This window comes from Acinonyx jubatus, chromosome A3 (genome assembly GCF_027475565.1).
Source record: "Acinonyx jubatus isolate Ajub_Pintada_27869175 chromosome A3, VMU_Ajub_asm_v1.0, whole genome shotgun sequence".
NCBI lineage: Eukaryota > Metazoa > Chordata > Mammalia > Carnivora > Felidae > Acinonyx > Acinonyx jubatus.
In genome coordinates, this window is record NC_069388.1 from 28,636,697 (window position 1) to 28,700,918 (window position 64,222).

The 64,222-nt window shown below is 49.7% G+C and overlaps 1 protein-coding gene across 1 annotated transcript; it reads left to right on the forward strand.

Annotated features, from left to right (window-relative positions):
* Window positions 1–20,351: 20,351 nt before the first annotated feature.
* Window positions 20,352–58,465, forward strand: TGM6 (transglutaminase 6). The gene is made up of 13 exons (XM_027069729.2): window positions 20,352–20,584; window positions 32,993–33,166; window positions 33,688–33,930; window positions 34,685–34,803; window positions 36,318–36,446; window positions 37,760–37,937; window positions 38,724–38,862; window positions 41,077–41,180; window positions 41,258–41,500; window positions 51,228–51,569; window positions 54,509–54,663; window positions 54,937–55,070; window positions 56,105–58,465. Exons 1-13 carry the CDS (start codon window positions 20,578–20,580, stop codon window positions 56,256–56,258), a joined length of 2,121 nt encoding a protein of 706 aa, XP_026925530.2. The 5' UTR covers window positions 20,352–20,577; the 3' UTR covers window positions 56,259–58,465.
* Window positions 58,466–64,222: the final 5,757 nt, after the last annotated feature.

Sequence of the window (64,222 nt, forward strand, 5' to 3'; positions counted from 1 at the left end):
CTGGAAAACACCTACCCAACACAAAAGAAATCAGTAATACAGGAAGGAAGACACAAAACAGAAAACAAACCGACAGATATAAATTCTATCCTAACGGTAATTACCTTAAATGCTCTCAGTGTCTATCTCTGTGATTCCCGCCCCCCCCACCACCCCAAAAGGCAGAGGTTGGCAGAATGCATAAAGAAAATAAAAGGACGTGACCCAACTCTACGCTGTCTACATGAGACACGCTTTAGATTCAAAGAGGCAAATGTGTTGAAGGTAAAAGGATACACAAATACATACCACGCAAACAACAACCAAAAGAGCTGGGGAGTCCATTCTAACATTAGACAAAATAGACTTTAAGACAAACATTCTCATTGGAGACATAGTAATGCCTATTCCTGGTGCAGGATCTGTGTGGACAAAGCCCAGAAATACACACGCTTACCTTCACTCTGGAAGGTTCTCTTGAACACTGATGTTTAAGGACCGTTGGTGTATGAAGTAGGCCGATGAAAGATTTCATTTGGCCCGTACTTTGGAATCGGGCCTCCCATCTTTTGGAGGGATGGTCCTAAGGTGTATTCCAGACAGTTCTCAGAAAGTGGCCGGCAGGATGAAGCCCCAGTTGCCCAGAGGAGGTGCCTTGGTCCATCCAGGCTGCGATAACAAAGCCCCACGGACTGGCCGAAACTCCTTTCTCACACTTCGGAAGCCTGGAAGTTCGAGAGGAGGGCACCTGTGTGCTCAGGTTCCGGTCAGGGCCCTCTGTCGGGTTGCTGACTTCTCGATGTGTCCTCATGTGGCAGGAGGGACAAGGGAGCTCTCTGGGGTCTCTTCTATAAGGGCACTAATCCCGTCCATGAAGTCTCAGTCCTCGTGACCTACTGACCTCCCAGAAGCCCCTCCTCTCAATACCATCACATCGGAGGGTGAGGATTTCAACATATGAATTTCGGATGGGACACTTACTAACACATGCTTGATTGACCTTCCTCACCTCCGTACCACCCGGAGTGCTCCTTCTGCTTCCTTGGATCATCTCCCAGACCAACTATGTGCACCCAAGCCCTTGTCTTAAGCTCTGCTTTCAGGGGAAGCCAAAGACACCGCTCAACACTGCCCCCTGCAGGCCTCCCCAGACACTTGCCGGGGATCCTCCTGGGTGGGTGACAACCTTTGATTGCCCTAAGCATCCCTAGACCCCATGCTTCTCGACTGCTGTGGCCTTGCCCTCTTCACCTCCAAGAAGCCATCTGAACTCAGGAAAAAGTAGCCAAAAGAAATCGATCAAGGCCCTTGACTTCATACAACATTTAAAACACTTCATGTAAAATGAAAGTGTGATACACAGGCCAGGGTGACTGGAAGCAGGAGTCCAGGGGCCAAGAGGACCAGAGGAGAGAGCCCAGAGCTCCTGGCAGGGACGAAGGTGGAAATCAGAGCAGACTGGGGAGAGATAAAAAGATTGGTTTTCAATGTGTGTTTGTGGCGCCTGAGGGGTATCCTGGGGAAGGTTGGTTATCGGTCTCTGGAATTCAGGAGACAGATGTTCAAAAGATAGCAAGCTATAAGTGATCAACTCAAAGTCCTGGCCCTGGATGAGGTCAGTGAAGGTGAATGTTTAGAGCAGAAGTTTCAGAATCACTGTTTTCCAATCTAACTAGTGATTTCTGAGGGGTGGGGTTCTTTTTTGTTAAGTTTATTTATTTACTTGGGGGGGGAGAATGAGCAGGGGAGGGGCAGAGAGAGGGGGAGACAGAGGATCCTAAGTGCTCACAGAGCCGGATGTGGGGCTCGAACTCACGAACCACGAGATCATGACCTGAACCCAAGTCAGACACCTAACCGAATGAGCCACCACCCAGGCACCCCATGAAGGGTGGGGTTCTAACCATAATGAAGGAATTTCTATCGAAGAGTACTTCTATTCTTTCTGAAGGAATGTCTGTTTTAACTTCAGACACCTCTCTTTTGCAGCTTTGTTGAGGTGAAATGGACAAATAAAATTGTAAGATATTTAAAATGGACACCCTGACGATTTGCTATACGTATACATTGTGAAAAGATCCTCTCCATCTAGTTACTTAAGACATCCATCCTTTCCCAGATTTATCTGTGTATGTGTGTGTGTGTGTGTGTGTGTGTGTGTGAATATTTACATTCCCCTCTCTTAGCAGATTTCTTTTTTTTTTATTATTTTTTTAACGTTTATTTATTTTTGAGACAGAGAGAGACAGAGCATGAACGGGGGAGGGGCAGAGAGAGGGAGACACAGAATCTGAAACAGGCTCCAGGCTCTGAGCCATCAGCCCAGAGCCCGACGCAGGTCTCGAACTCACGGACCGCGAGATTGTGACCTGAGCTGAAGTCGGACGCTTAACCGACTGATCCACCCAGGCGCCCCTCTCTTAGCAGATTTCAATTACACAATACAGTGTTATCAACTATAATCACCATTTTGTACCGTGGACCCTCAGACCCTCCTTGTCTTCTAGCTACAAGTTTGTGCCATTTTACCAACCTCTCCCTCTTTCCCCCAGCAGACCCCCGGCTCCTGGCAACCATCATTCTTTCTGTCCCTATGAGTTCACTTTTTTTCAAAAATACACTTTCCATTTGTTATTTTAGGCAAATGTACCTGTAGCGGTCGAGAATGAGAGAACAGGACCAAAGACAGAGTCATGGTGACCCCCATGTTTGCACCTGCTGGATGTTCCTCTTGACCTTGGCTTCCCACCTGTAGGAGGGGGTCCAGCTCCCAACACACGCCCCAGCTCAGTGCGCAGGCTCGTTCCAGTCTCTTGTTAATGCTGCTGGGCCTGTCCGGTCCCCCAAACACCACACGCCACGAGATTTGCTCAAGGGAGGCAAAGAGCGTTTATTTGCTGTGTATAGTTAATACCTGACAGGTGCCAAGTCCCCCTGGGCTGTTTCAGGGGGCGGTTCCCCAAGACAGGCCACTGGCCTGCTCCCCTGTAAAGAGTGCCACCTGTAAATTCAGGATGAGAAGCCAGCTCCACCAAAGGCCCGGTCCCTGGGGAGCAACCAAAGTCTGGGAAGAGAGGCCTCACCCGTGGTCCTGATGGGGAACCAGGGCCAGGCCACCGAGATGGCGGGGACAGGGGGCAAAGTGGGAGAGGGGTAGACACAGCTCCCCATCTTGCCATAACCAACGCCAGCGTGGTCCTTGGCCAAAGGAGCCCCTCTCTGAGCCCCAGTGTCCTCATCGGCAACATGAAAATACTTACACATTTTTCAGCCTCTGAGCAAAATTACATGAGATGATATGTTTCCTTTTTTTTTTTTTTTTTTTTTAAGCAATGACCTGGAAAACCAGGCATTAATTTCAGAATCTCTGATTTTGTGCCACAGGCGATGGTGTGGAAAGAGCGAGCCCCCGGCCCCTTCATCAGCTCCACATTCCTTCCCACCTGTGGCCCGGGGCCACCCGTCAGTGTGCAAAAAGGACACCTCGGCCTTTCCAGTGCAGACAAGATGACGTAGTCTTGATCTCCCTGCTTGTCCCCACTCAATACTGTTAGAAACCCTTGAAATAATTCAAGAGGCAACCAAAAGAGAACCTTCCAGAGGGAAGGCGGTAAGATGAGGACGAGCTGGTTAGAGACCCAAGACTAGCGGAACGACACAACGGCAGGGCATCTTATATCCGCCACCCTGCAGAAGAAGGCGACCCGCCCCCCGGCCCCAACATAGCAAGTGAAGGTGGCCCAACCAGGCTCATTCTTCCTCTGGATCAAACAGGAGTCCCCCCAACACCACCCAGCAGACCCCAGCACTGGCAAGCAAGTGGGGCCCATCCTAATCCCACAGGCAGCTGGGGCTTCCCTCCTCACCCAGAGATGCCAGGTGCCCAGTGGCCTCAGCAAGGGACATCCCGCCACAACCACCACCAAGAAATCTGCAAGCCCAGATGGTTTCATCGGAGAACTCTACCAAACATTAAAGAAGAATCGACACGGGTTTTTGCGCCGTCTCTTACAGAACATAGAAAAAAGAACACTTCTCAGGTTTTCTCGGCCCGCCTGTATCTGGCTTTGGCATCAGGGTGATATTGACTTCGAGTTGTCGTGCGTCTCAAGGTCTCGTTCCTCTTTATGGCTAAGCATCTTTCACATTCTTAAAGCATCAACATGATAGACATGGAGAACAGATTACTGGTTTCCAGGGGTTACAGACGGGGAGGGGGCATGCGGGAGGGAGGTGGGTGTGGTTACAAAAGAGCGACATGTGACGTCCTTATGTAGATGACGCTGCTCTGTATCTTGGCTGTGGTGGTGGATACACAAACCTACACGGCTGATAAAAATTTGCACGCAACTAAATACACACACATCGATATGAGTAAAACGGGAAATCTAAATAAAGCCCATGAACTTTGTTAATGTCAGCATCTCGACGGTAATATTGTACTAGAGTTTCGTAAGATGTTACCCCTGGGAGAAACGGGACAAATGGTACCTGAGCTCTCTCTGTGTTATGTCTTAGAACTGCGTGTGATTCTGCAATTATCTCAGAATTAAAAGCTTCATTGCACCATCTGCCAAGAGCCAGCCCTGGTCCTCTTCGTGGATCTAGGGGTTCACACAGCAGGTGTCCGGTCCACCAGCAAGAGGACCCGGGGGGAGAGATCTACTGGGGACGAGCGTGGGGAAAGAATCAGAGGCAGGCGTGGAGCTGTTCCATCAGGGCATTCCTCATTCCTAGAGCCTGGTCAAAATTAAAGATGGCGTCATAAGTTCCATGTGGTCATGACCTCTGGCTTCCAAGAATTGTCTCCCTGGTGGAGGCGGGGTGGGGGGGGGGCGGTGGAAGGGACATGGTGCGTGACCCAGGCTTAAGGACAAATCAAAAAACTCTACAAGGTTTGTCTGAAAAACATCCGTCACCCACTTCCTTTCCCCTAATTGCCCCCTCTCCAGTGACAACTTCTTTCCCTTTTTGTGGTAAATAGAATTCTAAGATGGCCGCTGTGAGCGTTAATTTTTTTTTTCTTTTTATTGGAGTATAATTGCCGTACAACATTTTATTAGTTTCGGGCATACAATGTAATGGTTTTATATTTGTATATATTGTGAAATGATCGCCACAAGTCATTAACGTCTGTCACCATACGTAGTTAACAAAATTTTGTTCTTATGGTGAGAACTTCTAAGAGGTACCCTCTTAGCAAGTTTCAAACGTGCAATACAATGTTAGTAACTACAGTCACCATTCTGTACGTTACGTTCCCAGGACTTATTTATTTTATGACTTGAAATGTGTACCTTTTGAATGCCTTTGACCCATTTCGCCAACTCTCCACCCCACGCCTCGGCCACCTATCAATCTGTTCTCTGTATCTGCGAGCTTGGTTGATTTTGCGTGATGGTCAATTTTATGTGTCAACCTCACGGGGCCACACGGTGCCCGGATCTTTGGTCGAACGTTGTTCTGAGTGTTTCTGTGAGGTTTTTTGGATGAGATTAGCATTTAATTTGGTAGACTGTGGGGTCACTTAGCAAGTAACTGTGGATGGCCCCTCGCAGCTGAGAGCAGTCCCCAGCCCACAGCAAGACGGCAAGGACCACAGTCCTGCCCCTGCAGCGTTCTGTCAACAACCCGAATGAGTCTGGAAGAGAGCCTCAAGCCACCAATGAGAGGGAAGGCCTGGCCAACAACTTGATTTCAGGCAGGTGAGGCCCTCAGCAGAGTATCTAGTCACACTCAGCCTAGACCTTCAGAAACTGGCCTCAGAAATGGCTCGGGGTTCTTTTGGTTTGGTTTGTTTTTTCAAAAATGGTTTTATTTCACAGATGCAAGGTCATAATTTCTGACTATTCCTCCCCACGCTGGAGAATATGGACTTGTTATATTTGGTTACTACTCAAGTTTAAGGAACTCAGAACATTGTCAAAAGACGCTAATAAGCACACCCCCCTTCCTCCATCCTTTGAAGAGAAGTGAGGTTCTTTTCAGGGCACCTGGGTGGCTCAGTCAGTTAAGCGCCCAACTCTTGATTTCGGTTCAGGTCGTGATCTCGCAGTTCATGGGACTGATCCCCACGTTGGCTCTGAGCTGAGCCTGGAGCCTGCTTGGGATTCTCTCCCTCTCTCCCTCAGCCCCTCTTGTTCACTTGTGCTCTCTCTCTCTCTTAAAAAAAAAAAAAAACTGTTTTTTAAATAAAGAGAAGTGAAGTACTACTCCATTTTCTGCAATAGAATTAAATCAAAAACCAGAATGGAACAGCCAATGGGGGAGCAGGAGGAGCATGATAAATTCCCTTCATCATGTTAGTGGGTTGCTACATACACTAATCCAGAATGACACCATACAATTAGATTATACGGGGTTTTTTTTCTTTATGTGGTGAAATTCACGTAACATAAAATTAACCACTTTAAAGGGAACAATTCAGTGGCCTTTAGTACATTCACAGTGTTGGGCATCCACCCATGAAGCAGTCACTCCCTATGTCCCCTCCCCTCAGCCCTTGGCAACCGCCAGTCAGTGGTGTCTCCCTGGATATTTCCTAGAAAAGGAATCATGCAGCGTGTGGCCCTCTGTGTCTGACTTCTTCCGCTCAGCATAATGCTTTCAAGGCTCGTCCACCCCGGAGCACGTATTAGCATTTCATTCTTTTAATGGCCGAATGCTACTCCATTGTATGCCTGCCCCGCAATTTGTTCATTCATGCATCCGTTGATGCACGTTTCGATTGCTTCCCCCCTTCGGCTATTGCGAATCATGCTGCCATGAACATGGTATACATGTACCCGTTTGAGGACCTGTTCTCAATTGTTTTGAATACACACCTCGAGGTGGAATTGCTGGCTCGTATGGTAATTTTATGTTTAACTTCTTGCCGAGCCACCACACTCTTTTCCATACGTGTTGTGTTAGCTGCTCTTTGCGGTAATTTACTATGCAGAATTAAAAAAACAAATACACAGGGGCACCTGGGTGGCTCAGTCGGGTAAGTGTCCGACTTCAGCTCAGGTCATGATCACACGGTTTGTGAGTCTGAGCCCCGCGTCAGGCCCTGTGCTGACGGCTCGGAGCCTGGAGCCTGCTTCGGATTCTGTGTCTCCCTCTCTCTCTCTGCCCCTCCCCCACTTGTGCATGCGTGTGCATGTGTGTGTGTGTGTGTGCACGCGCGCGCTCTCTCTCTCTCTCTCAAAAATAAACATTAAAGGGGCGCCTGGGTGGCTCAGTCGGTTAAGCATCTGACTTCAGCTCAGGTCACGATCTCGCAGTCCGTGAGTTCGAGCCCCGTGTCGGGCTCTGGGCTGATGGCTCAGAGCCTGGAGCCTGCTTCCGATTCTGTGTCTCCCTCTCTCTCTGCCCCTCCCCCGTTCATGCTCTGTCTCTCTCTGTCTCAAAAATAAATAAACGTTAAAAAAAAAAACCATTAAAAGTTAAAACAAAATACACCTTTCTTGTACCTGATTATTTAAAAATCTACATCCATATCTTCAGATAACATGCTCTGGATAATTTAATTGCTGCTTCTTTATTTTCCAGAAATAGAGTAAGAATTGTCCCTTGACTTCCCACCATGGAAAATGAAGGTCCGGTCCTCTTAATTCCCACCCCCCACCCCACCCCCAGTACAGTCTTCCCGTCCTCCTCCTCCTCCCTGGGTGGTTATGTCGTAACTTTGGTTTGATTATTATGTAGTGCTTATATTATTATAATATCCATGTAGTTACCATGCTTACTCTTCCTTTCCTGCACAAAATTTGTTTTCTCTGGAGTTAATGATTTAAAATCTAGGCTTTATATTTGCTCCATTGTCTTTTCTTTCTTTAATTTTTCTAAATATTTATTTCTTTTTGAGAGAGAGAGACAGAGTGCAAGCAGGGGAGGGGCAGAGAGAGGAGGAGACACAGAATCCGGAGCAGGCTCCAGGCTCCGAGTGATCAGCACAGAGCCCAACACGGGGCTCGAACTCACAGACTGCAAGATCATGACCTGAGCCAAAGTCAGACGCTTAACTGACTGAGCCACCCAGGCGCCCCACGCTTGCTTCATTTTTTATGTACTTACTACTATTTCAAAAATCAAACACTCTGCCAATTGCTGAAATAGCCTCTCAAGCTTTATGGACACCTCAGCTATTCTATTTTATCATGCTGGAGAAGCTTCTCACAGCCTGCTGACCTACTGGACCCTGGACTGGTTGCCCCTTATGGCCAGTGCCCAGCAGGAGTCCTGGGGTCTCCCTTCCGGCTCATTCTGGAATTTGTACCTCTTCTCTGTTGGAGCTCCTATTTCTTATATCGCCGATCTTTTCTTCTTCCCTGACTTACTCCCTCTTTTATGTTGCAAGATATGCTCCAGTAATTTCCCAAGAAAGGGTCCTTGGAGGAAAATCTTTTGAGACCTTGCATGTCTACAAATGTCTTTATTTTAGCCTCACACTTGGCTTACAGCTTGGCTGGATCGAGAAATCTGCAGCGGAAATTATTTTCCAGCAGAATTTCCTGCATTCTAGTGTTATTGAGAAAATGGAAGTCACTTCTGTTCCCAATTCTTTGTATGTGCTCTGTTCCTTTCCCCTGGGGGCTTATAGGATCTTCTCTTTGTATTTAGTAGTCTGTAATTTCACAAGACCTGGCGGGTGTCCGTATTCAGCTGTCATCCATTCTATTTGTCATTCAGAAAGTCCTTTCAGGGGCTCCTGGGTGGCTCAGTCGGTTAAGCGTCCAACTCCAGCTCAGTTCATGATCTTGTGGTTCTTGAGTTCAAGCCCCGCGTCAGGCTCTGTGCTGACAGCTCGAAGCCTGGAGCCTGCTTTGGATTCTGTGTCTCTGGCTCTCTCTGCCTCTGCCCCACTTGCACTCTGTCTCTCCCAAAAATAAATAAACATTTAAAAAATTAAAAAAAAAAAAGTCCCTTCAACCTGGAAAGGCATGTCCTTTGGTTCTGGAAATTTTAAGTATTTCATTGATAATTCATGTCGGCCCCCATCTATCTCTTTTTTAATATATTTTTTAAGTTTATTATCTACTTTGAGAGAGAAAGAGAGAGAGCAAGGGGCGTGGAGGGGAGGAGAGGGCAGAGAGAGGGAGAGACAGAATCCCAAGTGGGCCCTGCGATGACAGAACAGAGCCCGATGCGGGACTCGAACTCACAAGCCCACAAATCATGACCTCAGCTGAGATCAAGAGTCAGATGCTTAACAGACTGAGCCAGGTGCCTCTGTCCCCATCCATCTCCTTATGAAACTCCCATTGTTCACATATTGGACTTCATGGACTGGCCTTGAAATTTTCTCATCTTTTCTTTATCATGCACACTTCCTTGTTTTTCTTTTTATACTACTCACTGTGCAATATCTTCAACTTTCTCTGCCAAGACTTACATTCTAGTTTTTTGTTTGTGCTATCAAACCTGCAGCTTCCTAGAGCTTTTTGTTTGTTTTGAACGTTCCTTTTTTTTTTGGGGGGGGGGGGGTTTTGTTCCATGACTGCACTATCTTTCCATGGTTCTGAGGTTCCCAAACGTAGTTTATTCTTCTGAAATACTTTCTCCTCAAACAGGCTCTTTCGTCCAAGTTTCTTGTTTCAGTATGTTTATTTTTTCCCCTCGTTCATGGTGAGAAGTTTTCTGCAGATGTCTGGTAATGCTTTTCTGTTCATAGTTAAGGATGGGGGCATGAAGGGTTGATAGGAGGTGCTGGGGGAGGCCTGGGGACAGGAGCGTCATGGGCGCCGTGACAGCTTTGGGCTGTTTAGCTGGGAAACTCCAAATCCGCGTCTTGAAGTCTTTCCTTTGGGGCCGGTCAGGCTTCCGACAGGTGTTTCCTCCTGACGGCCAGCATCACGGGTCAGAAGTTGAGAGGGAGGCGGAGGAGGGGTGGGCCAGCATCTCAGCCTGTCGTGTGCAAGCCGCCCCTTCAAAGCACCTGTTTTCAGCGCGGTACCCCAGCCCCTAACGCTGTATCTGTGCACCAGTCTCTGCTGTGTTCTCTCCGAAGACTAAAGCTTCATAAACAGACTTCCAACCAACTCTTATTTTATTAGCAGGAGCCCCTGCACCCCAGCCTCCGATTATGGAGATGTCTGCCGCTGTCTGTTCCAGAGCCTTGGGGGGTGGTGGCAGCGGGAAGTGGGGGGGGCTCTGCAGTGACTACTGAGTTGGTTTTCACCCCTGCCTGGCTCTCTCCATTGGTGATTCCAGGTTGGGAAGTGTTTTTCAGGTCTGCTAGCGATTTGCCATGCTTCCTTGTGCTCTCCACATTTCTAAGTTTTGCTGCTGTCACCTTCTCTCGGGGGTCTCCCATTCCTGGGCATGTATGCGTTTTGCGTAAAAGTTCCTTCCTGCCATTTTGGTGAGGTTTCAGGAAAGGCCTGCCCGTATCTGCTCCAGTGTCCTTCTTCCCCCACCCCTCCTCGTTCTGCAAAGTTCTCAGTAAGGCCGCACGGGAGCATTCCCGGCTGGCTTTCTGGGGTGACGGGCCTGAGGACCATCCTGGACACAGCCAGAGCCAGAAGACCAGAAGGCTCTCACACATCGTTCATTTTCTTTCTGTTTCAGCTCCCTTGAGAGTTTGAAGGATGTTTTGGGGCGGCTGAGATTGGGGATTCGGTTGTGGGAGTATTTTTCCCAACTGGTTCCATTTGAGATTTAATAGAAATAAAAAATAAAAAATAAAAAATAAAAGCACTCAGAACTCACAAGAAGAATTTCATTCTCCCAACAGAATTAGATTACCTTTAATTCATTTCCTGGGAAACTTTTGCTAAAATGGCCTCTCCCAGCCCTGAGCTAACCCGTTCTCTGTTTATGCATTTCTTGGGAATCATCAATTTCCAACATGTGCTGTAATTATGTGGGGTATTTGGTTTCTCTCTCTTATAAACATCGGAGTTTCTTTAAGGCTGGGGACTCTGTCTTATTCATTTTTATCTCTTTCTCCCCACCCCCCTATTGTCGCTTTGCCAGGAGCAGGTGTTAATAAACATTTTATAAATGATGGAGTGAATGAATGAATGAATGAATGAATGAAGGGCTTCTGAGCAAGAGAATACCTGGGAACAGGAGTGTGTCTAACTCCTTAATCTTGCACAGTGCCTTGCCCAGTGTAGGTACTAACACGCATTCAGTAGCTGGCAAGTAGAAATGGGGCATCTTCAATAGTCCTAACTGGAGAAGCAAGAACATAGCAATCTCCTTGTATGCCTGCTGTGTTCCTGCTGTGTCTATCCTCGCCCCATAAGTAGCAGCAGCTATTTACTGAAGAAATGAAGAAACAAACAAAAAAAAATTGTCATCGGACTGAACATTGATCCGCTGCATAACCCGGGTTAAGAATATAGGCTCCAAACTCAGGCTGCATGGGTTCAAGTTGGCTCTATCAGTATTCAAATTCGTGACCTTGAGACGTATAAGCATCCCTTCCAAGCCTCGGTTTTCTCCTCTAAAAGGGGGGCACAACACTGGTGACTAATAATACATAAGAGCAGGTTTGAGCAGCGGCACATAGGAAGCACAACGGTACGTGGTGACTGTTGTAGTTTCTCGAAAAGGTAGAGAAAAGAAGGATCTTAAATGTTATATCATGACCTAATCTTTGTGAGCCCTGGTCCTGCTGCTCCCAGAAACAACAGATTTTAAAGATGAGTCAGTCATTCCTTATTCTTCTAGTCCAAGTGGTCCAGAGTGATGATCCAGCCCCTACTGGGTGAATGCCCAGTCTCTCACATCTCTTTCTCTCCTTGTTTCTCTCCAGAACTGTACCTGGGGCTTATACGATGGAGCCCTCTGTTCACAGACAGGCTCTCTGCTCCTTGACTGTGACAGATGATGTGTGCCGGACCCCATGCGGCCCCCTGGGAGTGGGGCTGGCTCCCAGGGCCACAGGCTTTCACTTACTCTACTTGGTGATCTCTGAGCTACCTACATCTGTGATTTGGCGTCTGACATTCCCTCGGGGAAATTCTCGTTTGTGATTGCTTTGAGTATTTTTTGTTTCTTTCTCTCTCTCTTATAGTCTGGCATTCCCATTAAGCAGACGTGACACTTTCTGTAGTTGTCCCACGATTCTGGATGTTCTGTTCTGGTTTGGGTGGGGAATTGGTTTCTGTTTATTTTTTTCTCTCTTTGTTTTTCTTCTTTGGAAGTTATCGATCGACATAACCTCAAGCCCACTGATTTCTTTGTCAGCCCTTTCCAGTCTTCTGATGAACCCATCAAAAGCATTCTTCATTTCTGTTACAGTGTTTCTGGCGTTCCCTTTGATTCTTTCTTAGAATTTTCTTTTCCCTGCTTACATTGCCCATCCTAAGCATATTGTCTGTTTTTTCCATTAGAGCCCTTAGCATGTTAATTATAGTTATTTTAATTTTTTTAATGTTTATTTTTGAGAGAGAGAGAGAGAGAGAGAGCATGAGTGGAGGAGGGGCAGAGAGAGAGAGGGAGACACAGAGTCAAAGCAGGCTCCAGGCTTTGAGCTGTCAGCACACAGCCGGACACCGGGCTCCAACTCAGGAACAGTGACATCACGACCTGAGCCAAAGTTGGACACCTAACCGACTGAGCCACCCAGGCGCCCAATCATAGTTCTTTTAAAATTCCTGGACCGATAATTCCAACATCCCTGCTGTGTCTGAGCCTGGCTCTGATGTTTTCTCTGTTTCTTTAAACTGTGTTTTGCCTTTTAGGGTGCCTTGTGATTTTTTGTTGACAGCTGGACATGATGTCGGGGATAAAATAACTCTGGTAAATAGGCCTTTAGTGATGTGGCGGTGAGGTGTGGGGGAGGGGAAGCATTCTACGATTGGGTCACAGTATTTTAATGAACCTGATCCTCTGGGCTGTGACCTTCACAAGCATTTCTCAGCCCTCTCCCCCCCTTCGGTGGGGACTAGAGGATGGCTAGAGCAGGAGGGAGTTGGCTATTTCCCTTGCCCCAAGATAGTTAGGCTTCTACAAAACCACAGTAGTTTAGGCTGAGGTTAAGTAGTTTCTCTTGAGGGCAGGCCTGGTTAAGAAAAACAGAAGATCTGGCATATTTCTAAATGGTTCCTCCCCCCTCCCCCTGACTGAAGCACGGGGGTGTTTTTCTCTGATGATCGATGATCGTCACTGTGAGAATCCAGGTAGGGCTTCTGGAGGTAAAGCTCACAAAGGTGTGGGGTCCCCTCAGGATGGTGCCCCTGGGGTTTTTATCTCTCAGACTTGTCCACACTGAGCCTCCAGCCATTCATCAATAACAGACTGGGTTTTCCAATCCCAGGACTGGCTCTCACGGAGGTTTCTGCACCAGTAAATTGCCATTCTCTCTCCGTGTCTATCTCTCCAAGTTGTGGGTCAGTAGCTTGCCCTGTGGCCTCTCTTCTCCAACAGATCTAAGAGGAGCTGTTGGTTTTCAGTTGTTTGCGTGTCGTTAGAACAGCAGAACGGCATCCCGGCTCCTGACATGCAGGTTCTGGAACTGGAAAGCCGCCTCCACCAGCCCTTTCAACTTCTCCGCTTCCCAGGGGCACGTGGGCACATCTGGATCCCCACCTGTTATCTACAAGAGGGTTGTTCCGGGCCCACCTCTCAGGCCTCCTCCTTGGCAACTGCTGTTTTCAGCAAAGAAAAAAAAATGAGTAGGGGCGCCTGGGTGGCTCAGTCGGTTAAGCGTCCGGCTTCGGCTCAGGTCACGATCTCCCCGTCCGTGAGTTCAAGCCCCGCGTCGGGCTCTGTGCTGACAGCTCGGAGCCTGGAGCCTGTTGCGAATTCTGCGTCTCCCTCTCTCTCTGCCCCTCCCCCGTTCATGCTCTTTCTCTCTGTCTCAAAAATAAATAAACGTTAAAAAAAAATTTTTTTTTAATGCGTTTTTTAAAAGGATAAGGAGGACTCACAGAATCATCGGGAGCACTCAGCTTCCAGGAAGGATGCCTGGCATTTCGCCACTGGCCTGAAGAGGAAAGAGCAGGTACTGCCGATGCCCCTGCCCCTGCCCTGCCCAGACCGCCTCTGGGGCGGGAACTCACCCTTGCGAGGTCTGGGAAAGGATAACCGGCATAGAAGCTGGCCTCCGCCACCATTCGCGCGAGCAAACGCGGTGGGTGCGTGGGTTACATACTCTGAGCTGGAGTCCGGATGCAGTTTGAGGAGTACCGGTCACCGGCCTGCACCCAAGCTGCAAGGGAGGCTAGGCTTTGAGTGTCCTGTGTTCTGCCTTCGAATACTGGGACTCTTGAGGCTGGAAATTCATAAAACACAGCAAAGGCATCCAAAAGGGGCTGGGCAGCCGGACAAGATGATACAGCATGGAAGGAAAACCCTTTTTCATTTTATTAGGAAAATGTTCAGACATAGCTTTTATAAAATTTTGTCCCAGATTTTTCTAAGTAGGCTCCACGCCCAGCAGGGAGCCCACCACAGGGCTTGAACCCATGACCCTGAGATCAAGAGTCAGATCCTCAATGGACTGAGCCACCCAGGCGCCCCATCAAAGAGTTTCATAGTGAACGCCATATAACCACCACCTAGATTCTACCATTAACATGTGACTATACTTGGTTTATCACACGTCCCTACATCCATCCATCCATCCATCTCATTTTTGGTGCCTTTCAATTGCACCGTCATTAAATTCCAGATGTCAATACACTTCCTTCTAAATCAACATGCCTATCACTGATTAGAGTTTGAAATTTGCTTACAGCTTCCTTTTCCTAAATGTTAAATGTGCATACAATGAAATATACAAACCTTAAGCGTACGTTGGTTGAAGTTTAACGAATGCCGGTGTAAACAAACATCCCAGTCAACAATACCAATCAAACTATCACCCCAGAAACCTCTTTCACGCCCCTGCTCTCTCAATCCCCGTCCCCACCTCACCCCCAAAGGCAACCACAGTTCTGATCTCCCTCCGCAGGTTCGTTGGCAATTACCCTTTCCATTCTGGCTTTTCCCTCAAACTGTGTAGCTACCAGCTATCCCTGCCATTCCTCCCACCTCTGGAAATTTGGTCTGAAGAGGCGAAGTCAGGTCAAGAAATCTGCCGGCTTCTCCTCCTCTGGTCTCCGTTCTCTTCCCCACAATCAGCAGAGAGGGGCCTCCTTCACTTCCTGGATGGAAAGGATTTAAATGGAATATCTAGAGATCTCTGGCCTTGGTTTACAATAACCTCAAGGATCATATTACCCCCGCTGCAGAATGAATGAACCACAATAAACCAAGGGGAAGGTCCAGAATAGGTTGGTATCTTGACAATGATTGAAAAAAAAAAAAAAATGCAGGTACTGATGTCTCTGTAGGTTTCACAGAGATTCATTTGCCCTCTAGTGGGCACGAAGAAGTGTTTGTTGAATGAATTTTGGAAAGAGTGAATGAATGGGGAATGAATGTATAAGGATGTGAAGAGATCACGAGCACCCAATGCAAAAACACAGTAGGCAGGGGCGCCTGGGTAGCTCAGTAGGGTAAATGTCCGGCTCTTGATTTCGGCTCGGGTCATGATCTCACGGTTCATGAGTTCGAGCTCCACGTCGGGCTCTGCACTGACAGCATGGAGCCTGTTGGGGATTCTCTCTCTCCCTCTCTCTTTCTCTCTGCCCGCTCTGCCTCTCTCTCTCTCTCTCTCTCTCTATATATATATATATATATGAACATTTTTAAAAAAACAACACAGTAAGCTGTGCATGTTCTGTAGATTCATAGTGGCTTCTAGGTCCTGCTGATGTTTGATAGACAGGCAGGTGGATGAACAGGGTGACACTTGGTCACTGGGGACAGGGATGAGGGCACCTCCCGGCTTGCTTCACAGCTTCTGGCCCCCACAAGGTAAGCAACAATAAGGTCCGCTGAAAATTGTGAGACAGCCACCTGCCTTCTCTGGCCGGGCAAACATCTCCCTCCCAGAGCCTGAACCCTGGCCGTCTGTGTCACCGAGGTTATTACTCTCAGGATGAAGTGATGTAGAGATGAGTCATTAGTTACCCAATGACTTATCCAATGGAGGGGAGCGGTATCAGCTTCCATGTCAGGGCTCGGGTTGACAGAGGCCCAGAGAGGGGAAAGGACCGCCTGCTACCGGACCAGTCCAGGTCTAACTGAGGTGGGTCCTGATGACTCGTTGTCCCGTGAGGATGAATTCCCGAGACAATGTCGATGACTGCCAGCCTGAGCACAGAGGATCCTGTGTCCAGCCGGCTGCTCAGACCTTGGGACTCCCCCACGGGCAGCAGAGGGTTGGCCGTTGCTGGAGCCACGGGACTCTGGAAAGGAGGGGACCCAGCACCAGAGGGCTCAGTGGGCTGCCCCCTGCAGGGCACAGCTGCCCCTGGAGTCTTCTGGCCCATGGCCTCATCTTTACTTGAGGCCACAGCCTCAGATCCCCACTCCCCACTTCCCCACTCCCGCTCCTAGAGGGGAGGTAGAGTCTAGACCAGCTGTCCTCAAACAGTTCCATCTCAGGACCTCTTTACACTCTGAAAAAATTTTTGAGCACCCCAAAGAACATTTGCTCATGTGGGTTACATCAGGAGATACTTACCAATTTAGAATTTAACACTGAGAGGGGCACCTGGGTGGCTCAGTCCGTTAAGCGACTGACTCTTGGTTTTGGCTCAGGTCATGATCTCATGGTTCGTGGGATCAAGTCCCTGTAGGGCTCTGTGCTGACAGCGTGGAGCCTGCTCTGGATTCTCTGTTCCTCTCTCTCTCTTTGTCCCTTCCCTGCTCGTGTGTGCTCTCTCTCTCTCTCTCTCTCTCAAAATAAATTTTAAAAAAAGAAATTAACACTGAGAAACTTACGGAAATGTTTACGCATTAACTCACTTAAAAACTATTAAACCATGGAGTGCCTGGGTAGCTCAGTCGGTTAAGCGTCTGACTTCGGCTCAGGTCATGATCTCACGGTCCGTGAGTTCGAGCCCCGCGTTGGGCTCTGTGCTGACAGCTCAGAGCCTAGAGCCTATTTCGGATTCTGTGTCTCTCTCTCTCTCTCTCTCCCCTCCCCTGCTCATGCTCTGTCTCTCTGTCTCTCCCAAAAATAAATAAACATTAAAACATTTTTAAATAAATGGATAAAAACTAATAAACCTTGCATCTTAACACAATTAACATGTATTTGTGAAAAAGAGCCATATTTTCCAAAACAAAAAATAATATCAGTAAGAGTGGCATTGTTTTACTTTTTCTTTCCTTTTTCCTTGTTTCTTTTTTTTTGAAAACCGCTTTAAATAGAAGCCTTCCTAGGAAAACAGCTGGAGTCTCAGATCTGCTTTTGCATTCAGTTTTTGCACTATCACATACCATGCAGCCTTCTGGAAGACTCCACGGTACACCCATGAGAGAATAAAAATGAAAGAGACCCCTTCCACACCCCCAAAAAAACCCTTGATAGTACGAGAACAATAGTACTGACTTCCCAGATTCCCTAAAAGCGTCTTGGTGATTCTGGACCTCTCTTTGAGAATGGTTGCTCTCAGTAGAGTTTCTCGAACCGTATCATGCGGATGAATCATGCGAGGAACTGTTAAAAATGCAGATTCTGGTTCAGCGGGCCTGGGGAACGGTCCAGAAGTCTACATTTCTAACCAGCTCCCCGGTGACGCTGATACAGCTGGCCCAACGACCACACACTCATGGACTCACAGCTCTGCCTCTGACGTTCTCCAAGGTGGGGCCGGACAGATGCTCTGAGTCCCGCAAAAGTCATGGTGCCCTCCGTTGCCTACAATTAAAACAAGAGTAAACTTGAAATTAAATAAACCAAAAAAAAAAAAAAAAAAAATCCTTCCTTTTCCCAAAGGTGATCGTTTTGATATTTTTGAAATTTTTTTTACTGTTTATTCATTTTCAGAGAGCAAGAATGAGAGAGTGGGGAAGGGCAGAGAGAGAGGGAGAAAGAGAGAATCCTGAGCAGGACTCGCACTGTCATCGGGGAGCCTGGCGCGGGCTCGATCCTACGAACTGTGAGATCATGGCCTGAGCCGAAATCAAGAGTGGGACGGACGCTTAACCGACTCAGCCACCCCGGCGCCCCCTCTGTTTGATTTTTTTAAAAATTTATTTTTTTTTAATTTTTTTAATGTTTATTTCTGAGAGAGAAAGAGAGACAGAGTGAGAGTTAAGGGAGGGGCGGAGAGAGAGGGAGGCAGAATAGAAAGCAGGCTCCAGGCTCTGAGCTGTCAGCACGGAGCCCGATGTGGGGCTCGAACTCACGAACTGTGAGATCATGACCTGAGCGGAAGTCGAGCGCTTAACTGACTGAGCCACCCAGGTGCCCCTGATTTTTAAAACATTTCTTTTGCTGCTCACACTTTGCTGGTTATATCGATAACCCCTTACTGTTGAAAGGGCAGAGGCCCTGCCCAGATCACAATATGAGCTCAACATACGGCTGAGTGAAAAGGTTAAGTTACAAATTCACTTCTCTGTCCACTTCTTCCCTACAACCCTGAGGCACATACATGCATTTACATATGTTTGCAGTGATATGCGTATATACTTTCTTCTTTCTCTATGTTGCTTGCCTTTTCTACGCGAGCACATAGTATCTTTAGAGTCAGAAAAAGAAACTATTTTTAAAGCATGTGTTTATTCCACAGGCACAGATTTTAACTGGTGAAGCAACACTGATTGGGCTATCCCGAGTTGTCCCAGGCTTTGGCTCCTGCTTGATCATTTAGAACCAGAGAAGTTTGGGACAGGCGAGACCTAATCTGCAATGTTATCAGGCACCAAGGCCCAGAGAAGGTAAGTGACTGGCCGAGGGTCACACAGCCAGTTTGGCCTGGAGATAACAGAGCCCGGGCTTCTGCCTTTTATCCCAGGACATTGCCCTCCTCTAAACTTGAGTATGAATTGTTATTTGGGGTTGTGGGAAGGGGGGGTGTTTTTAAATGCCCTATATTCTGGGAGCCCCAGTCCGGGCAAACCCCAGATGAAAGATAAAGGGCCCTGGATGAGACAGTGATTAGTGGGGAGGAGCTTGACCGGCACAGGCAGAAAAGCAGCTTCAGAAGGGCCCGGGGTCTGCGGGCTGCAGGGCAAGAAGGAAGGAGAACCCTGGGCCGGGGCCAGAAGGCAGTAATTAAAGGCAGGGTAGGCCTCCAAAGAGCCCATTAAACATGTTTGCCCTGCACCAAACTGACAAGCAGAACTCAACCCCTTTGCCATTTTCTATAAGAAATCCAACCACATCAAACACTTGGGGTTTTTATACCCTTTCCTGAGTGCTCAGGTGATCACAGAGAGCAAAGGCGCACAGCACTCTCCCACCTCGCCCCTCCTTGCCCCTGTCTCCCAGCGTCTACCCCCCCTACCTCCCCCACCCAGCCCCACCCAGCCCCCGTGGGCCCCAAGTCAGGCCCTTACCAACAGAGAGAAACCTCCCTCCCAGCTTCCAGAAAAATAAAAAACCCCTCCATTTCATTCGACAGCAACAACATGAGACTTCAGCCGCTTTGCCGTCCCGGGTCTTGGAGCCCCGGGATCTTAGCCTGTGAACTAGGATGACACTTAAGAATACTTTAGGCCAGTCCTGTTAGGTCATAGGTGGAGAAGCCGGGGTTCTGAGATGGAGAGGTCTTGCTCAAGGTCAGGGCCCCCGGTGGCTCCAGGATAGATCCAGCTCACAAAGTCAGGTGAATTAGCCTTGCCTTCGAGCCAGAGAGCCTCTCCCCTCTTTCTTATTAACCTCCTCCCAAGAGCCTAGGGTGACAGAGCTCCGGAATGGGCCGGCTCCCACAGTATGCCAGAGGGGAGGGACAGGGGAGTCGGGATCCCTGGGTGCCCAGGCCCTGGCCGCGAGTCCCCCATGGTTGCCGTGAGTCCCCCCATAGCTGCCCTGTAAGGAGAGGCCGCCGTCTTCATTTTACTGCTCTTGTCACCAGGAGATGAGCTGGCCTTCAAACCCAGGCCTGTGTGGGCCTAAAGTTTCTCCGTCTGACACTCAGGGCTCCTCCCTCGAGGCTGAGCCTGTCGTTGGGGGGCCGTGCAGGAGGTGGAGGGTGTGGCGTGGTGGAGGCATGGCCCGGGGAGGACCGTGGGCCTTTCCCCCTGTACATGCCTCTGGAGGCCGCACAAAAGAGGGCACTGGGGCCCAGGAGCCTTCTCATCCCACCCAGGATGGGAGAAGACGGCCCCGCACCAGATGCCACGAGACCCGGGTCCTGGTCCCTGCTCTGCAGCTTATCACGATGTACCCTTAGGGCACCCTCTCTGAGCCTCTGTTTTCTCGCTGGGAGGGTAAGGATGGGAGACGGCAAACCCAGATTCCCACCCCCCCCCCCAACTGCTTTCTTCTCCTCCCTCCTCTGTTCTTGCCAGGTCCCGGGACCTCTCTGGGCCTCAGTTTCTCCCACAGCCCAGCCCTCAACTCTGTGTTAGGAAAGCCTCTTGGCTGAGGCCACTCCCACGCCGGACACCTTCGAGGTGCAAACCAGGGCAATTACTGGGCGATTAGGTGCCGCTGCTAGGGCGAGAGGGGCCACGCCTCCACTTGCACGCTGGGCGTCCTGCCTAGGAGTGCCCTGGGATCTGCCTTGTTAACGCGGGTCCGGCTGGCTGCTGTGACACGCCGTCCTGAAGGTGCACACATCACACGCCGAGGAAGCCAGGGCAAGCCGGCCTGGCATGGCAGGTGAGCGGGCAGGGCCTGGGGGCCTCGGGGCACAGGGCCACTGAGAGGAGCTTCGGGAAAGGGGGTGTCTGCGCGGGGAAACTTGGATCACTGATCCTTGGGATTGTGTTGCTGCATGGTCCGTGTGTCGTTCCCTCGTGCTCCTGAGGGAGGCCCAGAGATGGAAAGAGCCGGCCCCAGACTGCCCAGCAAGTCCCTGGCAGAGCTCTTCCTGGGCTGGGGCCAGGCCTTCCCCATAGGCCTTGCTGAAACAGAGGAGGACAAGCAGGGGAAGACAGAGAAGGGGCAGAGAGAGCCCCCAGGGGCCGCCTCCTCTTAATTCCCACCCCAAAGATTCGAGGGCAAGAACAGCTCTGTCTGAGGTGAAAGGAGCTATGTGGCCTTGAGCAAGGGAACTTGCCTTTGGTGCCTCCATGTTCCCATCTGTAAAATGGGAGTTAGAATACACTTCACAGGCCTGCTGTGAGGAACTGATGGGACCGAGGGTGCTGAACTCCCCACAGTTTTCACATGTGGGGCCTCGGAGGCAGCAGGCTCAGAAAACGTGCCAGAATAGTGAGGGGCAACACTTCTGGGTAGCTAACACTTATGGGTTTTCCACCTCCTCTGGCTAGGTGCTGGGGTCCCGCGGTGAGTGAGTCAGCACCCGCAGGGGTCCTGCTCTCATAGGTCTTTAAAGATGTTCCTCACGTGGTGCTTCCTGCTTTCTATCGTCCAGGATCATGTGACAATTACATGAGTCAACTCTCGTTTATTTTTTGACGTTCAAAGCCAGGTAGTTTAGCTTCCTTGTCATATTTGAACTTCTTCTCACTCCACCCTGCGAGCTGCTAACACTTACAGGCACCCTGGGCTTTCTGGCTCTTCGGATGGGGTCTGCTCCCTGAGGGTCACCCCACCCCGGCTCACACCCCAGACTGCTGCTTCGAGACCTGGGGTTCGTCTTCCCCGTCAGAGCCCCGGGCTCTGCTTCCTTCAGGATCTACTTTTCAGGGCGCACCGAGAGGTCCCTCCACCCCGATTCTCTGATACACTGTGGGCCTTCCGCTGGACAGAGTTTAATTGCTGAGAAAGGACCCTTCTGGGAGTCGAAGCCAGTGACAGAGAGCTCCAATGTCAGGTCTGTTACTAACTTGCTGGGTGGCCATGCCTCTCTCTGAAGCTCATTTTTCCACCTGTTAAATCACAGCGTGAGATCCATCACTCCTAGCAAATAGCAGTGATAGATAGTTAGGTTGAATTCAATTCCCCGGTCTTCTGGGTCCTCCTGGCTTCTTGGGGACCTACTCCTCAGAGCAGTGGGCGTGCGCCCATCACGCAATGTGTACGTGAATGACCGAGACATCAGATTCTGGAAGCAAAGCATGTGGCCTGTGGGCTGTTCCTCCTGCCCTCACTGTCCGTGGCAGACGTCGCTGCTTGACCCTGAACTCCTCCCTACAGGGCCCCAGCGTTCTCCTCAACATAGTTCTTCAAGTAGTCTTAGCAATCGATCGGTGCTAGCAGACGAAATGAGACCCTTCTGCCACTGGTGGATTATAATTCGCTTTTCCCAGCTCAGAAATTCTAAGAATCAGGGGGCATACTCTGTGCATGGTTGGTTCCGGCTGGGATGTTCTCACCACTGCCTACTGGCGACAGAGGCCAGCAGCTTCCAAGAGGACCCGGAAGGAAAGGGACAGTGGCCCCAGGCAACTCCCCAGTTAAGCATTTAGCTGTGGAGGTCAGGTGCCCATGACGCACACTACAGATAGGGTTATAATAGGGCCCATTAAAAACCGATTATGCTGAGTCCAATGTCTGGGAGAGATTGCTGGCGTCAGTAGAGAACCTCCTGGGCTCGGCCCCACTGGGTGCCATCCCTGGGGCTGGGACAGCGATCTGGGGAGGAGGGCATCATCAGCTGACTGGTGTCACCCAAGGGCGGGAGGAGAAATAGTCGGGGTGAGCTAGGGCTGGGGGTGGGTTGGTGGTGAAGAGCTGGGCAGGCGGGAGGCAACCTTCCCTCCAAGTAAAACTCGTTCTTCGGCTGGCCTCTGGGACCAGCTGGTGAGCAAGCGAGCTAGAGCGAAGATGAGGTTGGCCGGGAGGGGAGTGGGAGGCGGGGGCAGATGGTGAGGGACCTTGAACGCCAGCCTAACGGCCATGGATCTGATGGCTCTAGAGCAGGGGCAATGACATGCTGACTTTCGTGCGGTCAGAAGGGTCCCCTCTCCTTGCTGAAGCTCGGGTTCTCCATAGTAACAGGATGGAGCGAATGAAATGAGCTGGAAAATGCCGGGAGGCTGTGGGAGCCAGGCAGTAATTTAAGCAAGAGGCGAAGAGGGGAGAGTAAAAGGAAAAACAATGGGCGTAGGAACAGGGAGGGGTGGACTGAAGTGGCGGGAGGGATCCGGGGAGAGGAGGACGACTCCCATCTGCTGACCCAGCTAAGAGTGACCTGGCGCCGGGCTAAGTACCGTATACAGAGCGAGACCACTCGCCGTGGTTGAAGCTTGTGGCTCAAGAGTGTTTATTGATAGCTCCTTCCGCTCTCTGGGTTTCCAGGGCTAGGAGACGCATTCTCTTCCTTGCCCTACTTCTGGTCATCACCTCATCTTCCAGAAAAGTCTACGAGGAAAGTATTAGTATTGCCACGCTTCAGGGCAGGCAGTCTGAACCTCAGAGAGGTCCACTCACTTATCCAGGGCTGCACAGCCAATAAGTGGAAGGTTCGGGATAGCACTAACTGGCAGAACACTGGATTGGCAGCCAGCCGTTCTTGGGCAAATACTGACGATCATACGATTAATAACACGCATGCTTACTGAGCACCTAATACGTGCCGGGTCCCACTCTACGCACTCTGTGGAAATTGTTTCACTTAATCGTTACAACCGGGGGAGGCAGTTACTATCACCAGTCCCAGGATTCAGAGGGGTTCAGTCCCTTGCCTCAGGTCACACAGCCAAGGATCCACGAAGCCTGCATTTGAACTGAAGTGTGTGCCTCTGAAATTGGGCGCCTAATTGCTATGGGAAGGAAGGCCAAGAGGGGAAGGTGGGAAGGAGAAGAAAAAGACGGCAGGTGGAGAGGCCACGAGGATTTGGGGTGAGAGGGTAGGCGGAGAGAATGCTCTTACGGCTTCCCTCTTTCTGTATGTGTGGCGGGCACAGCCTCAGGTTTGGCGGTCATGGGCCTTGAGCTCAGGGCTGGAGCTCACCTAGCATATCCCCAGGGTGGGGGCCCAGGGTTGATAATACGTCATCCATTCTGTCCTCAGGGCCTCAGGTGTGGACCAGAGAAGGCCTTGGTGGGACGTCGCCTCTCCCATCCCTTGCCCGGTGCCCACCAAGGGGCTATGTGACAAGCCTACATCAGCACGGGCTTGGGGGTGTGGGGGGTGTGTCGTGGGGAGGGGCTGAGAGGAGCCCTGGGGCTGTCAGAGACACTTGGTCCAGCAACCCCCCCCCACAACCCAGTCCCTAAGTGCTCTTCCGGACTCATTTCACAGATAAGGACACTGAGGCCCCGAGAGAGGAAGCAACTTAGCCCACATCCCACAGGGAGCCGGTGGCCGGGGCTCTACCCATGTCCTGGGCCCATGACTGCAGAAGGCAGGAAGACAGGGAGGAAGGGCAGGTTTTGGAATGTGGCCGCTTGACAGAGGGGATTACAGGTGGGTGGAGAGGACGGGGTGTGGGCAGCTGACGGGGCATAGGTGTTGATCCCCAAGGGTGTTCCAGGAAGCTGCGGAGCTCCCCTTTTCACACCCTTGTCCCAGCCAAGGGACAGGGAGGGACATTCGTTCATCCAACCAATATTCACTGAGCCTCTACTATGTCCTGGGCCCTGAGCGGGGCTCTAACAACCCAGAGAGAATGAGACCCAGGTCTTGCCTTCACGGAGCCCACAGTCCAGTGGAGGAGAAAGACCTGTGAGCAAACAACTGTGACCGGGCTTCCTTGGTGACTGATTAGAGACACAGCCTTAGTCTCGGCAGGATTCACGCCGAGCATGTGGAGGGGGTGACACGGGGTTCGTTTTAACTGGGGATCAGGAACCCATCCCCTATCTCTCGTATCTCTTGTATCTCTTGTGTCCCTTGTATCCCTTGGCCTTGGGCTGCCCTCCTCTGTGCCCATCTGTCCCCAGGAGGTCTGAGGAGGACACCAGTTAGGAAAGAACTGGGCTGTAACCACCAAAATAGTTGCTTTCTCCCAGCAGGATCCTGGTTGCCTAGCCCTGACAATCGGCCCACCCAGGCCGGGTCATGAGGGTGTGATGTTCACAAGTACGGATGACTTAGGTCACCGGAGATGCAGCTCTAGGGACAGACAACACAAGGACCAGAGCAGTGACCTCCTGGGTCAGGGCAGGCCTGGCCTGGGGGGATGGGTGGCAAGTCAGGATTTCTCGGTAACAGCTCTGCAAAACCAGCAAAGGGCAAAAAGAACAGCCATGTTCGGGGGTGGGGGGTTAACGGAGAGGCAGAGTGGGAAAAGCTGGGGGAAGGGTTGCAAGAAAAAAAGTCTTTGGTTGAGCAGAAGGAAGGACGTTTTAACATCTGGGCAGCGGGTGAGTGGCCTGCCAGAGGCATGCAAGCTGGAACTATGGTCACGTATCCACCGGAAATTCGGAGGAGGGAATTCGACTCCGGCAGGAAGTTGTGAGAGAGGCGGTCTTTGAGATTCGGGGGTAATGGTGACAATGGCAGTTCTGGCTCGTTCTACCCTTCTTGCCCCACTGTGATGAGGCTCTTGCCCGGAGGGTGGTGGGAGATGCTTTGGGCTGTGGCGGGGAAAGGTGAAGCCAAGGCAGGACTCCCGGGATTTGAACCCATGACCCGGAGCCCAGGGACTCTTTTTACCTCCTAACCACCCCCTTTGCAAGAATCCCTGGGGCATGCCAGCACTGAGATAATTCCCACCCAACAACCTCACGTCCCACTCCTCACTCATCCCCTAAACACACACACACACACACACACACACACACACACACACAATTGCACCCTGTGTTGGCCTTTCCCCGCGCAAGCTGTGGCTTGGCTTAGCATCCTCAGGCAAGAAGTCTCTTTCTTCCCATCTCTGGGTCTCAGTTTCTGTCCATGAAACAAAAGACCTGGATGTCTAATGGCCCTTTCAGCTCTGCGGCTGTTAGACAATCCTACATACAAGGTAACTGGGATTCTGGCCTGTGTGTACAAACAAAACAGAGGCCACCTAAGCGCAGACTTCTGGGACTTGAGAGGAAAGTTCCTGACCAAGAACCGCAGGGGCAAAGTCAGTGGGAGGCTTCCACTCTACTCTCAGATGTGAGAGGGAGCTCTCCAGTGGGGGAAGTCCCCTGGCGCTGCGGTTACAGCCACCGCCCAACAGGGGTCGCTGTTGTAACCAGTCCTTGCTCACCCAGCACGCTGGTTGGCTGTAGGAGCTCCCAAGCTTGGGACTCACGTGTCAGCTATGTTAGTTCTCATTTGCATGTTTGGTCATTATCCCCAGATCATGGTGCCAGGCTGGGGCTTCCAGCCTGGTTAGAGTTAGCTAGAACTAGCCTTCTCCATGAATCTCAGGCCTGGGGATTGAGACTGTGGTACCAGCCCAGCTCCTTGTAAGTGGAGACCGGTTGGAAGGCTGTTGCAACCTAGACAAGAAAGACGTTCATTGCTTGGCCTAGGGTAGTGGTGGAGACAGAGGTGTGTGATGGGCTTGATGCAGGTTTTGGAGGTGGTCCCATTGGGACTTGATGATGGATCGGATAAGGGGGGTGAGAGCAAAGGGGAAATCAGAGATTCCTTGCCTTGGTCCTGAATGCCAGGGAAGATGGGACATCTCCCAAGACACAGGAGAGCAGGGATTTGGGGATGGGGTAGGGAAGAAATGGGGAGTTCTGCTTTGGGTGTGTTAGGCTGGATTTTCCTAGAAGACCACCCAATGGAGATTTCAAGTAGATGGCTGAACATATTGTTTGGATTTCAAGGGAGAAATCAGAGTGGAGATGTAACCTTGGCATTATCAGCAGGAGATCTCCAATCAAGACCACTTAATTTTATCAGAAAAAACCTCCAGGGGCACCTGGGTGGCTCAGTCAGGAAAGCGTCCAGCTCTCGATTTCGGCTCAGGTCATGATCTCGTGGTTCATGAGTTCGAGCCCCATGTTGGGCCCCACGTTTGACAGTGTGGAACCTGCTTGGGATTCTCTCTCCCTCTCTCTCTCTCTCCCCCTCCTCTGCTTACTCTCCCTCTCAAAATAAATAAGTAAACATTAAAAAAAAAAACCCTCCAGTAATATTGAACCTGAAAAGGCGAGAGTTTAGGGACCCCATTCTTTTCTTCCTGAGTTCCTCCTTCTATAAATGTACCCACCTCTTCCCCAGTTTCCTATATCAAGCAGGACTTAGAGGAGCTGCCTTTTTCAGGCCACAGAGGTCCCATCATTCCTTGACCCAGAGAGGAACACCTGGCGCCCATAGTCTATGTAATGAAGGGAAACCACACAAGGGATTTTTTTTTCTCCAAATCATATCTTTTCTAAGCTGACTTTCTCCTTCCACCTCTTCATATAGAGATGCAATTTCTGAAACCCTATCTCACTGTAGCTGCATAAAAAATCACCCCAAGACACTGGCTTCAGGCAGTAGCAGTCATTTATTACCATTGTCCCTCCCCGTTCTGATGCTGCACCTGGTCCAGCCATGCACCTGCTGCCCAGATCTCCTCATCCCTGCGGTTTGACTGTGGCTGGGGTGGGATTATCATAAACGCTTCTTCCTGCCCTGTCAGGTGCTTGGGCTTCTCAGACTCTATCTTGGTCTTTCCTCAAGGCCTCTCCAGCATGGTGGTCTCTGTGTTGCTGCACTTTGTCAGATAGATAGGTGATTGGTTGATAGATAGATGTGATGGAGAGAGAGACAGACAAACAGACAGACAGACACAGAGAGAGAGAGACAGAGGGAGAGAGCGCACGTGCTCAGGGGCTTCAAAGGTGCTTATCCTGAGGAAGAAGTAGCCAGGCAGAAGCTGCATCCTGTTTATGTCCCAACACCAGAAGGCCCGTGGCATTCACATTCCACCATATAAATCAGTCAGAACAGTCCCAAGCACCTGCCCAGAATTAAGGAGAGAGTATATAAACCCCACCCCACGGTGGGAAGGATTTCAATCACATTATAAGAAAAATGTGTAGAATGGCATCCATCCATCATCTATTTGAATTAGTGAAGCCACCTTTGAAAAATACAATGTTCCACACTTCCCTTGTGTATTACTCAAGGTTCTCCAGAGAAATAGAACCAACAGGATGTGTGTGTATGTAGACTAGATAGATAGATAGATAGATAGATGATGGATGGATAGATAGATGATGGATGGATGGATGGATGGATGATGGATGAATGGATAGATAGATGATGGATGGATGGATGGATGGATGGATGATGGATGGATAGATAGATAGATAGATAGATGATGGATGGATGGATAGGTAGATGATGGATGGATGGATGGATGGATAGATAGATGATGGATGGATGGATAGATAGATGATGGATGGATGGATGGATGGATAGATAGATGATGGATGGATGGATGGATAGATGATGGATGAATGGATAGATAGATGATGGATGGATGGATAGATAGATAGATAATGGATGGATAGATAGATAGATGATGGATGGATGGATGAATAGATAGATGATGGATGGGTGAATAGACAGATGATGGATGGATGGATAGATAGATAGATGATAGAGGGGCACCTGGGTGGCTTGGTCAGTTAAGCATCTGATTTCAGCTCAGGTCATGATCTCACGGTTCGTGGGTTCAAGCCTGCATCAGGTTCCATGCTGACAGCTCAGAGCCTGGAGCCTGCTTCTCTTTCTGTGTGGGTCTCTCTCTGCCCCTCCCCTGTTCATGCTTTCTCTGTCTCTCAAAAATAAATAAGTAAACATTAAAAGAGAGAGAGAGAGATGATAGGGATAGAGGAGAGAGAGAGAGAGAGAGAGAGATGATAGATAGGGATAGAGGGGATAGAGAGAGAGAGGGATTTTAAGGAATTGGCTTCCACAATTATGGAGGCCACCAAGTCCAAGTCCGCAGGGGAGGCTGGCTGGCTAGAGATTCAAGGAAGAGTTGCAGTTGGAGTCCAAAAGCAACCTGCTGGCAGAATTGCTTCTTGCTCAGGGGAGGTCAGTGTCTTACTAAGGCCTTAACTGCCTGGATGAGGCCCACCCACATTACGGAGGGTAATCTGCTTTATTTAAAGTCCACCAATTTAATGTAAACTCATCCAAAAAACAACTTCACAAAAGCATCTGGAATAACGTTTGACCAAATATCTGAGCACCATGGCCCAGCCAAGTTGATACATAAAATTAACTATCACATCATGCAACGGGAGAAGAAACAAAATGGATATTTAAGGAGCACCTAATATGTGCTAGATGCTTTCCACACATCATCTTATTCAATGTCATTATTAGAGCTGAGAGAAAGCGATTATTATACCCATTTTATGGATGAGAGAGGTGAAGTCATGCTGAAGGACACACGGTGAGCAAATGACAGACCTAGGATGCTGACCCAGGTCTAAGGGACTCCAGGAAAATGAGAGGGAACATGGGTGATGACAGATTGGAAAGTGGGGCTAGCCTCCCAGTGGAGGTCTCAAGAACCAGACCAAGGAGTTGAGGCTCTTCCTTGGGGGAGGAGAAGCACCCCAAGGAGTCATGGAAGCCAAGGGTAGAGTGGCTACAAAGACACTATTAACAACTGACTATCACTGATCCATCATCGTTAGAGGCTGAAGAAGAGTAATCCTGGGACCAGGTCCATTCCAATTATGGCAGAAGGATGGGAGGAATTAGTCACAGGGTCTTCCTCAGGGCTCCCAGGCTGCACAGAGGACTTGGACTTTGCCTTGCCCATGGGAGGAGGCAGAGGGCGAGCAGGAAGAGGGACAGAAGTCTGTGGTATCAGAGCGTAGGTCCCACCTTCTCCAGAAAGATGAAAGAAAATGACACTCGCTGAGTGTCTGCCATATGCAAAATGCCACACCGCTGGATGTCATATGGGGGCGGTCTTTTTGTCTTCCTTCCAAGAGGCCTGTGGGGCAGGTGCCATCAGTACCTTCAGTTTTTAGACCAGGACACCGAGACTCAGAAAGGTGACGTGATGTGTCCAAGGGCACACGAGACACAGCCCGACCGGGGTCAGGGTCCGGGTCTCTCTGGCCCCAAACCCTGTGTTTTCTCCATTCCACACCCCAACTACTCAAGATTTGCCAATTGCCGGTCTCAGCCCTTGATCATCAGAGAGGCAGGATAGCACGGAATCCGGGCATCACCCACACTAGCTGTGCGACCTTTGTAAAGTTACTTCACCTCTCTGTGCCTCCGTTTTCTCATCTGTAAAATGAGGGTAATAATAGTGTTTGCTTCAAGATCGCTGTCAGGATTAAATGAATTCATAAATGTAAGTCACAGAGGATAATGTCTAGCTCATAGCATTAAATATATATAGAAATACATATATATATGTTAGCTATTTATCTTATTTTTTCTAATGTTTATTTATTTTAAGAGAGAGAGAGAGAGAGCATGTGAGTGGGGTAGAGGCAGAGAGAGAGGGAGAGAGAGAGACAATCCCAAGCAGGCTCTGCACTGTCAGCGTAGAGCCTAATGTAGGCAGGGCTCGATCTCACAAACCGTGAGATCGTGACCTAAGCTGAAATCAAGAGTCGGACGCTTAACCGACTGAGACACCCAGGTGCCCCCACCTTATTATTCTTATTGTCATAGTTGGGGGCAGGGTGGTTCTCACATCACCGGGGACAGCCTTACCCAGCCTCTAAGTTAGGATACGCGTATTGGAAAGAAGCTGAGTGTTATTGGTGAAGAAGCTCCTAAAGATTTATCCAGATCCCAGAGCTGCACATTAAAAAGTTTAACAGGTATGAATGGACAACCCAAACCCGGATGTGAAAGATAGGTCACATTTACTGATACTCTTCAATCAAAAGGAATCTGAGTCCTGCTCCCACTGGGCGTGTTGGAAAATTCCATCCAAGTTATTACTGGGGCTCCCTGCATGTTTCGGTTATCTACTGCTGCGTAACAAACGGCCCCGACACTCAGACAGTTAAAACAACAGCAATCATTCGCTCACTCACAAACCCACAACCTGGGCGGGGTTCAGCTGGGACGGCTTGTCTTTGCCTCACTCAGGATCAGGGGAGGCACGTGACCAGAGGTGGGCGCTCAGGGGGCTGTGGGTGGGGAGTCTTGGTTCCTCTCCACGTGGACTTCTCCACGGGCCATTTGACTTTCTTCATGGCGTGGCCGCTGGGTTCCCGGGTCAAGCAACTCAAGGGAACCAGGCAGAAGCTCTATCGACTTTTATGGTCTAGACTTGCAAGTCACAAAGTGTCACTCTGTTTTAGCCACAAGTCCTGTCAGATTCAGGCAGAGGGAATACATATCCTACTTCTTTTTTTTAATGTTTATTTATTTTTGAGAGAGAGAGAGAGAGAGAGAGGCAGCATACAAGAGAGGGGAAGCGGCCGAGAGAGGGGGAGACACAGAATCTGAAACAGGCTCCAGCCTCTGAGTTGTCAGCACAGAGCTCAACGTGGGGCTTGAACTCACAAACTGTGAGATCACGACCTGAGCCAAAGTCCAACGCTTAACCGACTGAGCCACCCAAGGGCCCCTATCCTACTTTTAAAAAAAATTTTTTAAACGTTTATCTATTTTTGAGAGACAGAGAGAGACAGAGCACAAGTCAGGGAAGGGTAGGGAGGGAAGGAGACAGAGAATCCAAAGCAGGCTCCAGGCTCTGAGCTGTCAGCACAGAGCCCGATGCGGGGCTCGAACTCACGAACCGTGCGATCATGACCTGAGCCGAAGCCGGAGCTTAACCGACTGAGCTACCCAGGTGCCCTGACCTTTATCCTACATCTTGATGAGGGCAGTACCAACATCATATGATATGAAAAGCATGAGCGATGGGCGATATTATTGCAACCATCTCTGGAAAATACAATCTGCCTTTAAAAAGCCAAACATTTTGGCCGGCTCTCCCCAGACCTTGGTCCAGACAAGCCGCTGCTCTGGTGCTCATGGTCCAAAGCCATGCTGTGTTTTAAAGTCAGGGATTTGGGGTCTGTGACTCCTGTGGGGCCAAAGGTAAAGGCAGCAGGGCTCGCGGGTTCCGTACAATCACAGACCCGACCGTGGCAGACCATACTTCACAGCATGATCATATCAATATATATCTAATCCAACACGTTCCCACCATGTAACATGGACCCATTTTTCATCAAGCGGTGGGGTGTGTTCCCTCCCCTTGAACCTGGGCAGACCTTTGTAGCTGCCTTGACTAATAGCAGACAGTGGGGGCAACCCTGTAACTTCGGAGGGTAGGTCACGAAAGGCATTTCAGCTCCCACCTGGGTTTCTCGGATCACTTGCTCAGGGGAGCACCAGGGGCCGTGCTGTGAGGACGCTTTCAAAGCGTGCTCTTAAGCATCTGAGCTCTATCTGCTTAACGCCAACCTCCTCCCCTGGCCAGGGCAAGCCCGAGAGAGAGGGAGACACGGAATCCGAAGCAGGCCCCGGGCTCCGAGCTGTCAGCACGGAGCCCGACGCGGGGGTCGAACTCATGAACCGTGAGATCGTGATCTGAGCTGAAGCCGGACGCTTAACTGACTGAGCCACACAGGCACCCCTAAAATTTATTCTGAATTCCAAATCTTGGTACTTTCGTGATCACCTGCAGCCAGGCACAGAATAGGAAAAACGGAGTCACCTAACATGCTCGTTTCCAGACAAGGATGAAAAAGTCCACACCCTGCCTTCTTGTTTCCACTCTCCTACTGGACACAGTATGTCCTTTTGGGTCTATTTCATGCCACGGTTTTTTGCATGTTTGTCCCTCTCTGTCGGGGATTTTGCTATTTAAAAGGGCCCCAAGTGTAGGGCTGAAGCGCTGTCCAATGTTCCTAAACACAGGAGGCTGTGATGTGCCTTCTAAGAAAATCAGTGTGTCAGATGAACTTGGTTCAGGCATGAATTATGTTGTCCGTGAGTTCAACGTTAATGACTCAACGATATATTAAATAAGGTGTCTTTAAACAGAAGAACACACAAGAGAAGGTTACATATTGATCGGCGGATGGAAGAATTGTGAACAGAAGCTAACAAGAACCTAACCCTGCATTTGCTATAAGAGTCATGGTTCGGTATTCGTTAATTTGATGTCGGCGGAAACTTTAAGGAACGTGATCTACTGAGAATGACAGGAATCAATCGCATAGGATAAAAAGTAGCCGTGTGAACAAATGACTGCAGGAGGGCAAGGCGGGGGGGGGGGGGGTGAGAAACATGTCAAGGGCTTGGCCTCACCTCCCTGTCCTCCCCCGGCTCAGGGATCAGAGTCACCGAGGTGGACTGGCAGAGCCTGAAAAATGGCGTTGCCCACCACACCCAGGAGTACCCCTGCCCTGAGCTGGTGGTACGCAGGGGCCACACGTTCACCTTGGTGCTGGAGCTGAGCAGACCCTTGGAGGACCAGGAGACCATCATCTTCACGGTGGAGACAGGTAATTGTCAGGCCAGTGCCCTCCGCTGGTCTACATTCAGAAAGATTTGTCTTGTGACCGGTGACCTGAGACCCTTTGGTCATCAGCCCAGAGGGAAGCATGTCCCTGCCGGGGCCGGGGGGGTGGGGTGCTGAGCTCCGGAACCCTAGAGGTCTTTGATGACAGCTTGCGGGGACGGCTGGCAGGCGTTGCCAGCAGGCAGTGGGGGAGATGAGAGGACAGCTCTGGAATTCTTTGCATACCAAGGAATCGAGGGCTCTGGAAGATGATGGAAATTCTTCAGGTACTTTGGGAGCCCAAGCTTTTCTTTCTTAGACAAATGGTGGACTTTGAAAGTCCCCATTACTTTCTCCTAGATCCAGGAGGTGGGTGGGAATCAGAACCGCGGAGGTGGCCCCCCACAGTGTCCCAGCAGTTCAGGGAGAGAAGGTGGGCATTCCAGGCTTGTAGCTTTTCTGCTTCTCTAGAGCTGGGTTCCCTAGGGGCAGCTGGATCTCCTGAGTGCCTCTCCCCTCCTCCAGGACCCCAGGCCTCCGAGGACCGCCACACCAAAGCCGTGTTCCAGATATCGGAGCCAGAAGTGGGCAAGACCTGGACAGCGGTGAAGGAGGCTGAGACGGAGAACACCGTGACCGTCAGCATCAGCAGCCCTCCCAACGCTGTCATCGGCCGCTACCTGATGAGCACCAGGGTCTCCTCTCGCCGAAAACATAATGACCGAAAGCTGGGCGAGTTTGTTCTCCTTTTCAACCCATGGTGCCCAGGTAGGAGCTGGCAAGCTTTCCCGGAAGCTGTCCTAGAGGTGGGCCTGCCCTTAGCAGGGGCCTGGAAGACAGACTAAGCAACGGGGAGGTGGATGCCCAGAGCTTGGCGAGAGCTGAGCTTAGGCAGAGGTGGGCACTGGGCAGAGGAAGCAGGTGCTACAAAGGATCCTGGGCCGGAGGAGCAAGAATTAGCAGTTTCTGGTGCACGGGGGCCAGTAGGCAGGGATGGGGCCTCGTGGGAGGAGAGGCCCAGCAATGGGCAAGAGCCCGGCTTGAGCCATCAGCAGCCTTGGCTCAGTCCTAGCTCTGCTTCCCTCTATGAGTCTTGGTTTCCTCATGGGTGACACGGGAGTGATAACAGTGCCTACCTCCTGGGATTATGGTGAGAACTCATAGCGTTAATGGTTGTAATGTACAAGGTCCGTCGTAAGGGGTACTGGGGTCAGTATTCTTATTAAATATTTCTAAAATATGAGGCTGCTATCGCCATCAAGCAGGGCCTCTCAAAGGTGTCAGGATTCCTCAAGTCCTTCAGTCTTGGGCTGGGCTGGGTGGGTCCCTGCCCCGGGGAACGGAGCCCCCAGGGAGAATGGGGCCCCGCCGGAAGGCAGCCTAGGAGCCCGCAAGCCCCCTCTTGCCCTCTCCCGTCCCAAGCCTCCCAGCACCGTCCCGGAGCTCTCCCTGATGTAGCCCCTTCCCCAGGCCTGCAAGGCCAGAGCCCCAGCCCATGCTGAGCCTGACAACTGCTTTTCAGAGGACGACGTGTTTCTGGCCTCAGAGGAGGAGAGACAGGAGTACGTGCTCAATGACAGCGGGATCATCTTCCGAGGCGTGGAGAAGCACATCCGAGCCCAGGGCTGGAACTACGGGCAGGTCTCCAGAAACACAGGCCAGAGGGGGGGGGGGGGGATGCGGGCCCGGGTGTGCAGAAGGTCAGGCCAGGAGCCTTTCTGTCTGCTCTGCTCACTTCCTCCCTCCCCAGCGGGGACAAGCCGGGCTGACTCTTAGAACAGATCCATTCATTCACTAATCTACTAATAGCTGCGCTAAGACAGGCTCTGGGTCCTTGGGAAGGGGAGGTGCTTTGGATACGGTGCTTTGTAGAAGAATCAATAGCTTCGATCAGGGAAGCTCGGTCTTGTGCCTGCGCCGGAATCCCGCGGAGGGCTCTTTAAAACACACGGGTGGCTGGGCCCCACCCCAGAGTTGCTGATTCTGTAGATCTGGGGTGGGCTCTGCGAATGTGCATTTCTAACGAGGTCCTAGGCGGTGCTGAGGCTGTGGGTCTGGGACCACACTTTTAAGAGACATTGGCAGATACACAATTACAATAAAGGGCGTGATGGGGGGAGGGGGGGGAGGGGGGAGGGGGGCGGGCATCAGAGTGGTAGAGATGGGGCCAGAGGGAAGTCAGAAAAGTATGAAAGAAAATCCATCCCGGGGATGGTGGAGACTTCCCGATAATGGGGCTGGGCACAGCCTGGCCAGGGAGAGGGCAGAGCCCATAGCAGGTGGGAGTCAGGGGGCAGAGGAGGGTCTGCTAGAGGAATTAGGTCTGCTTGGGCTGCGGGTGTCCTGGAGAAAGGTTGGCTGGGCCAGTGAAGGACCCTGACTGTCAGGTTCAGGAGCCAGAGTTTGAATCCGAGTAGCGATGGAGGTACTGGAGAGTCTGGGGCCCGCCTAAGGGGTAACCACTTCTCAGCACCCACCTCTTCCTGCCATGTGGCCAAGGGAACCCAGGGTTCCCCGGACCTTCCAAAGATCCTTCAGGGAGCTTCAGAGACCTGAAATCTTAATTTGTATGTAAAGATCCTCCAGTTTTTAAATGTTTACTTATTCTGAGAGAGAGACGGGGCGGGGGGGGGGCAGAGAGAGAGGGAGAGAGACAGAATCCCAAGCAGGCTCCGTACTGTCAGCGCAGAGCCCGGCATGGGGTTCGATTCCGTGAACCGTGAGACCAGGATCTGAGCCGAAATCGAGAGTTGGATGCTTAACTGGCTGAGCCACCCAGGCGCCCCAAGATGCTCCGGTGTTTAAACGTTGTCCGTTCATTCAAATGTATTTGGAAAAATCATTGAAACCGAAGGAGGGGGCAGGCCGGGTAGACACGGCTCCAGAGTCACTCGTTTACCACAAACTTTACCGCGGGTAGTGGGGAGCGTTGGGGGCAGTTACGGCACAGGGCAGGGACTTGATTAAGGTTGAGCTTCTGGCTCGCGGTGACTCTCTGAGGGAGGGTTTCTGAGGTGGGGATGCTCTGTGGTGTCCCAGGGTGGGGGTAGGTGAATTCCCGTGCACAACACAAGGGACCCACTGGGTAAGTATTGTAAGAGGGTCTGGAATATGGGTGAGACTCTGGCCTCTAAGCACAGACTCTCTGGGGACAGTTTGAGGAGGACATTCTGAACATCTGCCTCTCCATCCTGGACCGAAGTCCTCTTTACCAAGATGACCCAGCCATCGACGTGTCCTGCCGCCATGACCCCATCTACGTCACCAGGGCCATCAGCGCCATGGTGAGGAGCCCCACCGTCCCTGCATACACACTTTCTCATGGGTCCCTGAGCCAACCCCAGGGTCCCATCCTATGATTTTCCCAAGTCACCTTTTGTTTTAATTCTCTATCGCTGCCCCCAAACCACCCCAAAACCCAGTGGCACGAAACAGCCGCTTATTATGCTCACGGTTTTATAGATCAGGGACTTGGGCAGAGCGCTGTGAGGACAGGATGGCTTGTCTCTCCTCTAAGATGCTTCCGCTGGGGGCATCTGAATGGCTGCAGATGGCTGGAATGGTTTGATGAGACCGTATATCTGCGGCCTTGGTTCTAGAAGTCTGGATCTTTGGTTCTCTTCCACGCTGTGTCTGCTGGAGCTGGAATGTCAAGATGATTTGCTCACTCTCCTGTCCCTGGGCCCGGGGTGGTTAGAACAGCTGAGGCTGGCCGGTCACGGCTCTCTGTCCACGCAGCCTCTCCGTGTGGCTAGCTTGGGCTTCCTCACGGCATGGCGATCTCAGGGTCATCAGACGTAGCAGCTGGCTTCTCTCCGAACAACTGTTCCAAAAAAGAAGCCCTGGAAATTGCCACCGCATCCCTTCTGCCATAGTCACTGGTCAAAGCAGTCACAGTCCAGCCCAGATTCAGGGAGGGAGTGCACAGGCCCATCTCTCCCTGGGAAGAGTGCCTTCCTTATTATGTTACACACAACAACGCTTCCTCCTGCAAAGATAGCCAGAAGGCCGACCGCAAGCAGGTGTTGAGATCAGAGGATGGCTATCTGTGATTCCACAATTGGATGGAGCCGATTTTCTCGTATTTGGTACCCTTCATTCCTCAAGATCCCAGAGGGATGTTGGAACACAGAGACTCAAAAGCAGTGACCAGTTCCAGAGAGTAGAGCGTCACAGCCCTGTGGGATAACAGTGCAGGCTCTAAGTGAAAGTCCTGAACTTGGGGGTCACCCACACTTTTTGCTAACTTGCCATGTGACTTGGACGGGTCCCTTCACCCCTCTTAATCTCGGTGTTAATCTCACTGTCTCTATACTTATACCAGCACCAGTCCCCAAAACAGATCATTTAAAAGGGGAAATGCTGCAAAATCATAGGTAATTTTCAGTAATAGAGAATCCTCATGGCAGGTCGTTTAATAAATGGTACCCAAAGTAGGTATGTTAAGAAAGCAGATGCCCCTAATTTTCAGGTAATTTAAAAGTAAGGGGTGACCCCAAATGAGGAGGGGGTCCAAAGCGTAAGGGGACTTTACAGTGGCGACGCCCTGAGGAGGGAGGCCCTGCCTGGTGACGGACCCATGCCCCCCTCCGTCCAGGTGAACAGCAACAACGACCGGGGAGTGGTTCAAGGCCAGTGGCAGGGCAAGTACGGCGGTGGCACCAGCCCCCTGCATTGGCGTGGCAGCGTGGCCATTCTGCACAAGTGGTTCAAGGGCAGGTTCAAGCCAGTTAAATACGGCCAGTGCTGGGTCTTCGCTGGAGTCATGTGCACAGGTACCCAGGGAAAGAGGGTCCCTGACCCCAGGCCGGCTCCCTCTTTTGCCTCCATTTGTATATATTTGCATACAGTCCACCCCACCCCTCCACCCCCACCCTCACCCTCCTTTAAAATGTGTTTCTTTTTTTTTTAATTTTAAGGTTTTTTTTTAGTTTTTATTTATTTATTTATTTATTTTTGAGAAAGAGAGAGAGAGAGCAGGCACAAGTGGGGGAGGGGCAGAGAGAGGAGGACCGAGGATCTGATGTGGGCTCTGTGTGCACAGCTGAGAGCCCCACATGGGGCTTGAACTCCTGAGCCCTGAGATCGTGACCTGACCTGAAGGCAAACGCTTAACCGCCTGAGTCACCCAGGCACCCCAAGTGTTCTTTAACTGGTGATGGGGAAGTAGAAGTCTGGTTAACGATGAGAGAAACCAGATAGTTCGTTTATGTAACTTTTGATCTTTTATTTTGCTGAAGGAGGCCCGGCTCCTGTCTCGAGCTCTTTGAGTGGCTTTGAGCAAGTCCTGTGGCCCCCCCAGGTCTCCAGTCCCCTCGAACCCGAACTGGCAATTACATGGTTATTATATGACTTCCAAGTTCCCACTGGCCTCAGAGCCCGTGATTCAAATGGGGGTGGCCTAGTGTCTTGGGAAGTCCCTTGAGAGGTTCTACAGGGAAGGAGGCGCTTCCGAGGGCGGAAGCAGGAAAAGCAGACAGACAGACAGACACGGGAGGGGCTGTGGAAGAGATGAGGCCTACTGCCTGCTGGGGGCACCTCGCCAGCCTCCTGCTTTTCAGTCCTCAGGTGCCTGGGGATCGCGACCCGGGTTGTGTCCAACTTTAACTCGGCCCATGACACAGACAGGAACCTGAGCGTGGACAAATACGTGGACTCCTTCAGGCGGACCCTGGAGGACCTGACAGAAGACAGCATGTGGTGGGTCCTAGTCCCCTGGGTCCCCAACCCAGCCCAGCCCGAGGGCTCCCTGACCCTGTCGGCAGGAAGGAGAGGCACCTTCAGGGGTGACCCAGAGGCCAAAGGGGGGACTCAAGATCTGAGTGCCTTGAACCCTGGTTCCCCATCCAAGGGACTCTGAGCCTTCCCCTAGATTCCTGTGACCTGGGGATGAGGACTGAGATTCCCTCTGCGTCCTGGCCCCTGTGTCACGACCCTGCCTCTGTCAGCTGCCTGCGTGCCATGTGTGTGTCTCAGGTGGGAGGCAACCTCCCTCCTCAGCTGCGACAAGACTCTTCCCCGAGAGCTTTGAACAATTCATTTTAATTTAATGTTTTTAATAGGAAATACACGCATGTGCGTTCACGCTCAAACTGTACAAAATGGGCCACCCGCCAGGTTCCAGCCTCCCGTCCTCCTCACGGAGCCAACATGGCGACTCGCTTCCCGCGTCTCTTCAGAGGGAGGCTCTACAGACACAAGAACATACACGCTCAGTCTTCTCACTGCCCCGCTTTTTACCCACTTAGTATCGGCACCAGAGTGTAATACTGTTCATCTTGCTCATGCATTTCGCAGTTTTAAAATAAAATTGGGCGGCGGTGGAGGGGGGGCGGTGCCCTGGGTGGCTCAGTAGGTCAAGCCTCCGACTCTTGATTTTGGCTCAGGTCAGGATCTCACACTTCGGGAGACTGAGCCCCGAGTCAGGTCCCACCCTGATGGCGTGGAACTGTGTCTGCAGTAGGCATGGAGCCTACTTGGGATTCTCGCTCTCCGCCCCTCCCCCACATGCACACTCTCTAGGTCTCTGCCCTCATTCTTTCTCTCTGCCTCCCTTCTCCCCTTTCCTTCTCCTGTTGGCTCCCCTCATCCCCTCTCCCTGCAGGAGAACCACCACCACCACCACCAACAGCAACAACAAGTTTTTCTTCACACAGAATGGACATTTTGGTGCCGGGGCCCCTGCCAATTCAGGTTATCAGTCTGCCCCCAAATGCCTATCCAGATATTCTCCCAAACATCACTACCTCCTTAAGAGGAATGCTGAGGTCAGCTCTAAAGATGCCCAGACAATCCGGGGTTTCTCCCTCCTGCTTCCTTACTGCGTGACCTTGGGCAAATGATGTCACTTTGCTTTGCTGGTCTCATAGTCCCATCTTTGACACGGGAAACTTAAAGTCTGAACTCCTTACCAAGACCTACAGAGCTCTGCGTAATCTGAACCCTACCTGCCCCTCATGCTGGCTGTAGCCTAGAGATACATACCTTCTTGGGGTTTTTTTGTTTTGGGGTTTTGGGGGGGGCGTTGGTTGGTTGGTTTTTGGGTTTTTTGTGTGTTTTTTTTTTTAGAGAGAGAGTGTGAGTGGGGAGAGGGGCAGAGGGAGAGAGAGAATCTTAAGCAGGCTGCACGCTCAGCACAGAGCCCGATGCGGGGCTCGATCCCATGACCCTGGGACCATGACACCAAAATCAAGAGTCAGACGCTGAGCCAGCTGAGTCACCCAGGTACCCCATACTTACATGCTTTCTGTTCCTTGAATACACAACGCCTTTTCTGGTCTCAGAGTCTTTGCACATGCTGTTCCTTCTCCCTGGAACATTGTTCCCTTCACTCTTCGGACGGCTAAGCCTTTCTTATTTAAGCCTCACCTTAGACGTCATTTTCCTAGAGCAGGTCTCCAGCAGTTACTCTCTACTCAGGTCTCTCTCTTTCTTCACAGTATTTATTGTTACTTGCATTTGTTTTATTTATAGTTGCTTCCTTCTTTTTGGTGCCTCCCCATCCTTCTCCTTTGTTAGAACGTAAGCTGCATGAGGGCAAGATCTTCTGTGTTGTCTGTAATTGTATTTCTGATACCTTGAACAACAGTTTCATATATATATATATATATATATATATATATATGTCATATATATATATGTATACACACACACATATATATACATCTACGTACATACATACATATACTTACAAATGGAATATATATATACATGCATATATACACACATACATACATTTATACATACAGATCGTATATAGAACTGTTCATCAACATGGTGCACTGAATGTTTCATAAGATTCAGCCACAGTACTGCGGAGTTTGGGCCCAGGGCCTGGCTCACAGTAGAAACTTGCCATCCTATGGGCCTCTGTCTCACTGAAGGCCACCCTGCCCCATCCTCTCTCTGTGGCAGGAATTTCCATGTCTGGAATGAGAGTTGGTTTGCCCGTCAGGACCTGGGCCCCTCTTACAATGGCTGGCAGGTTCTGGACGCCACCCCCCAGGAGGAGAGCGAAGGTAGGGGCTCAGCCTGGTGGGTCCCAGACCCCCGCTTTGCCTCATCCATTCCGCTCACACTCATCCTTCCTGCCCAGGCGTGTTCCGGTGCGGCCCAGCCTCGGTCACCGCCATCCGCGAGGGGGACGTGCACCTGGCCCACGACGGCCCCTTTGTGTTTGCGGAAGTCAATGCGGACTACGTCACCTGGCTGTGGCACGAGGATGAGAGCCGGGAGCGGGTATACTCGGACACAAAGAAGATCGGGAGGTGCATTAGCACCAAGGCCGTGGGCAGCGACTCCCGTGTGGACATCACGAGCTTCTACAAGTATCCGGAAGGTAAGGACAATATGGCAGCCTCGAGAGCTTTATTCGGCGCCGTGTCTGTGTGTTGAGCCGAGTGCCTTTAGCTTCTATTAACAGCTTCCTCCGTGTATAAGTAGAAGGCTTCCCACATCTAATAATAAAAGCTACGTTTCATTGACCACTTACTCTGCCAGGCACTGTATTAGGTATATTCCCCCATGATCATAAATACTAATAATGGTGATGATAGCAGCAGGTATTATTTATTGAACACGTGGGCTACACAGCACCAGGCATAGTTTAAAATAATAATAGTAATGATATCAGCTTCAGTTTACCATCTGCCAAGAATTCTAGTGAATTCTAGAAATTCACAGATTGCTGGTTACTGGTTTCTTGAAGAGCCTCTGCTCGTCGGGGTACAAGAAGACAACAGGCGTATTTTCTTAATAGCCAACTCCAGCTATACATGCTTCTAGTCACTCTTTCCCGTGGGATAACAGGTCTCTTACCAATGCCATGATCCGATCCAAATATGGCCCGCCAATTCTGCTCATTAAAACAATGTGATTTGAATAACGAGCGGGTCTGTCTCTCTCCGCTCCCCTGAGTGCAAGCCAGTTTCCCCCGGGAGGCTGCTCTGCAGGAGGGGGCACTGGGCTCTCTGGACGCCTGCACCCCTCCCTTGTCTACTCCCCAGCATAGCAGTCTACAGCTCTAGTCGCACACTGGAATCACCGAGGGCGCTGTGGTTCGTTGTGTAGATGAAGCAGCTCCTTGTTTGAGCAGGATTCCGGAGCTTGGCAATCTGGGCTGTGCTCGGCTGGATGGTGCACCTGCTCCCTGTGGAGTAGGCTGGGATCTTGCTGTGTCTGGGGCGTTGGATGGGTCCGCTGGACAGCCTGGTCTTGCCTCCCCCCCCCCACCGGGGCCTCTCCTGGCCCAATAGGCCAACCCTGGCTCGTTCACGAAGGGGCGGGATTCCCAAAGGGGGAGAATGAAGGCTGCGAGGTCTCTAGAGGCCTCGCTGAGAATTTGCATCGTGCCACTTCTGCCGTATTCTGTTGGTCAAAGCCGTTCTCAAGGCCGCCCCAGCTCCAGGCGGAGGGGAGCAGACTCCACCTTTTGGTGGTAAGAGTTACAATGAAAGTATTATGGCCATTTTTAGTCTATCGCTGCAGCCCAGACTGCGCGTGCCCTGCCCAAAGGAATCACAGCGCCCAGAGGGTGTGGCCCAGACACCAGGACTTTTTAAAGCTCTTGAGGTGATCCCCCCGCACATCTGATGTTGAGAACACAGTGTGAGTCTTCTAGAGTGTTAGGCCGAGGGGGAGGAGGAGGAGGGGAGGAGGAGGAGGAGAGAGGAGAGCAGATGTCTTTGTACTGGGCAGGCAAGGATTCCCTGCCCCTGGGTGAGTGTGCCCTGCCCCCCCCCCCCCCCCCCCCCCGTTCACTCTCTCTGCTTGAGGGCAGGTGGTGGCTCCAGGACAACCTGGGCCATCGGGACCCGCTTCCGGGGCCTACCCTCCCCCGCCAGGCACTGCCGATCTCTGGAGACATTTGGCCCCCACTTTTAGCAGATGCCCCCCAACCACACTGGTAGTCACACAGCTTCCCTCTGCTGCACGGCGGCTTTTGACCACAGGTTCTGCAGGGCTTTTACTCAAAGGCGGGTGACAGAGAGGCCTTGGCACGCCGTCCTCCCCCTGCCAAGGCCTGTCAGTTCTCCGCTGCTTGTTCGGTCAGCAACGCAGGATCCGCACACGTCTCCCGTGGGGACGCAGTGCCGGCTTCCCCTTCCTGTAGTCAACCCCGATCTCTCCCAGCCAGCACCCCCAAACCCTCACACCGATTCTTCTAAACACCCCTGCGTCCTCACGCACACCAATGTTCTGTCGGTCCCTTCCCTAGGAGCGGGGCACTTCCTTCGCTCTTGATGACCTCCGCCCCCCGCAGGCCCCTTCCTGCTGTCTCAGGGTGCTGTGGACCGGGCGGGAGGTGGCGAGGCCTCCTCTGAACTGGCGCCTCTCTCGTTAAGCGGCGGGTTGATGTCTGGTCCCCTCCGCTGGGAGCATCGGGAGCTTAGGACACGGAGTCTTGGAAGTCTTTTGTCCTAAACTCTCGCCATGGCCACGGGACACATCGCCATCATGTAACAGGTGACAGCGGTCACCATCACTGAGCACCTGCCAGGGCCCGGCCGTCTTCACATGTTATTTAGTTATTGTATTTAACAAGTGCTTGTAAAGCGCTCGCGTGAGCTTGTGGGGTAGACGCTGGCACAGTTAAGGAAGTGGACTCAGCCAAGGGGCGTGGCTAGCAAACGGGGAGTCTGGCTCCAGAGCCCACGCTCTTGCGGTACATCTTCTGGCCACTGTCTTGTCGCATCTACTACTGATCGACCGCCTATGGTGTGTCAAGTGGCTTCACGTCTAGGCTGATAATAATAATAATCACACCAAGAGCTTCTGAAACGTGTGACGCATGGTGGTAACCGGTGCCCATGCACTATCTTATTTAATATTCATAAAAATGCCATTTTGCAGATACTCAAACCGAGGCACAGCTTGGTGAAGTCACCTCCCCAAGTGGCCCAAGCCTCAAAAGAGCGGGGATTCTAACGAGATGTCTAATCTCAGGACCTCTGACCCTCTCTCCCCGCCCCCCGGGGCTAGACCACCCCTCTCTTCCATGAGTGCCCACAATATTCTGTATACCCGCTAAGCTCTTTCCTATGTGCTGGAAACAGAGTGCCTCCTGACTGCCGGGCATAATTCAGAGGGAGGAAACAAAGAGAAGAGCCCAGAGAACTCGCTACGCGGTGAGCCAATAGTGTGAGGACAGCACAGGGTGGTCAGCACTGTGTTGGGGAGGCCAGAAGGCTGAAGGAGCACAGAGGAGGGAGTCCTGACTCAGCCAGAGGGGAAGTGTCCGGAAAGGCATTCCAGGGGAAGAGAGGCTGAAGGCAACAAGACTTAACCAGGAGACGAAGGGCTGGGAAAGCATTCTGCCTCCTGATTCCAGACTCCCTGTAGGTAGCGCTGTTCATCCAAGTCATGGGCTTGGGCAGCCCATTCTGGAGGTGGGACGCCAGGGACTCGGGCCCGTCTGCTTGCTCTGTCTACTGAAGCAGGACACACACAATAGGGCACAAAGATTCAGAGCTCCTGGATGTAGTGTGCTTTGCTCGTACCCCCGAGCCAGCCCAGATGCTGAGCCACGAGAGAGCAAGCCCTTCAAGCCAAGGAAACCATACGTGCAAATAATACACTGACTGTCCTCACGTATTAGGCGACTTTAGATAAAATGGCCAAATTCCTCCAGGAATCGCCAAAACCGCGTCAAGAAGACATAGAAGTTCTGAATGGGTGTGTAACAAGCAAAGCGACTGATTTAGTAACCCAGAACCTTCTACAAGGAAAAGACCAGGTCCAGATGATGTCACTGGTGAATTCTACCAAACACTGAAAGCATAAATATCAATGCTTCAAACGTTTTTCAGAAAAAAAAAATAGAAGAGGAGTGAACACTTCCCAATTCATTCATCCTGATAGCAAAACCAGACGACGCCATCACAAGAAAACTAGAGATAATACTCCTTAAGAATGTAGAAGCAAAACTCATCAACAAAAATGCTAATAAACTGAATCCAGCCACATTATAAAAAGGATTACATGTCACAACCAAGTAGGATTTATCCCAGAAATACAGGGTGGTTTTCACCTTGAAAATTAATTAATAAAATACACCATATCAATAGAAAGAAGAAAAAGGATGAAGGCTACATGATCATCTCAATATAATCAGAAAAGGTATTTGACAAAATCCAGCACCGCTTTGTGATGAAACCACTTGACAAATTAAGAACAGAAGCGAATTTCTGAGCCTGATAAAAAGCCATCTATAAAAAAACCATAGCTCACACCATATTTGTGGATTCCATTTCCTGTGGGAAAATAGTAGGGAGGTTCTTTATAACATTAAATTTATGATGTAAAATAGAGTCATCATATGAGCCAGCAATTCCACTTCTGGATAGATACCCAAAAGAAGGGAAAGCAGGAACTCAAAGAGATATTTCACTCATGTTCGTAGCAGTGTTATTCACAGGGGCCTAAAGGTACAAGCAACCCCAATGTCTGTTGACAGCTGAATGCATAAACAAAAGGTGGTATTTACATACAATGCAATATTATTGAGCCTTTAAAAGGAAGGTATTTCTGACACGTGCTACAACATGGGTGAACTTCAAAGACATGACGCTAAGTGAAATGAGCCCGTCCCAAACGTACCGACAAATACTGTGACTCTGCTTCTATAAGGCACCTAGAGTAGTCGAATTCATAAAGACAGAGAATAGAACAGTAGTTGCCAGGGGCTGGGCAGAGGAGGGAATGAGGAGTTTCATTGTTTAATAGATACAGGGTTTCTGTTTTGCAAGATGAAAAGAGTTATGCAGATGGATGGTCGTGATGATTGCACAACGAGAGGAATGTACTTAATGCCACTGAAGTGTCCACTTATTAAGATGGTAAATTTTATGTTATATATCACTCACCACAGTTTTAAAAAAATAAAAAGAAGGAAGGAAGAAAGGAAGGGAGGGAGGGCGGGCGGAAGGGAGCAAGGGAGGAAGGGAGGGAGGGAAGAAGGGAAGGAGGAAGGAAGGAAAGGAGGGAGAGGAAAGAAAAAGAAATAGACGAATTTCCAGATTGGAAAGGAAGAAATAAAACTACCTCTGTTTGCACGTGACATGATCTTGTATATATAAAATCCTAAGGTATCCAGTAAAAAGCTCTAAGAACCAAAAACTAAGTTCAGCAGGATTGTGGAATACAATATCAATTTACAAAAATTAATCATATTTCTGGACACTAACAATGTATAATCTGAAAGTGAAAGGAAGAAAACAGATCCATTTACAATAGCATCAAAAAGACCAAAATACTTAGGAGTAAATTTCACAAAAGAAGAGCAAAGTTGAGACGCTGAAAACTACAAAACACTGTTGAAAGATATCAAAGACCTAAATAAATGGAAAGACCTCTCATTTTTATGGCATGAAAAATGGCGATGACCCAAAACTGATCTACAGACTCCATGTAATCCCGATCAAAGTTCCAGGTGAGTTTTGTTGTTTTTTTTTTCCAAATCTGACAAGCTGATCCTAAAATTCATTTGCGAATGCAAAGGACCCAAGATATCCAAAACAATTGAAAAAAAAAAACAAAGTTGGAAGGCTCACACTTCCCAAATTCAAAACTTACTGTAAATATACGATCACTCAGACAGTAAGGTTCTGGCATAAAAATGAACATATGGGTCAATGGAGCAGAACTAAGAGTCCAGAAATAAACCTTAAAAATTATGCTCAATTGATTTGGACAAGGGTGCCGTGACAATTCAGGGGGGAAAGAGTACGAGCAATCTGCAACAAATGATGCTGGGACCACTGATTATCCACATGCAAATACAAGTAAAGTTGGCCTCTGGCATCACACCATACTTGAAAATGAACTCAAGTGGATTGCAGACCTACATGTAAGAGCTAAGAGTATAAACTTTTTTTTTTTAATGTTTATTTATTTTTGAGAGAGAGACAGACAGACAGACAGAGCTTGAGCGGGGAATGGGCAGACAGCGAGGGAGACACAGAATCAGAAGCAGGCTCCAGGCTCCGAGCCATCAGCACAGAGCCCGATGCAGGGCTGAAACCCACGAGCCGTGAGATCATGACCTGAGCCAAAGTCGGACGCTTAACCGACTGAGCCACTCAGCCGTCCCTAAAAGTATAAGCTTTTAAAGGAAAACATGAGTTAATCTTCATGATCTTGGGGTAAACAAAGCCTTTTTAGTTAAGACATCAAGAGCACAAGTGACAACAGAAACAAATGATAAATGGGACTTCATCAAAATTAAAAACATGTGCTACAAATTATACTTTTCCAAAAAATGGAAAGATAGCCCAGAGAAGAGGAGAAAATGTTTGCAAATCATGTACCCAATAAGGGTACCTATATCTGGAATATATAAAGAACTCTTACAACTCAATAATAAAAGAACAAATAATCCAATTTCTTGAAAATGGGCAAAGGATTTGAATAGATGTTTCTCCAAGGATGATATACAAATGGCCAATAAGCACATGAAAAGATGCTTGACGTCATTAGTCACTAGGGAAATGCAAACCAAAACCACAACGTACCATTTCATACCCGCTAGGACCGCAATCATCAAAAATAGACAATGAGTGTCGGTGAGCTTATGGAAAAGTGAGCCACTCGTACATTGCTGGTGGGGATGTACAATGGTGCAACCACCTTGGAAAACGGTTTGACATTTCCTCAAAATGTTAAATGCAGAATTGCCATTCCCAGCAGATGTGCTTCTAGGTACATACCCAAGAGACATGAAAACAAACATCCACACAAAAAACCTGGACGTGAACATTCATAGCAACATTATTCAAAATAGCTAAAGAGTGGAAACAACCCAAATATCCATCAATGGATAAACAAAATGTGGTATATCCATACAATGGAATATTATTCAGCACTGAAAAGGAACCAAGTACTGATACACGCAACGACACGGACGAACTTGGAAAACATTACGTTATGTTTAAAAAGCCAGCCACAGGGGCACCTGGGTGGCCCAGTCGGCTAAGTGTCTGACTTCGGCTCACGTCCTGACCCCACAGTTTGTGAGTTTGAGCCCCGTGTCAGGCTCTGTGCTGACAGCTCAGAGACCGGGACCTCCTTCAGATTCTGTGTCTCCTTCTCTCTCTGCCCCTCCCCACTCACACTCTCTCTCTCAAAAATAAATAAACATTAAAAAAAATTTTTTTGGAAGCCAGTCCCAAAAGAGCACACATTGTATGGCTCCCTTTATGTGAACTGTCCAGAATAGGTAAATTAGAAATCAGACTAGCAGTTGCCTAGGACTGGGCTCAATGGGGGCAGAGTTGGGAGCCCCCACTAATGATTATGGAGTTTCTTTTTGAGGTGATGAAATGTCCTAAAATTAGATTGTGGGGATAAGTGGAGGACTCTGTGAACATACTAAAAGCATTGAATTGTATTCTTTAAATGGGTGAATTTTGAAGTTGACGGAATTATCTCTGAGGAAGGCTGTTCTCGAGTGGCAGAGAAGGCCTCCCTGAGAAAGTGACATTAGAATCTTTGGCAGGGAAATGAAACATTTTATAGTAAAAAATATATTGGGACTATATTACAGGGTAGAGTGCAACATTCACACACATTTCAATATTGAAACATGAGATGTTAAAGAACCTTTGGATCCACATGGGTCCCTTCAAGCGGAGGTCACATAGGATCAAGGCACTTGGAAGACGTTGCTTGGGAGGAAGCATGGTGGGAGACCACACACCACAGGTTTCTTTCAAGTGGGGAAGTGGAGCCATCAAAGCCAGATTTGGGGGTGCTCAGGGCGGCAAAAGGACTGGAGTCAGGGTGGAGCCTACATTCCCAGGAAGGGAGGGAACATTCTGGAACACAGCGCTTTGTGCCTTGCCTGTGAGCCTCTTGTCTCCACTTTACAGATGGGAACACTGAGGCTAGGAAGGGCTAAGTAATAATAATCGCAATACAAGTCCACAGCATCTGCTGGCAAACTGGCCCCATGGTGAGGCAATCTTGAGTTTAATTATTTTGAGAGAGAGAGGGAGAGAGAACAAGTGGGGGAGGGGCAGAGAGACGGGGAGACAGAGGATCCAAAGTGGGCTCTCTGCTGTCAGCACAGAGCACATCGTGGAGCTCGGACTCCTGAACTGCGAGATCATGACCTGAGCTGAAGTCTGCCGCTCAAACGACTGAGCCATCCAGGCGCCCCTGGTGAAGCAATGTATATGGGGGTCTGAGGAGAAAAGACGGCAGATTCTAGAGATCCATGAGGGTGCTCTGCAGGACTGGGTGACTGATCCACTGTGGGAGGGGAAGGTCTGGGAAGAGCCAAGGATGCGGCCAGTTTCTGGCTTGTCCACTGGGGGAATGCCACTGGGCAGAAAGAAGATGGCAGGTTCGGTTGGGTTTGGGGCACCTGTGGGACATCATGCAGTGGAGACGGGAGGGCTCCAGTTGGACGTATTGGTCTGGAGGTCAAAAGACAAGTCCGTGCTAGCAACAGGGCAGGTGGGAGATCAGGGGTCCTGACCTTGCCTGTCGCCTTGTAGACAGCACCGAGAGTGCATCAGGCCAGTGGGGATTACAGGTAGGACCGTGGAGAACCCCAAAGTACATCCGCACCAGGGAGGGGGGGTGGGGGCAGCCATTACCCACCTGTAGACTGTTATATTATATTATATTATATTATATTATATTATATTCACATGTGTATATATACACACACATACATATATGTACATATACATACATACATACATATACATACATACGTATATATATCCTTACCTATAAAATATAAAATAATATAATAATGAATAAAAATAAATAATAACAATAAAATAAAAATAAGTAAATAATAAATAAACGAACAAATAAACATATATGTGTGTGTATATATATACACACATATATATACACATATATATACACATATATGTATGTGTGTATATACACATATATATATCCTTACCTATAAAATATAAAATAATATAATAATGAATAAATGAATAAAATGAATACATATGTATATACACATATATATTGTGTATATACACATATATATATCCTTACCTATAAAATATAAAATAATATAATAATGAATAAAAATAAATAATAACAATAAAATAAAAATAATAAGTAAATAATAAATGAACAAATAAACATATATATATGTGTGTGTATATATATACACACATATACATACACACATACACATATGTGTATGTATACACACACGTGTATGTATACACACACATACATATATGTACATATACATACATACATATACATACATACGTATATATATCCTTACCTATGAAATATAAAATAATATAATAATGAATAAATGAATAAAATGAATACATATATATATACACATATATATGTGTGTATATACACATATATATATCCTTACCTATAAAATATAAAATAATATAATAATGAATAAAAATAAATAACAATAAAATAAAAATAATACAAGTAAATAATAAATAAACAAATAAACATATATATGTGTGTATATATATACACACATATATATACACACATATATATATCCTTACCTATAAAATATAAAATAATATAATAATGAATAAAAATAAATAATAATAAAATAATATAAGTAAATAATAAATAAATGTATATGTTTATATATATTTATGTGTGTATATATATGTGTGTGTATATACACATACATATATATTTCTTTACCTATAAAACAATTATGATAGCAGTACCGACCTCCTCGGGGAGAATACAGCATCTAGAACTGTAGAGCCCGGCACATCATAGCAAGTGTACAAAAGCGTCAGCTATCCGCGTCACGAGTCTTCCGACCCAGTTGTCAGGGAAGCCGCGAACCTGCACTTTTGTGCGCAATTTCCCGATCTGAAGTTGTTGGCGACTGACTTTGAAACGTATCCAAATGGTCCCAGAAGCGAACACAGGGCACCTGGCTGAGGTGCGCCTCTGGCTCCTGGGCTGTCAGTCTGTAAACGGTGGTTTTGTCTGGAGAGGAAGGGAAATGGGCAGGGACGGCCCCGGGGGCCCCCGGACGGGGGGGGGGGGGAGGGGGAGGAGGAGAGGGGTGCCCGCCTCACCTTGCACGATGCCTGCAGGATCCCGGAAGGAGAGGCAGGTGTACCGCAAGGCCGTGAGGAAGCTGTTCGGTGTGGAAGCCTCCGGGAGGAGGAGCCGGGTCCGCAGGGCCAGCGGCCGTGGTCTTTGGCGGGAGGACCTCCTGGAGCCCGCCACCAAGCCCAGCATCACCGGCAAGTTCAAGATGCTGGAGCCGCCCATGCTGGGCCACGACCTGAGACTGGCCCTGTGCTTGGCCAACCTCACCTCCCGGGCCCAGAGGGTCCGAGTCAACCTGAGCGGCGCCACCATTCTCTACACCCGTAGGCCGGTGGCGGAGATCCTGCACGAATCCCATACCGTGCGGCTGGGGCCCGAAGAAGGTAGGAAGGCCGCAGCTCCGCTCGGTGGGAAGCCCTTACTGGGGGGACCGAGGCGGGAGTTGGGGGGGCGGGGCGGGACTTCCCAGCATCCTGCTTCATTCCCAGGAAAGATGGGCATGCTTCTGGCCACTTGTTCAGTGCCTGCCTCTCGTCCCCACTTGGCGGGTGAGAAAACTGAGCTCAGAGAGGCTAAGTAATGGGACTAATAATAAAAGCCCCTGACCGTCTGGTGACAAACGTATGAAGAAGAGGGGATCGCAGTTCATGTGAATATTGACACCCCGAGTAAATACCTGCTGGGAGAGTTTCACGACATAGGCCCCGTGTTACCTTTCTAACATCCAACTTATTCTGGAGCCCGTCTGGCTACAAGAGTCCTGTGTGAGAGGCGTGGACCAGTAAGAAATTGCTGCCACGTGGTCGCAGGTGCAAGGGTCTGTCCCAAGAATTCTGCACACATAAGCCAGCATCCCTACAACCCTTCTCTGTCCTCACTCCCCCCTTCCCTCCCCTCCTGCTCTTCCCCCTCCCTCTCCCCCTCTCTCACCCCTCCCCCTCTACCCTCTCCCTTCCCCCACCCCTCTCCCTCTCCTCCCTCACATGACATTCTGAACTCTCAGGATTCAATTAAACAAAGAAACTGCTCCCCTGGGCCCGTTTCTGGGGAAGCTTGTGTGTTTTGACTGAGTGAAAACACGTAGAGGAGATGTCACGCACCTTTTCACGTTTTTGCTTTTTGTTTTTCACGAAACCCAACTCACACAATAACACTGCATAAGGAAATAGTAACAGACGCTTTCTCCTGGGTTGTTTTTTTTTTTTTTTTTTTTTTTTCATATTAAAAGTAGTATATACTAGGGGCGCCTGGGTGGCTCTGTCGGTTGAGCATCCGACTTCAGCTCAGGTCATGATCTCACGGTCCATGAGTTTGAGCCCTGCGTCGGGCTCTGTGCTGACAGCTCAGAGCCTGGAGCCTGTTTCAGATTCTGTGTCTCCCTCTCTCTCTGCCCCTCCCCTGTTCATGCTCTGTCTCTCTCTGTCTCAAAAATAAATAAATATTAAAAAAAAGTAGTATATATTCATTAAGGATTTCGAGAGCACAGAGAAAGGTCACCCGTGATCCTGCCACCCACCTACAAATTGTTAACACGTTTTCCTTCCATATTTTTAATTCCTCTTGCCTTTTGTGAAACAGCTCTAATTAAACTGTGCATACTTAATGTTCATTAGTGCTTTCCACATCACATTGTTCTTTAAATATTTTTATAAGCTCTTCATTCGCATCATTTTAATAGAGGCATAATCTTTAAATAAATAGATAGTTCTGTGTATACGTTGCGGGATTCAAATCACTAATATTTTGTTGCGGAGCCTTAGAATTTGCATTTCTTTTATTTTTATTTTTATTTTTAATGTTTATTTATTTTTGAGAGAGACAGACAGACAGAGCGTGAGCGGGGGAGGGACAGAGAGAGAGGGAGACACAGAATCCGAAGCAGCCTCCGGGCTCCGAGCGGTCAGCACAGAGCCCGACTCAGGGCTCCAACTCACAAACCGTGAGATCATGACCTGAGCCAAAGCCAGACGCTGAACCGACTGAGCCACCCAGGCACCCCGAATTTGCATTTCTAACAAGTTCCCAGATGATGCCAGTGCCCCTGGGCCCAGGACCACACTTTGAGAACGACCCATCTCCCACCACACAAGGAGTGAATGATGTAAAATATATCAAGCATTTGGCATAGTTCTTACAACCTAAGGAACGCGTGATTTTTTGCAGGGACTGACAGTGCTATTGATATTATTAGAAGTTGGGGATAATAATACTTGCTCATGGAATTGTTGTACGGACGGAATGAATTAGCTGATGAATATGCTGGATCCCCAGGGCCCAGCAGCGAAGTTAGTAAAAGTCAGCTTTTCCCATTATTAATTATTGCTGTGATTGTAGTAAGGAGTCTTAGTAATGGCTTACTGGACTAAGGAAACCCATAAAACAATGTAGAATTTTGATAAATGGATCAGCATCTGGGCATTCAGGAAGCATCTACTGTATGCGCATGTGCTCTGGGGGAGCATGGAGTGAACCAAGTTCAAATCCTTTAAGGACCCAAATCCACACGTTGAAAACTCAGATGACTTCAGGGACAAGAAGGAAACAGGATTACAGGAAGAGCAGTGGAGGGTGGTAGGACCTAGAGCAAGTTGGAAAGAACACATCGTACCTAAAAGAAAAAATATACGGTGGTCCAAAAAATCCAAATACGACTGGCAATCAGCTGTGGCTTTGCTGGAAAGAAGGAAATGCATAGGCAGGGTGTCTGTGGCTGGTGAGGGTCCCAGGACCATGGGAGCTCAGAAGGCAGAGGGCACGAGATCACTTGAGTGGGGTGTCCGTGAAGGCTTTCCACCCCTGGTGGGGCTGACTAGGATGGGCCTTCATGGCGAGGGAGGATTTGGAGAAGCTTCAAAGAAGTTGGCCTCCTCACTGGATTGGAAGCTTGAGGCAGACCTTTGACCTCTCTCTTCTCTGCACCTGGCACATAGTAGGTGCTCAACAAACGGGGAGTGGATTCCTAATGGGAGGAATACATAATGGACTGGGGGATTTCCATCTGGAATGATGAGGGGAAGTTTAAACACACCTCCGGGAGTTCATGGAGAAGTTGTGTGGTGTGAAGGTAGCCCACTGGCCTGAATTTGGATCCCACCTCATCTTGGCTCCTTGACTTACTTGCTGTCTGCTATTGGACAAGAAATTAACCTCTCTGAGCCTTAGGTGTCTTCTTCATCTGTGAACTGGTACTAATAATGCCCATCCCAGCTTGGGGACAAGGACCAAAGAGAGTATAACTAGGAATTGAGACTTCCGCCTCATTCTGGATCCCGTTGAAAGAAAACATTGGACCCCTAACTCCCACCTCTGCTTTCCCTTCCAGAGAAAAAGATCCCAATCACAATAGCTTACTCTCAGTATAAGGAAGACCTGACAGAGGACAAGAAGATCCTGCTGGCTGCGATGTGCTTTGTCACCAAAGGAGAGAAGCTCCTGGTGGAGAAGGACATCACTCTGGAGGATGTCATCACCATCAAGGTGAATCCAGTCTGCACCCCCCGTTCCTGGAAGTCCCCGTTCACAGCTGAGGGAGGGCATCAGAGGCCGGGGGGTTGTGCCATGAGCTCTGGCAATGGAGAGGTGGCATGGATGCAGGGGGATAGATATAATGATGGAGCTCACTGAGGGGGTGGGAGGATGCCATGATTAATGCCCATGCCACAACCCAACCGGCGTCCCAGCCGGGCCCCATAGGTTTCCTGGGGGAGTGTGGAGGAGGAGAAGGATGACTTATGGGTGTTACCCCTCCAGGTGCTGGGCCCAGCCATGGTAGGGGTGGCGGTTGTGGTGAAAGTGACGGTGGTCAACCCCCTCCTGGAGACAGTGGAGGATTGTATGCTGATGGTGGAGGGCAGTGGCCTTCTCCAGGGACAGCTCAGCATTGAGTAAGTATCAGCCTGGAGTGGAAGGTCCACCTTCCTTATAGGATGGTGAAGCTACCAACAGAGAGGGGTGCGGGAGATACCCTGGACTCCCAGGAACCAGCTCACAGCCTACATCAGCCTTCATTTATGTATCCTTTCCTTCCTTCCTTCCTTCCTTCCTTCCTTCCTTCCTTCCTTCCTTCCTTCCGTCATTAGCTTAGTTGTGGAACCCATCCACTCACTCATTCCCTCATTCATTCACTTCATCTATCTGCTCAACTCAGTCTTGCCTGGTTTCTTCCCCCACTCATTCACGCATGTTCTGTTCATTCATGCACTTGTTGACTTACTCTCAACCATCCACGCCTTCGTTCTTGCATCCACATGCTCACTCGTTCACATGATCCTTAATCATAATAACCTCTTCTTTGAGCCATGTGTCAACTTTGGGAACACCAAGACGAACAGATGGGGTTCTGCCTGGAGAAGTGTCCTCCTAGACAGGTGGTCCTTCAAATGAAGATACGTGTGATTTGTGCAGAGGAATGGATCTCCAGGGTCCAGAGAATCAGGAGTAGCCCTTAATTGGGGATGAGGTGGAACCAGGGAAAAGCTGCAGCGGAGCTGATATTTGAGCTGGGCCTTGAATGCTGACTTGAGAAGTTTTCAGGTACCAAGAAGCGTGGAGGGTTTCCCAGTCAGAGGTCTCAATGGCTGGTATTGTTGGGGAGGGTCTCCTGGAAGAAGAGACACTTGATCTGGCCCTTGGTTGTGATCGGAATAGAAAGGGCAACCTAGGTGGGAGGAACAGTGCAGACAAAAGCCCAGAGAGAGGAAGTGTAAGGTAAGTTCAGGGCACAGGGAGGAGACAAGCCTGGTTGGGTGGAAAGGGGTGAGAAGTGGTGGAAGGGAAAATTATGCTGGAAGCCTACTGGTGAGGCTTAAATGTCAAGTCTCAAGGTGTGTCCTTGATCCCAAGGGCTCTGGAGAGGGCAGGCCAGGTTCAGAAGGAGAGGGGGCTGATGGTCTGCCTTTCTCCCATCCCCTTTCCCCAGTGTGCCCAGCCTGGAGCCTCAGGAGAGGGCCTCGGTCCAGTTCAACATCACCCCTTCCAAGAGTGGCCCAAGGCAGCTGCAGGTGGACCTCGTCAGCCCCTACTTCCCAGACATCAAAGGCTTTGTGATCATCCACGTGGCCACAGCCAAGTGACTGGCCACCACCAGGGGCTGAGAGGGGAGGAGATGGCCCCTGGTCCCTCCCTGTCCACCTCTCTGCCTCTCTTGTGTGGGAGCCAGGAGGCCTGGGTTCCAGTCCTGCTTCGGTTTCTGCCCCACTTTGCGAACATGGGCAAGTCCCTTCTTCTCTTGGGCCTGTTTCCCCGTCTGTGAAACAAGGTGTTAGACTCAGCAATCCTTAAACTTTTCGACAACGATGGGTGATGTTGGGAGCCTCCACTCCCGTCACCCATCATCCTCATTGCCAGGAGGCTGATCAAGCATCACTGTGACCGTGGCCCACCCAGCTCTGCCACCCCTGCCCTGCCAGCCCACCATCACCCTGGCCGACCCCTAGGTTCTCCTTGCTTCCATCTCAGGTCCTCAACACTCTGACCAGATCCAGATCCAAGAATGTCCTCCCAGCGTTGAAGAGGAACCCGAAAGTGTTAGAGCTGACACCCACACATCCCTCCACACTCCCATTTTACGTAGAGGGAAGAGCCTTGTCCACAGCCATAGGAGAGCTAGAGGCAGAATTGGGGTCCGCGTGCATGCCATTTACACCACCAAAGTGTTACCCCCAAAGTCATGTTCTGGAAATCATTAGATTTGAAGCAATGGGAGATGTTCCCTCAGGGAAGACCCACGACCAGCACCTGCGGACAGCAGGAGAGAGGCCATCAAGCCCGGATTGCATTTGAGGATGAAACCCCAAATCTGATCCCATCACGGTCATCAGGGGCCTCCTACCACCAGCCCAGGGGTTGTTTACTTTCTGAAAATGGAAACAGTGTTAACTTTGCAAAACACCCCCAGCCACTTACTACACACCACCGTGTTCTTGGCATCAAAACAGGACAGAGATTTCTGGAACAAGGACTGGAGTAGAGACCACCAGGACCTGAGGACAACTGCACAGGTCAGAGAAATCAGCTCGAAATGTCCCAGACAGTCAAAAGAATTACGATTAGTCACGGAATTTAAATCATCTGAACAAGAACAAAACAGGCAGTGAGACACCTCCTGAATACGGACTTCCGTGGAAACAATTTATGTAGTGAGTCTTTGCTAAAAGGGCATCAGGCAAACACACAGACAGTGAGGGGTGGGTGATCCTTGTGACCAAGACTTCAGTGAAGGCATTTCTCTGACGAGTCTACACAGCAGGACAGCTTAGAGAACCCAGATGCGTGGAGGACCCCCTTTCCAAGCCTAGGTTTTGGGTGCTCATCCTGTCCATGTAAGAGGGGCAGCTGGAGGTTCAGAAGAGGCAGCCATTTCCTCAGGATTGAGGAGCAGGAAGGGGTACTGGGGGCTCAGTACAACACAGTGGATCTCCCACTCTTAGTAAAAGGGACGCTCCTTTCAGCAGGGAGACCAAGATAGTCTCCCCCCCCCAGTGGCCCCAGACACCCCATCCTTGAAGCAAGTGCCGACTGCCCATCTTCCTCAGGCTTGGCTGAACCAAGTTTCACGTCCCAGGAGGCTGACCCTCTGAGTTGGAGTGTAGGGTGCAGGACATTTAGTAAGGAATGACCTGGGGGTCAACACAGTGGAAGGGAGGGGGATGAAGCAGGATAGGCAGAGAGAGGAAGAGAGTGCTGATGCCGGCCCAGTGCCAGCTGGGGACCACCCCACGGGCAGCTGTGGAGCTAACATGGCCTTTGAGAGTTGTCCTAAGTTGGGCCAAGATGGCTGGGCCTTTCTACGCCTGCATCCGTCGCCGATTGGCGCCCGAAGAGGTGTGACATTGGGCAAGATAGCTCCCAACAGTGGAGGCCATCCCTGAGGGGGTTGACAGTGACGGTCATCTGCAGGCAGCACCCCCAGCAGTTGGTGCAACAAGCCGTCCACTGAAGGAAGGTCTGGACAATGTGTCGCCACGTCCACCTGCATTCTGTCCAACCCAGGGACAGAGCAGTAACATTACAAGGTCCCTCTGCCCAGGGCGATGACTTTCTGGCCGGCGGACACATGTATTCAATCACAGCACCTTAAAGGGTGCGAAAAGCAAAAGGAGACCTAAGAGGAAACGAGCAAACAAATCTGTAAATAAGCTAACTACATGTCCCCGAGGCGTGGGGGCTAGGATGGCACCTGTCCCCATGGCGGCATCAGAGAAAGACTCCCCGAGGAAGTGGTATCCAAGCTCACATTTTAATAGCAACAAAACTAATGATTAAAAATCGGATCCGTGTTCTTACTTAAGAAAAAGTAAAAAATCGTGTTCTTAAGAAAAGTAAAAAATCGAAGGGATGTCTGAAGGCTTATCCACTCACGTTTCTGGCCATGGATGCTGGCTGTTGGCCAAGCACCACGCTGGGCTGTCAGCCAGGACGCCCACCTACAGCTTCTCCACGTGGCCTGGGTTTCCTCACAACACAGTAGAAGGGCAAGCATCTCAAGAGAGTCAGACGGAAGCCATATTGCCCTTATGCCTTGGGGTTAGAGGTCATCCAGTGCCACTTCTGCCACATCCTGTTCGTCAAGGCACTTACAGAGTTCCTCCAAGTTTCAAGAGGAAATAGACCCAGCTCATGATTTAAAAAAAAAAAAAAAAGGTGCAAAGATTCTGGAAGAGCTTGGCGGACCGAAAATATCGCTGTAGATATTTCTGGAAAGACACAATCTGCCGTGCCGTCTCGGGCTGCCTACTTCTTGACCCTCTGAAGACTCGTCGAATCCCATATTTCCCGATGTCTGCTCCGTGTCTTACTATCTTCTCCAGGTTGCCCTTAATTTCTACCCCATCCCCTTTGCCTAAGCCGACAAGGATCAGTTTCTTCTGCTTGCAGCCAAGAAGTCTGATTCATGGAGATGCTGAGGCAAAAACGACCTTGTCCTGGGACACCCCGGGAACAAAGTGAAGGCCAATGTGCCCAAAGTGTCTTGCAGCTCACTACCTTCTTGATATGGGTCAGCAGCCCTAACCTTCAGTCTCGAGATGGTAACCGACAAGGGAGATTCAGAGGCCAGTACCTTGACCCTGACCCCTCCAATAGCTTCCCCTTCACGTTATCTTTGCCTCTGCCACAGGCCTAAGAGACTGTCCCCGCAAAAGATCCCTGGTCTCCTCTTCACTGGCGAGGCTTGGTGGGTTACGAGACTATTTCCCAAACCGAAGCAGGCAAGGTGGAAAGGTGGTTGTGGTAATGGGGGTGCTTGTGTGAGCTGGGGTTCTCGTGAGAAACAGAACCAACGGGATGTATATATCAGACCCGTCTGCCTCCAGAATCACGGGAACCAATATTTTAATCAGCTGTACTCCTGTGGACTCTCATTGAACAATCCAAACCAAATTTATTTTTAATTTACATTTACAGTCCATAAACATGAAATATTTAGATGTCAATCTAACAAAACGTATGGATTTCCGTGCGGAAAACTAAAAAATACTGATGAGGGAAACGAAGGCAGATTTAAATAAATGGAGAGACATCTCTTTTTCATGAATGGGAAGATTCAGCAGAGTTAAGTCAGTTATCCCCAAATTGATATACAGGTTTAATGCAACTCGCATCAAAATCTCAGCAAGAAAACTTGATAAATTGGACTTCATCACGATTCAAAATGTGTGCGTCCGTGAGAGATCCTGTGGAAAGAATGAAAGACAAGCTACATACTGGGGGAAAAAAACGTTTGCAAACCACGTATCTGACAGAGAACTAGAATCCAGGATACATAAAGAACTCTCAAAATCCAACAGTAAAAAGCAATCTAAGAAAATGGGCAAAAGACATAACCTTTTCGATGAAGAGGATATACAGATGGCAAAACAAAACAAAACAAAACAAAAAACCATGAAAGGATATTCAATATTATTAGCCACTAGGGAAATGCAAATTAAAACCACAATGAGATGTCACTATATACCAACAAAATTGCTGACGTTTTAAAAAGGTGACAATGCCAAATGCTGGTAAGGAGACTCTTGATCACTCTTACCTTGCTGGAATAAATGTAAAATGTTGCAGCCACTGTGGAAAATAATTTGGTGGTTCCGGAAGGAAGGAAGGAAGGAGGGGAGGGAGGGAGGGAGGGAGGGAGGGAGGAAGGAAGGAAGGAAGGAAGGAAGGAAGGAAGGAAGGAAGGAAGAAGGGAAAGAGGGAGGAATGGAGGGAGGGAGGAAGGAAGGAAGGGAGGGAGGAAGGAAGAAAAGAAGGGGGAGGAAGAAAGACGGGGAGGGAGGAATATGCCACTAAGATACAAGCAAGCAATCGCACTCCTGGGCATTTATTCCAGGAAGTGAAACTTGTGTGCATATAAACATCTGTGCATGGATGTTTAGCAGTTTTATTTGTAGCAGCCCCAAGCTGGAAACAACCTAGATGTCCTTTCATTGCTAAGTAATTCAACAATTGGGGCGCCTCCATGGCTCAGTTGGTTAAGCATCCGACTCTTGACTTTGGCTCAGGTCATGATCTCACGGTTTGGGAGTTCAAGCCCCACATGGGGCTCTGCACTGACAGTGCAGAGTCTGCTTGGGATTCTTCGCTCTCTCTCTCTCTCTCTCTCTCTCTCTCTGCCCCTCCCCTGATTGCTCTCTCTCTCTCAAAATAAATCAATAAATAAACTTTGAAAACAAAAACAAAAAACAGTGGTCCATCTATAGCATGGAATACTACTCAGAGATAAAAAGGGATGAACAAAGGATACCTACACAATCTGGAGGAATCCCCATAGAATTATGCCGAATTAAAAAAAAAAAAGCCAATTCTAATAGGTGACACAGTATAGGATTCCATTTCTAGAACTTTCTTCAAATGACAAAATTCTAGAAAGGGAGAACAGATTAGTGGTTGCCTGAAGTTAAGGACTGAAGGCGAGAGACAGTCAATGTGGCTATAACAGGGCAACACAAGCATCCCCGTGATGATTCGAATGTGGACTCTCTGAACTCTGTCACCGCCAGGATCCTAGTTGGGATGCCGTCCTATGGTTTTGCAAGATGTTACCATTGGGGCAAACTGGCTAAAGAGTACCTGGGATCTTTCTGTGTTGTTTCTTACGACTGCACGTGAATTATTACTATCTCAAAATAAAAAGTTTAAAAAAAATTAATGGATAGAGGTTTGCTTTATTGTGTACCATATCATCCACTCTCAAGAATGTTACCGTGTGCTTGAGAAGGAGGTGTATTCCGGGGGGCGCCTGGGGGGCTCAGTCGGTTAAAGTGTCCGACTCTCGGTTTCGACTCAGGTCATGATCTCACGGTTCGTGGGTTCGAGCCCCACATCGGGCTCTGTGCTGGCAGCGAGGAGCCTCCTTCGGATTCTCTCTCTCTCCCTCTCTCTCTGCCCCTTCAGCTCGCTCTCTCTCAAAATACATACACTTAACCAAAAAACAACTGTGTATTCTGTTGTTGTTGGACAGGGTGTCCTATAGATCTGTTAGGCCAGTGAATTGATAAGAGCAGCTTTGAAGTCTTTGCTCAGAGATTGTGTGTATTGACTGTTGTTGTTTTTTACCCCTGGGGGGGGGGCGGGGAGAAGGGAGGTCACATTTTCCTAGCTTGTGTGTGTGCGTGTGTGTATATGTGTGCGCACGCGCATTGCAGGTCTTATAATTTTTACAGGAGACTAGACATTTTACATCAGATAATGCTCTCACATTGAATTCTGATCCCTCCCGGGAGAGGCAATTGTTACCGCTGTTTATTTGCTTCTTTGTGTCCTTGATGTGTTTGCCTGGATTCATTCTATGAAGTCTATTTCCCTTGCATTGTGTGGTGACTGATTTCTCCACTTGGAGTTTGGGGGTGTTGTGTTTTTGATCCTTGTTTTTAAGCCTGACTTCTTAGAGGTCATCCCTGGGTCAGCAGATTAGTCAAGAGCTTGCGCTGAAACACCTTGAGCGGCCGGGCTCCTAGTCTTTGCTAATGAATCTGTGGGTGGTTTCAGGAATGCAAAATTCGGGCAGTTTACAAGTGGGCCCCATCTTTTAAGTTCTGTGTTTACAACACCTCAGGGTCAACCAGCAGGGAACAGCTGGCCGGTGTGCCCTCTGATCTCCCTTTAGGTGCTCACAGCCTTGGGTATGACCTCAGCCTTCCAGCCCACAAGGGATTTAAGTAGGATCTTAATCAAGACCCACTCTGGCTGCCTCCTTCCCAGATACCCATTGTTAATTTTTTTATGTTTATTTATTTTTGAGAGAGAGAGAACATGAGCAGGGGAGGGGTTAGAGAGAGAGGAGACACAGAATCCGAAGCAGGCTCCAGGCTCTGAGCTGTCAGCAACAGAGCCCAACTTGGGCTCATACCCATGAACCATGAGCTCATGGCCTGAGCCGATGTCGGTCACCTAACCGACTAAGCCACCCAGGTGCCCCTCGTTGTTAAACTTCTGGCTGGTCTACCAGTCTGCTGCTTGCCCCAACCAGTATGGACATCACGTCTTATGACTGTGACGTTGGCCTTGTCTGATAGTTTGCCACTGATCTTGCTGTTGGGTTTGAGATCAACCCTGAGCATGTAGTTTTCTGCCCTTTTCTACAAAAAAAGTCTGGCCCTTTCACCCACAGAGCTGCAATCCTCACGACCTGCCTCGCCCCGGTAGGACCACAGAGCTGGGGGTAGGGAGACCAGCTGCTCTGAGCTGAAATGCCGTGGATTCCCGTTGGTTTTGCCGTCGTTTGCTAGATTTTCTTAAATAAATGCTTCTCAATTTGTGTCTATTTTAACGCATCCAAAACCGAATCCCTGATTCCCGTCGCCTCCCACGGCAGATGGGAACTCCCTCCTTACAGCCTTTCAGGTCAAAAACCCTTTGGAGTTATTCTTTACCCGTTTTTCCCTCTCGTCTCATGACATCCAAGGCAAATCCTGTGGGCTCCACCTTCGAAAGGTCCAGAATTCATATGCCTTTTGACTCCACCACCAAAAGCCTACTCAGATCCCAGCTGTGGCCATTTTTTGCTTAGACTATTACCGTCGCCTTCCCGCTGGTTTCCCTGCCTCTGCTCCTGCTTGTCTCCTTCCTCCCCGAGGCCATCAGGGGAGCCTTCCAAATCTAAGTCACATCTTGTCATCACTTTGTTCACACCCCCTCCATGGGCGCCCCATCTCACACAGAGTGAAAGCAAGGGTCCTCTGGCGCCCCCTTGGCTGCTCTCTGGCTTCTATCATTCTCGTACTTACCACTCCTCCAGAGCCAGAGTGAGTGGATCAGTCAGGATCTACCACGCTGAATCTGTATGGGGAAAGTATAATATAAAGAATTAATGACTCTAACGAGGGTGGAGTAATCGGAGATCGGCTAACAAGAAATAAAGAGCCCTCCAGGGGCACCTGGGTGGCTCAGTCGGTTAAGCATCCGACTTCGGCTCAGGTCACGATCTCGCGGTCGTGAGTTCGAGCCCCGCGTCGGGCTCTGGGCTGATGGCTCAGAGCCTGGAGCCTGCTTCTATGTCTCCCTCTCTCTCTGACCCTTCCCAGTTCATGCTCTGTCTCTCTCTGTCTCAAAAATAAATAAACTTAAAAGAAATTTAAAAAAAAAATTAAAAAAAAAAAAAAGAAAGAGCCCTCCAAAAAATTTAGGAATTTCATATTTAACAAGAGGCTGCTAGCCCTAGGCTGGAGAGAGCCCCAGGAAGAGCCCACTACCCCCCCCCCCCAACGCCCCGCCCCCACCAACAAGGTCGAGATCACGTCTACTGGGGAGAATATGCTATGGCTGAACATTGGCAGAGAAGTCCCTGTGGTGCTTCACTAGTGGAAGTTGCTGGAAATCTGCCCTCTCCGGGTGCAAGGGAGAGCCATTCATGGTGAGGTATCTCCCTCGAAATGCTCTTACAAAACCGCCCAAGACAGGTGCCTGGGGAGGCTGCTGGTCACGGGGTGCTTGCTGATGGCCGGTGCTTTGCAGGTGCCAGTGCTAACAAAGCCATCTTCCCTGCGGAAGCCTGGTGCTGCCGAGACCACCGGGGCTGTGGGAGCCGGGCCCTGGGGAAGCAATG

What these genes read in the sequence shown, in the direction of transcription:
- TGM6 (XM_027069729.2), top strand. An exon ending in AGGGCTGGAACTACGGGCAG is followed by an intron (nt 34,804 to 36,317) that starts GTCTCCAGAAAC and finishes CTCTGGGGACAG; the next exon opens with TTTGAGGAGGACATTCTGAA. An exon ending in CTTCTACAAGTATCCGGAAG is followed by an intron (nt 41,501 to 51,227) that starts GTAAGGACAATA and finishes CGATGCCTGCAG; the next exon opens with GATCCCGGAAGGAGAGGCAG.